The following is a 72,089-nucleotide window of genomic DNA, read 5'->3' on the forward strand; positions in this document are numbered from 1 at the left end:
ACATGGAACAACAGACTGGTTCTAAATAGGAACAAGAGTACATCAAGGCTGTATATTGTCACCTTGCTTATTTAACTTCTATGCAGAGTACATCATGAGGTACGCTGGGCTGGAAGAAGCACAAGCTGGAATCAAGATTGCCGGGAGAAATATCAATAACCTCAGATATGCAGATGACACCACCCTTATGGCAGAAAGTGAAGAGGAACTCAAAAGCCTCTTGATGATAGTGAAAGAGGAGAGTGAAAAGGTTGGCTTGAAGCTCAACATTCAGAAAACAAAGATCATGGCATCTGGTCCCATCACTTCATGGGAAATGGAAAAACAGTGGAAACAGTGTCAGACTTTATTTTTTTGGGCTCCAAAATCACTGCAGATGCTGATTGCAGCCATGAAATTAAAAGACACTTACTCCTTGGACGGAAAGTTATGACCAACCTTGATAGTATATTAAAAAGCAGAGACATTACTTTGCCAACAAAGGTCCACCTAGTCAAGGCTATGGTTTTTCCCGTGGTCATGTATGGATGTGAGAGTTGGACTGTGAAGAAAGCTGATTGCTGAAGAATTAATGCTTTTGAACTGTGGTGCTGGAGAAGACTCTTGAGAGTCCCTTGTACTGCAAGGAGATCCAACCAGTCCATTCTAAGGGAGATCAATCCTGGGTGTTCATTGGAAGGACTGATGCTAAAGCTGAAGCTGCAATACTTTGGCTACCTCATGCAATGAGTTGACTCACTGGAAAAGACTCTGATGCTGGGAAAGGTTGGGGGCGGGAGGAGAAGGGGATGACAGAGAATGAGATGGCTGGATGGCATCACCGACTCTGTGGACATGAGTTTGAGTGAACTCCGGGAGTTGGTGATGGACAGGGAGGCCTGGCATGCTGTGATTCATGGGGTCACGGAGAGTCAGACATGACTGAGCGACTGAACTGAACTGAACTGACTGAACCTATTCCTTTCAGCCCCTACCTTCCCCCACCTACACTGACTTCTAACCATTGCTGTGATGCAAATAAGGCACCCCCCACCGACCTCCAGATTTAAAACTGGTACCCATTCTGCTGAAGAGCTGCAATGTCTACAACAGTGTTATCCCTAAATCTCCACCCTAATGTTGTCATCCTGACATGAAGCAAAGAACAAAGTTGCAATTCTCTGTGGGTCTTTGTTCCAAATCCCACAACAAGCCACAGAAGCAGGGTCCAATCCCCCTCTTTGCCATTTCCAGTCCTGAGAGCTTGCATACCCTCAGCTTTGGGCTGGGGCAGCTTCTAGGACCTGAGAGGAGGGAGGGTTTGTGAATGAAGTTAGTGAACAAAGTCTGTTTTGGTTGGTGGGCTGTTGTTGCTTTTTAACCTGGGAAATTCTGAGTCAAGTTATCGTTAAAAAGTATGTTAGCATGTATGCTCTGCACGATTAATTCACTCAAACCCCTCATTCAAGAACAAGAGTCCATGGATTGCAGGACATGAAGAATCGTGTGGTCAGAGGTGATGCTGAGCCCTCAGCAGAGACTGATTGGCCAGGCTCTGTCCTAAGGATCCTCAGAACCCTGGTTTTCTGCTGCCCATGCTGAATCTGCACTTGTAAAGGATCAGCCAAGCTTCTGTATGCAGAGACTGTGTTTGGATTGCATACTCGTCTCCAAGGGCTGCCATTACAAAGGACAAACTGGTGGCTTAAAGCAACTGAAATGTACAGCATGGCAGCTCTAGTTCATAAGACCATATGCATATATGAAATTCATTAACAGACTAGATGGTAAAAGTTCTCATCACAATAAAAAAAATCTGTTACTATAAATGGTGACAGATATTAAGTCGACTTCCTGTGATGTGCCACAGATGGTAAAGAATCTGCCTGCCAAGGAGCAGACCTGGGTTTGATCCCTGGGTGGGGAAGATCCCCTGGAGAATGGAATGGCCAACCACTCCAGTATTCTTGCCTGGAGAATCCCACAGACAGAGGAGCCTGATGGGATACAGTCCATTGGGTCTCAAAGAGTCAGACATGACTGAGTGATTAACACTTTCACTACTTTTCAATATGGTGATCATTTTTAAATACATACAAATATTGATTGAATCATTGCACTATTCTCATGAAAGGAAGATAATGGTGTATGTCAATTATACCTTAGTAAAGAAAGTTGTTCTTGAATTCAAATTTGCTATCAAAAGTGAAATATTTGCAGGAAGCAATCATTTCCACATTGGCTTCTTAGTTCTTTAGGACCTTCTAGAAAACACAAAGCCTTTATTTACTCAGATAACTTCTTCCCTGAGGTGACTGCAGCTACTCAGCCAGGTCAGCACAATGCCGGTGACATTCCCTCAAGTCCAGCAGCGCCTTTCAAGTGATAGGAAGGTTGGATCTTACAGTCACTGCCTACCTGCCACACCCTCATGAAATAGTCAGATGGACACTGCAGCCAGAGACACGCTTTGAGAACATTTTTCTCCCCCACTGAATTATAGGAAGCATTATGTAAATCATTTGAATGGCATCCTCTTTGGACAAACAGCTTAAAATTGTCAAGGATGGGAAATATAATAAGCATACTTACAAGATCATTTCAGCAAATGTAACCATTATCCAGTCTTTCTGCCTCACCCAGATGAGATGGTGCAAGTTAATTCTAAGCTGTGCACCAGAGAACTAATACACGTGTACAAACAGGATGTGAAATTTCAAGCATCTCTGAGTGAAGAAATACACTATCTCAGGCCTCTTTTCCAGCTCTCCAGCCACTCCTAGGTGACTGTCGGCTCTGCCCTTATGTGTCATCCTAGGAAAATGAACCCAGAGCTTTCTGGTTGAAAGGGCCTTAAAGGCACCTTGCCTCACACCCTCGCTCACAGAAGGGGAAACTGAGGCCAGAGAGGAGACAAAACCTTAAGGTATTCGTTGTTCGTGACCTGGGTCACCTGGAAATATACCTGTTTTAGAAATGGGATGAATTTTTTCATGCTATCCCAAGACTGCAATTTTCTCCATGTTAAAACTACACACCTGGTTGTGTTAGTGTTCGGTCACATCCGACTCTTTGCGATCCAATGGATTGTAGCCCACCAGGCTCCTGCGTCCATAGTCAGAGGCAAGAGTAGTGGAATGGGTAGCCATTCCCTTCTCCAGGGGATCTTCCTGAAACAGGGAATGAGCCCAGGTCTTCCACACTGCAGAGAGATTATTTACCATCTGAGTCATCAGGGAAACCTCACACACATGGTTAGGCCCTTCATTTAAAATTAGCAACATTAATTGAGAAGCAGTTGTCTTTATAAATCAATATTTTATATTTTGGAACAGAGGGAGTTAAAAAAAAAACTTTGCCTTTAGGAAAAAAGACAAATAGAGTTTGTGGCAGGAAACAAATATTAACGGTTACATTTGACGTGAACAAAACCAGATGATGCAATAACATCCCCCACCCACCAGGAGGGTGGCCAACCACAAGAAGTGAAGATCTGAAGGATATTTCTTCATGCTCTATGACACTGTTATCTAATACACAGTCCTTTATGCCGTGACAAGCTCTTGGCTAAGGACAGATCTTCACAGGTGGGGGCAGGGGCACGACCACAACGAAGGATGTTTGGCAGGATCTAGGTGGGCTGCTGATGGCTCACTCTGTCCCCAGGAGATTTTAGGTATAAATCCGAGAGTGCTACTGTGCTGTGCTGTGCTAAGTCACTTCAGTTGTGTCTGACTCCTTTTGACCCTATGGGCTGTAGCCCGCCAGGCTCCTCTGTTCATGGGACTCTTCAGGCAAGAATACTGGAGTGGGTTGCCATGCCCTACTTCAGGGGATCTTCCTAATCCAGAGATCGAACCTGCATCTCTTATGTCTCCTGCATTGGCAGGCAGGTTGTTTACAATCTGGGAAGCCTCATAAATCCTATAGTAGCCATTATCAAGCCTTTTACTCTCAGGATGATTTCCACTTGTAAACTTGAGGCAGAACCCAAAGAATTGTTGTTTATGTGGTTATATTTACTGATGCTCCCCATATTAGAAATTAAGACTGAATTTTTTTTTTTTTTTTTTTGGTGACACTGTACAGCTTGTGGGATTCTAGTTCCCTGACCAGGGATCAAACCCAGGCCTCCTACAGTAGAAGCTGCTGCTGCTGCTGCTAGGTCACTTCAGTCATGTCTGACTCTGTGTGACCCCATAGATGGCAGCCCACCAGGCTCCGCCATCCCTGGGATTCTCCAGGCAAGAACACTGGAGTGGGTTGCCACTTCCCTCTCCAACGTGTGAAAGTGAAAAGTGAAAGTGAAGTCGCTCAGTCTTGTCCGACTAGTAGCGACCCCATGGACTGTAGCCCACCAGGCTCCTCTGTCCATGGGATTTTCCAGGCTGGAGTACTGGAGTGGCTTGCCATTGTCTTCTCCGACAGTAGAAGCACAGAGTCCTAATCACTGGACCACCAGGGAATTTCCAAGACTGGGAAATTTTAAATGTACTTCTCAATTCATTAAAGATAGTGATTAAAATAGATGACTAACAAGGACCTATTGCAGAGCACAGGGAAAATATTCAATATCTTATAATAATCTATAATGGAAGAGAATGTAAAAAGGAATGTGTATATATATATATGTATATGTATGACTAAATCATTTTACTGTACACCTGAAACTGATGCATTGTAAATCAATTATATTTCAAAAAATTTTTAAATAAAAATAAATTTTTAAAAAGGAGTTTGGAATTAGCAGATAGAAGCTACTATACATAAAATGTTAACAGATAAACAAAGACTTACTGTCTAGCACAGGGAACTATATTCAACATCCTAATAGATCATAATGGAAAAGAATATGAACAAGAATATATAGATACATATATAACTGAATCACTTTGCTATACAGCAAAAACACAAATTTGTAAAGAGATAATGATAAATCCATTACAAACTAATATAAACCAAACATCTATGAAAAATTAATGTATTTTCCACCTTTCCATTCAGTGTGAAGAATGGCACAATTTCATATTTTTTCAAATCTCTTGGCTGTCTGGATTAAAAGCAGACACCTGGAGTCTACTCTCTGATTCTGAACTCAGTCTGTTTTAAATGCTGTTTGCTTCAAGTATATGAAGCAATTCTTGCCTCACACAGGTACGTATATGGAAAGGGAGCAATATTTTTATAGCCTGGAACTGTGGGTACTCTTTTTGATGTCATGCCAGAATTTGACAAGTAGTCCATTTTTAACAGTCACTTGCCATGTGGAGCCTGAAAGCATATTAATAACTTTCGTTACTCTGTTCGATGAAAACCACTGGAGTCTCTTGAATTTTGAATAACTCTCACCTGTGTGTGATTTTGGACTGTGATATCTTAATCAGTATCTTTGCTCACTGAGCTATGCAGTTCTTCCACATGTTGACATATTTCATTCTAAAAAATCAAAACGTCACATTCATTAATCTGTCCACCAATATCAGCAGAAAAATCTTTATGTGTTGGGAAGCTGTCAAGCTCAAGTTTTCCAAAGTTCTAATTTTTTGCTTGAAAGCTTAAAATTTATTATCGGCAACATGACACCGTCCATTGTTTTTCTTGAAGTGATGGGCTTACTTCGTTCATTATCAAAGACCTGTCGATCAAGTTGGTCAGTCATTCTTTCGGGGAAAATGCTGCTTCATAAAAAAAATGTGGCCTGTTTAGCTGTAAACTCTGACAATCACACACGTGCTTTTCTCTGAGACAAAACTTCTACACTGATGGGCAGCACCGGGGTTCATACCTTCATCTAGACACACAGAGTGACTAAAAGATACACACGCAGGAGTGGCATGGGGTATAGTTAACAGTATTTCCGGCCTCAACAATGAGGTGAATTTATCAATTCTATCATTCTTAAATGGGACTGACCCTTTTTCCTCTTCCTTCATTTCTCCCTTCCTCCTCTCCTTCCCTCCCTCCCTCCCACCTTCCCTTCGTCCTCCCTCCTTCCCTCTTTCCTGCCTGTCCGTGTGAGGAGGCACGCAAGACTATCAGAGGAGTCTGTGTCATGGTCTCCAATGGTCCTAAGGCACTAGCATTTTTATCACCAATATTTGCTACCATCAGTGCAAATGTCACACAGAGAAATAGACAAGTAGTATCTTGGATTATTATAAACATGTTTGGCCTTCTGGAGTCTCTGATGAGTTCAAGGGACCCCGGTGAAACAAACTGAAAACTGTCCTCCAGAGAAATTTTCTATATGTACGGTCTATAACCACAGCATCGCCGTGTGTGTGTGATAACAAACAACTGGGAGTAACCTCCATGGCCATCACTAGGAGAACGACAAATTGCCCTCTATTCATGTAGTTAACAGCTATATGGTAGTGAAAATGAATGAGGTAGAAATATGAGTGTCAGTGCACTCACATACGTGCACACATATACACACACATACAGGCACACGTGTTTTGTGTTGACATGCATTGCATAGCTTGTCTCTTTCAAATTCAACACTCCTACTGTTCATGTGTGGAGACTTTTCCTGAGGGAGAATGTTGTTGAAAAAAATGATAAATAATTATCAAGTCTTCCCAGATGGGAAGGAACCTGCCTACCAACATAGGAAACATTAGAGACAGGGGTTTGATCTCTGGGTTGGGAAGATACCCTGGAGGAGGGCATGGGAACTCACTCCAGTATTCTTGCCTGGAGAATCTCATGGACAGAGGAGCCTGGGGGACTACATTCTATAGAGTCACAAAGAGTTGGACACAACTGAGGCAACTTAGCATAGCATATTATAATTATCGATGCAAATCATTATATAACTGTAAAGTACCAAATTCTTTAGTTTTATTATTTTATGATAAAGTCTAAAAATAAGGGATAAGTCTACAAATAAGGGAAAAATAAAAATCCTAAAAAAATGTCCACTTGAATCCCACCACCAATTAACATTTGGTGATATTTTACATGTGCACATATAAATACACTTGGCTCGCCCTGAACAGACAGTTCACATAACAGTAGCAGGTAGGGCTTTACATGTCCCTACCATTGGTAACACTAGATCAGAATTTTCTGGTTACTTCTCTTACAGTCACAGAAGGGAAATGGCAATTTTGAATTGAGATGTCAAGAGCAAGAAATTAGTTATTAAAACCGAATGCAGTTCCTTTTTTTTCTCTGCTTAATTCTAGAAGATTTGTGTGACTTCGGGCAGGGTCTACCTGGTTGCGCTAAGTACACTTCCTACTAATTAATGTCATTTTTATTTTTAAGGTCAGCACTGTCAACAGCACCCGACAAGAAAACGATGATCTCACTAATCAAACAAAGGTGGGGTTTGGAACTCGGTTTTTCAATAAACTAAGTGAGATTGTACTTCACTTAGATGCTGCCTTGCAATTTTGAGTTTTTTAGTGCCCTGTCAGTATTCAGCTGCCACAAAATAAATTAGTAACTAGATGTGGCCTTTTAGAATCTTGAAGGACTGTGGAGACTTGCGGAGGATGCCTTTTTGTCTAATTAAAAGAGGAGCAATCTGTGAAAGTCAGAAGTTGAGTATCCGGTCCTGGCCCAGAGGTGTGCCCACACTCTTTTCTACTTTAGGGAGCCAGAGGAAGCAGGCTTGCTGTCTTCCGGTGTGTGGGCGCAGGCCAGTGCAGGGGACACTGTCGCCACCGCCACTTGGAGGTTTCGCCACATCCTCATCCACCTTGTGACGATTTCCTTCCTGTCGTTCCTGTGAGCAACTCACTGTCTAATTCAGTAATTTTTTAGGAGCACATCTTCTGAATGAAAATGAATGCGGCTAGATATCAGCTATACTTACATTAGATTGGTCAAAAAGTTCGTTCAGGTTTTTCCATTAACATCTTACAGACCTGAGCAAACTTTTTGGCCAACCAAAATAATAAATATATGCTAACAGTAAAACTGGAAAAAGTCAGTTTTCATTCCAGTCCTAAAGAAGGGCAACGCCAAAGAATTTTCAAACTACCACACAATTGCACTCATTTCACATGTTGGCAAAGTAATGCTCAAAATCCTCCAAGCCAGACTTCAACAGTATGTGAACTGAGATCTTCCAGATGTTCAGGCTGGATTTAGAAAAGGCAGAGGAACCAGAGATCAAATTGCCAACATCTGTTGGATCATACAAAAAGCAAGAGAATTCCAGAAAGACATCTAATTCTGCTTCATTGACTACACTAAAGTTTTTGACTGTGTGGATCACAACAAACTGTGGAAAATTCTGAAAGAGATGGGAATACCAGACCACCTTACCTGCCTCCTGAGAAACCTGTATTCAGGTCAAGAAGCAACAGTTAGAACTGGGCATGGAACAATGGACTGGTTCCAAATTGGGAAAGGAGTACATCAAGGCTGTGTATTGTCACCCTGCTTATTTAACTTATATGCAGAGTGCATCATGTGAAATACCTGGCTGGATGAAGCACAAGCTGAAATAAAGATTGCTGGGAGAAATATCAATAAGGTCAAATAGGCAGATGACACTACCTTTATGGCAGAAAGTGAAGAGGAACTAAAGGGCCTCTTGATGAGAGTGAAAGAGGATAGGGAAAAAACTGGTTTAAAACTCAACATTCAAAAAATGAAGATCATGGCATCCGGTCCCATCGCTTCATGGCCAATAGATGGGGAGACAATATAAACAGTGACAGACTTTATTTTCTTGGGTTCCAAAATCACTGCAGACATGAAATAAGACGCTTGCTCCTTAGAAGAAAATCTATGACAAACCTAGACAGCTTATTAAAAAGCAGAGATATTACTTTTCTGACAAAGGTCTGTATAGTCAAAACTATGGATTTGCCAGTAGTCATGTTATGGATGTGAAAGCTGTACCATAAAGAAGGCTGAACATTGAGGAACTGATGCTTTTGAACTGTGTGCTGGAGAAGACTCTTGAGAGTCCCTTGGACATCAAGGAGATCCAACCAGTCCATCCTAAAGGAGATCAGTCCTGAATATTCATTAGAAGCACTGATGCTGAAGTTGAAGCTCCAATAGTTAGGCCACCTGATGCAAAGAGCTAACTCACTGGAAAAGACCCTGATGCTGGGAAAGATGGAAGGCAGGAGGAGAAGGGGGCAACAGAGGATGAGATGGTTGGATGGTATTGCTGACTCAATGGACGTGAGTTTGGGCAGGCTCTGGGAGATGGTGGGGGACAGGGAAGCCTGGCACGCTGCAGTCCCTGGGGTCACGAGGAGTCGGATACAACTGAGCAACTGAAGAACAACAGCAGAATATATGTAAAACAAATAAGACCCCATTGTTCAATTCTATCTATATTCCTTTGCCCAATAAATCTCTGACCCTCACGTTTGGGTCTCTGTCTCAGCCTCTGTCATGAGGGAGATGAGTAGACAGAGAGGCACTGAAGACCCCATAGCACTGAATGGAGGCTTTCTCAATCAAGGATTTCAGAAACATGGAGAGGAATGTGTGTTAGTCACTCAGTCCTGTCTGCCTCTTGAGACCCCATGACCTGTTGCCTGCCAGGCTCCTCTGTCCATGGGATTCTCCAGGCAAGAATGCTGGAGTGGGTTGCCATTTCCTTCTCCAGGGGACCTTCTCCACCCAATGATCAAAGCCAGGTCTCCTGCATTGCAGATTCTTTACTGTCTGAGCCACAAGGGAAACTCAGAGAGAAGAATAGAGAGGGGGCAATTTTCTTATTGATCCCACAACTCTGTGCCTGTCGACTTTAGGTGTCAGCACACACTAGACAGTGATCTTTAGCATTGTCTCCATAGCCCCTGAAACATCTCAGGAGCCACATATGAATGTGAAATCCCTGGGCATCACGTGGCCCACAGTTGAGTACCGACTCTGTAGTTGTAAAGAGAATGGGCACTTGGGATTTTTAGGCATTGGAGGCTGTTGTGAGGATGAGAAAGGGAAGGCATGTCAATCACTGTGCCCCCCTGCCCAGCTCCTCACGAACATTCTCCCCCTCATCGCAGTCTCTGTGATCCCCAGGGAGACAGCCGGCTTCTACAGCGATCCAAGAGAAGATGGGTTATTACCACCTTGGAGCTGGAGGAGGAAGACCCGGGACCCTTCCCCAAATTTGTGGGTGAGGTAAGGCAGCTGCTCTCGGGAAAGGCCCATCACCCTGTCCAATTCAGCACGTCCCTGTAGGCAGGAGGCTAGTGAAGAAAGCTGATCGCCGAAGAATTGATGCTTTTGAACTGTGGTGTTGGAGAAGACTCTTGAGAGTCCCTTGGACTGCAAGGAGATCCAAACAGTCCATTCTAAAGGAGATCAATCCTGGGTGTTCATTGGAAGGACTGATGCTAAAGCTGAAACTCCAATACCTTGGCCACCTCATGCGACGAGACGACTCACTGGAAAAGAGTCTGATGCTGGGAGGGATTGGGGGTGGGAGGAGAAGGGGACGACAGAGAGTAAGATGGCTGGATGGCATCACCGACTTGATGGACATGAGTTTGAGTGAACTCCGGGAGTTGGTGATGGACAGGGAGGCCTGGCGTGCTGTGATTCATGGGTCGCAGAGAGTCGGACACGACTGAGCGACTGAACTGAACTGAACTGAAGATGCCAGGCAGAGAAGTGGTAGGAGACATGGGTGTCATGTGAGGGGATGACCCCTATTAGATTCTTTCAGGGACATTTATGCTCTTTCCAATTCTTCACTATTACAAACCAAACTGCTGCTGTATTCCTTGTTCCTGCATCTTTCCCTACCTGTTTATTTCTTTAGGATAAATTCTGAAAACTATAATTTAAAACTGCCTTTAAATATTAGCCTGGATATTTGATAGGTATAGTAGTTTACTCTCACCCTGTTTTGTTTCCCCTCTCCTTTTTTTCCCTTCCAGCTGTTCAATAATATGTCCGCTAACATGGAAATAATATATTTAATCAGAGGACCTGGTGTGGATGAATATCCAGAGATTGGATTGTTTTCTATAGAAGATAACGTGAATGGGAAAATATATGTTCACCGCCCTGTTGATCGAGAGAAAACACCGTCTTTTAAGGTACCTAAAATGTGATGCATTCTAAACTTGGGCTTCTCTTGTGGCTTAGGAATTTGCCTGCAATGCAAGAGACCCCAGTTTGATCCCTGGGTTGGAAAGATCCTCTGGAGAAGAAAATGGCAACCCACTACAATATTTTTGCCTGGAGAATCCAGTGAACAGAGGAGCCTGGTGGACTAGAGTCCATAGGGTCACAAGGAGTCGAACGTGACTGAGTGACTATGCACGTAAGCTAGGATTCCCTGCAAAGATTTTGCAGGAATATTGTACTTGGCAAGCATTCTGTAAGCTGGCTGTGTGCCAGGCTCTGGGAGCTTGACAGCTTATAAACTGTGAGATGCTTTAGAAGTGTGCCTGGGACCTAGAGATTAATTTTGTAATCTCTTCGAGTTCTGGACTTTGGCTTTGTCATCCTTTCTGTAATCTGTGAATCAATGCAGGTTTCCCTTCTAACAACTGGTATGCTGATGTGATGAGGATATTTGAAAGTGTTTGGGTATAGGGCTATAGAATGTTTATAAAATGGGCTGATTTAGTTTTTGGTGAGTCACAGATGAACTCTATGGAGAGAGGCTGCAAATGGACTCCATGGATTGCGTAGTAACCCGATGAAGGAGGAATTACAGCCCTGGCGATGGTTTGTTCCTACGAGTCTAGCTGTTCCTTATGATTTATCACCCCAGTAATATGAAAGGAAAGTTATGACCAACCTAGATAGCATATTAAAAAGCAGAGACATTACTTTGCCAACAAAGGTCCGTCTAGTCAAGGCTATGGTTTTTCCCGTGGTCATGTATGGATGTGAGAGTTGGACTGTGAAGAAAGCTGAGCGCCGAAGAATTGATGCTTTTGAACTGTTGTGTTGGAGAAGACTCTTGAGAGTCCCTTGTACTGCAAGGAGATCCAACCAGTCCATTCTAAAGGAGATCAATCCTGGGTGTTCATTGGAAGGACTGATGCTAAAGCTGAAACTCCAATACTTTGGCCACCTCATGCAACGAGTTGACTCACTGGAAAAGACTCTGATGCTGGGAAAGGTTGGGGCGGGGGGAGGAGAAGGGGATGACAGAGAATGAGATGGCTGGATGGCATCACTGACTCTATGGCCATGAGTTTGAGTGAACTCCGGGAGTTGGTGATGGACAGGGAGGCCTGGCGTGCTGTGATTCATGGGGTTGCAGAGAGTCGGACATGACTGAGCGACTGAACTGAACTGAACTGAATATGGTCTGGGCTTCCCAGCTGGTAAAGGATCCACCTGCCAATGCAGAGGCCTCAGGAGATCTGGGTTTGATTCCTAAATTGGGAAGATTCCCTGGAGGAGGAAATGGCAATCCACTCCAGTATTCTTGCCTGGGAAATTCCATGGACAGAGTAACCTGGCAGGCTGTCTATGGGGTCACAAAGAGTCAGAAATGACTGAGCAACTGCACATATACCATGGTCTGCCATGAGGCTGAAATTCAAGTTCAAAACTGCAAAGGAAACTTGAAATAAAAATGCCCCCAACCACATGGTGGTATCTTGTGCTACCAGCCAAAGCTTACAGGGCTTCTTAGAAGTCTGCAGCCTGTGTTCTGGTTTGAATTCTGCTGGAACCTGGGCTCTGTTCTCGGGCCTGCTTGCCTAAGCATTTCTTCCTTCAAGGTGGGGAGATGTTTTTAATATTGGCAAGAAGTAATTTGTGAAGCTTTTCTCCACTGACTTAGAAAATTCATACACATGATAAGCTATATACCCTTAACACATTAGTGGTCTTGGACTCTGTAATTTTTAAACAGGCAGAAATTCTCCGAAACTTCAAAAGGTCATGCAAAGATGACGGTCTAGCTCTTCTCTCTCCATAGAATCCCTCAAACCCCTCCATAAAATGTGCAGTTTTTGAATAGAAGAAGGAATATAGAGACTTCCCTGATGGTCCGGTTGTTTAGAATTCACCTCCCAATGCAGGAAGCCCAGGTTCAATCCCTGGTCCAGGAAGATCCCACTTGCCACAGGGCAACTAAGCCCGAGCACCACAACCACAGAGCCCTGCTCTCGAGTATGGGAGCTGGAACCACTGAAGCCTCTGAGCCGAGAGCTGTGCTCTGCAACAAGAGAAGCCTCCACAATGAGGAACCCACAGACTACAACTAGAGAAAGCCGGTGTGCAGCAGTGCAGACCCAGCTCAGCCAAAACTGAAATAAATAGGTAGATAAATAATTAAAATAAGATGGGATATGAAGTTGTAAGGGGGACCCTGGGACAGCACTTCTCTATCTTTACTGAGCAAACAGGTCACCTAGGAATCTGCCTAAAATGCCGGTTCTATTTCACTAGGTGGAGCAGGCCTGAGCTCCTGCATCTCTCACAAGCTCCCAGGAGATGCTGCTGCTGGTCCCCAGGCCTCTGCAGGTTGACTGTGGAGGAGCTAGGACACAACAGTTAACAGGCACAAGCCATGCAAGGATGGAACAAAACATATAGTCTTTGGGGCAGTTTTATTTTGGTTATTGTTGCTTGATTGCTTTAAACATCTTTAATAATGTACTAAGGTTGGCATTCGGGAATCCCAGGTGGCTCAGTGGTAAAGAATACAGGATCAAGGAGGAGGGAATGGCAACCCACTCCAGTATTCTTGCTTGGGAAACCCCATTCACAGAGGAGCCTGGCAGGCTAGAGTCCATGGGGTCGCTAAGAATTGGATATGACTGAGCATCTGAGCACCATGCTGAATTGGGTTAGGTCTTAGTCTAGAAACCTCCTGGTAAGGGGAGGGCGATTTGGATACAGAGAGAAAGACAAGGAAGAGAAGGCCAAGGGAAGCTGAAGACAGAAACTAGAGTGATGGGTCTATAGGCCAGGAAACACCAAGGATCACTGACACCATGGGAAGTAAGAAGAGGGCCTGGAGTGGGCCATTCCACACAGCCCCAGGAAGGAACCCACCCTATAGACACCCCGATTTTGGTGCTGGCCTCCAGAATGGCAGGAGAATACATTTTTGTCGTAGGCACCCAGCTTGATGCAAAAGTCACAAGGGACTAACCCAGGGGGGTTAGCTACTAGTTAGCAAGACGTGAGACAGGCTGCTGAGGATGATCAGCCCTGAAGATGGGACAAGCAGAGTGACATAGGTGCACTGCCCAAACCGAGTGCTCTAGCTTAACCACCGGCTTCTCTTAGAATGCTTACTACTGCTTTTTGACTGTCCTTAAGGACAGGATGTTATTAAACATTCAGTAAGCCTAATGTATTGGCAAGAAGACAACTCTAGCAGCACTGCTTTACTCTTGCAGATGGCAAAAGAGACACTAAAGCTGGCTGAAACTTGTGTTCCGAGGGTGACGGGGTGGCGGGACGAGCTAATTTCTGGTTAATCCCATAAGAAACCTACAAGAAAGCAGTAGCAGGGGCTTCCCTGGTGGCTCAGTGGTAAAGAATCTGCCTGCCAATGCAGGAGACCTGGGTTTGATCCCTGGTCTGGGAAGACTCCGCATGCCCCAGAGCAACTAACCCTGTGCACCTCAAATACTGAGCTTGTGCTCTTAAAGCTCTGCAACATAGAAGCCACTGCAATGAGAGGCCAGCATGCACCGCAACTAGAGAGTAGCCCCCACTCACCGAACCTGTACTAAAGCCTGCACAACAGTAAAGACCAAGAACAACCAAAAATAAATAAATAAATAAATTTTAAAAAGAAAGCAGCAGCACCAGCTGAGAATTGCTGGAAGATTTAAGACTGAGAGAGGGAAAAAGTCTTTTTTCTGTGTAGAGATCCTATCTATTTCTATCAAAATATGCTCAATTTCATAGGGTACAAGTACACTCAAGAAAGCCACCTTTTTACATTCCTCATTATAATTATTTGTGGCTCTTTATCCCAACATAGTTATCTTCACCTACTTCTAAGCTATGCATAGATGTGAGTTTGTATTGTGTGTTTGGCATTTAAGATGTTTCTTTCTATATGGTTGTGTCTAGGATAAAGGATCTTGTATATGTAATTTCATGTAGCTATCACGTCAATGCCCTGTGGTGTGTTTACCCAAGGATATAAATCTGAAGGCTGTAACAAAAGTCTGAAAACCCTTTAAAAGTGGGGAGAATATCCATGACATTTCCTTTCCCCATTGTGATTCTGAGTCCCTGGAAATTCTTAGCATCTTGCCCAAAACAAATAGCACTTATGCCTCTCAGGCATCTTTCAGAACTAAAGGTCTCAGATGTAGCTTTAGGATAATAAATGGAACATAGAATAATAAACATAAAACAAACATGTGGCTCTTGTTTTTAAGTGGGAGGATTATAGTTGGCACAGACTTAGAGCCAGAAGTCAGGGTGATTAAGGAGCAGAGCTTTGCCAGCACCGTCATAAATTATGGAGGAGCATGTGGAAACAGTGCTGGAGAAAGCCAGTTAGCTTGCACAGAAATTTAAAAATGTATGTTGGAGTCCCCAAAGCAGACAAGTTCAGGACTAGCAGCCTCGCAACATCCTTTGTCTCATAGGGGGAGAGGAGAGAGCTGAACGAGAGTGGACATGGGGCCTGGGACAGCATCTTACGACGCTGAGCAGGACCACCATGGTGGCTGCTGATCAGCGAGCAGCAAGTCTGCTGGGAAAAAGGCCTGAGGAGGTACAGACAGTGCAGTAGAGCAGGCCATGTGGGCTGCAAGGAAAGGTGGAGGGTGGGGCAGATGGCTGCCTGAAGCTCTCAGGGTCCTAAGATGGCTGTCTGGTGAAGCAGCCTGCTCTGGACTCTGGGGCCGTAGAAGGAAGAGACGAAGTACCAGCTGGTGGCACCGTCAAGTCGACCCCATACCTAACTGCATTTAAATCTGGGCTGCTTTGCCTCCAGGTTCTGAGCTTGACAGTCATGGACCCTCTCAAATAATTCAGAGTAGGTGGACTTCCCTGGTTGTCCAGTGGCTAAGACTCAGTGCTCCCAGGGTAGAGGGCCTGGGTTCAATCCTGGGTCAGGGAACTAGGGCCCACATGCTGCAACTAAGAGTTCATATGCCATAACTAAAGATCTCCCCTGCCACAAGTTCAGTTCAGTTCAGTTCAGTAGCTCAGTCGTGTCCGACTCTCCGCGACCCCATGAATCACAGCACGCCAGGCCTCCCTATCCATCACCAACTCCCGGAGTTCACTCAAACTCATGTCCACAGAGTCGGTGATGCCATCCAGCCATCTCATTCTCAGTCGTCCCCTTCTCCTCCCGCCCCCAACCTTTCCCAGCATCAGAGTCCTTTCCAGTGAGTCAACTCGTCGCATGAGGTGGCCAAAGTATTGCAGTTTCAGCTTTAGCCTCAGTCCTTCCAATGAACACCCAGGATCGATCTCCCTTAGAATGGACTGGTTGGATCTCCTTGCGGTGCAAGGGACTCTCAAGAGTCTTCTCCAGCACCACAGTTCAAAAGCATCAATTCTTCGGTGATCAGCTTTCTTCACAGTCCAACTCTTACATCCATACATGACCACGGGAAAAACCATAGCCTTGACTAGACAGACCTTTGTTGGCAAAGTAATGTCTCTGCTTTTTAATATATTATCAAGGTTGGTCATAACTTTCCTTCCAAGGAGCAAGCGTCTTTTAATTTCATGGCTGCAATCAGAATCTGCAGTGATTTTGGAGCCCCCAAAAATAAAGTCTGACACTGTTTCCACTGTTTTTCCATCTATTTCCCATGAAGTGATGGGACCAGATGCCATGATCTTTGTTTTCTGAATGTTGAGCTTCAAGCCAACCTTTTCACTCTCCTCTTTCACTTTCATCAAGAGGCTTTTGAGTTCCTCTTCACTTTCTGCCATAAGGGTAGTGTCATCTGCATATCTGAGATTATTGATATTTCTCCCAGCAATATTGATTCCAGCTTGTGCTTCTTCCAGCCCAGTGTTCCTCATGATGTACTCTGCATATAAGTTAAATAAACAAGGTGACAATATACAGCCTTGACGCACACCTTTTCCTATTTGGAACCAGTCTGTTGTTCCATGTCCAGTTCTGACTGTTGCTTCCTGACCTGCATACAGGTTTCTCAAGAGGCAGGTCAGGTGGTCTGGTATTCCCATCTCTTTCAGAATGTTCCACAGTTTATTGTGATCCACACAGTCAAAGGCTTTGGCATAGTCAATGAAGCAGAAATAGATGTTTTTCTGGAACTCTCTTGCTTTCTCCATGATCCAGCGGATGTTGGCAATTTGATCTCTGGTGCCTCTGCCTTTTCTAAAACCTGCTTGAACATCTGGGAGTTCACGGTTCACATATTGCTGGAGCCTGGCTTGGAGAATTTTGAGCATGACTTTACTAGCGTGTGAGATGAGTGCAATTGTGTGGTAGTTTGAGCATTCTTTGGCATTGCCTTTCTTTGGGATTGGAATGAAGACTGACCTCTTCCAGTCCTGTGGCCACTGCTGAGTTTTCCAAATCTGCTGGCATATTGAATGCAGCACTTTCACAGCATCATCTTTCAAGATTTGAAATAGCTCAACTGGAATTCCATCACCACCACTAGCTTTGTTCGTAGTGATGCTTTCTAAGGCCCACTTGACCTCACATTCCAAGATGTCTGGCTCTAGGTCAGTGATCACGTTATCATGACTATTTTGCTCGTGAAGATCTTTTTTGTACAGTTCTTCTGTGTATTCTTGCCACCTCTTCTTAATATCTTCTGCTTCTGTTAGGTCCCTACCATTTCTGTCCTTTATCGAGCCCATCTTTGCATGAAATGTTCCCTTGGAATCTCTAATTTTCTTGAAGAGATCTCTTGTTTTTCCTATTCTGTTGTTTTCCTCTATTTCTTTGCATTGATCACTGAGGAAGGCTTTCTTATCTCTCTTTGCTATTCTTTGGAACTCTGCATTCAGATGCTTATATCTTTCCTTTTCTCCTTTGCTTTTCGCTTCTCTTGTTTTCCCAGCTATTTGTAAGGCCTCCTCAGACAGCCATTTTGCTTTTTTGCATTTCTTTTCCATGGGGATGGTCTTGGTCCCTGTCTCCTGTACAATGTCATGAACCTCCGTCCAGAGTTCATCAGGCACTCTATCTATCAGATCTAGTCCCTTAAATCTATTCCTCACTTCCACTACATAATCATAAGGGATTTGATTTAGGTCATACCTGAATGGTCTAGTGGTTTTTCCTACTTTCTTCAATTTAAGTGTGAATTTGGCAATAAGGAGTTCATGATCTGAGCCACAGTCAGCTCCTGGTCTTGTTTTTGCTAACTGTATACAGCTTCTCCATCTTTGGCTGCAAAGAATATAATCAATCTGATTTCGGTGTTGACCATCTGGTGATGTCCACGTGTAGAGTCTTCTCTTGTGTTGTTGGAAGAGGGTGTTTGCTATGACCAGTGCGTTCTCTTGACAAAACTCTATTAGCCTTTGCCCTGCCTCATTCCGTGCTCCAAGGCCACAAGAAGATCCAAGATTTTGTGTGTCGCAGATAAGACTCACTGCAGCCAAATAAATAAATACACTTTTTAAATGTTGCAGAGGAGGACTACAAGGGAGCCTCCCTCCAGGACTTATGAAAGAAGAAAGGAGTTGATTTATGTAAGGGCTCAGCCAGGCCCTGGGCAAGTCCACCTTCCCTGGGCCTCACTGGAGCTTCTTCTCTGGCAGTAAACCCCATATTTACTATTGTCCCTGAGCAGGGCTCTGCATCTGGTCACCAGAGGCCCCTTGAGAGGAGAAACCAGCATTCCCACCGTAAAGGGTCATCTGCTTGAGAGCTCCTTGGTGCTCCTTCTGGCTCTCTGCGAACTCCCCGAAAGCTTTTCAGTCTTCAACAAATAAAATCACTATTTTTCCTAAAGCAATGAGAGTCAGTAGCAAGTCAGAGTAGACCTACTTAATATATACATGATTGCCACTCCAGTACTCTTGCCTAGAAAATCCCATGGACGACAGAGCCTGGTAGGCTGCAGTCCATGGGGTCGCTACAAGTCAGACATGACTGAGCGACTTCACTTTCACTTTTCACTTTCACACATTGGAGAAGGAAATGGCAATCCACTCCAGTGTTCTTGCCTGGAGAATCCCAGGGAAGGGGGAGCCTGGTGGGCTTCCATCTATGGGGTCACACAGAGTCGGACACGACTGAAGTGACTTAGCATCAGCAGCAGCAGCAGCAGCAGCAGTAGCAGCAGCAGCCTATACCTTATTTTGCAAACAGGGGCCCTTTTTAAAAAATTAATAGACTTTATTTCTTTGAACCACTTGGGGTTACAGAAAAATAGAAAGTACAGAATCCCTATGGGCTTCCCAAGTGACTCAGTGGTAAAGAATCCACCTCCTGGAGATGCGAGTTTGACCCCTGGGTCAGGAAGATCCCCTGGAGGAGGGTATGGCAACCCAATCCAGTATTCTTGCCTGGAGAATGCCATGGACAAAGGACCCTGACGGGCTACAGTCCATGGGGTCGCAAAGAGTCAGACATGACTGAAGGGACATAGCACGCATGCACGCACAGAGTTCCCATATACCTCCTCACTTTCCCACTCATCCCATAGTTTCCTCTATTATTAATATTTTGCGTTACTATAGGACGTTTGGTACAATCGATGAACCAATGTCATACAGAATCATTAACTGAAGCCCATAGTTTACACGTGGATTCACTCTTTGTGCTGTACATTCTCTGGGTTTTGGCAACGTATAGTGACACGTCCCCACCCTTCTGGCATCAAGGTTTCACTGCCCTAAGGTTCCTCTGTGCTCCATCTATTCATTCCTTCCTCTCCTCGGAGCCCTTGGCAACTGCTGATCCTGTTACTATCTGCGTAGTTTTGCCTTTTCCAGAATATCATAGGGTTGGAATGGTACAGTCTGTCACCTGTTCAAGATTGTCTTCTTTCTCTTGGAAATATGCACTGAAGCTCCCTCCATGTCTTTTCATTGCTGAAAAATATTTCATTGTGGAATACTATGGATGTACCGCTCTTTGTTTCTCTGTTCACCTGCTGAAGGCCATCTTGATTGCTTCCAAATTTTGATGATTATGAATAAAACTGAACATCCATGTTTAGGGGGTAACATGATTATTGGATTGTGTGGTAAGAGTATGTTTAGTTTTGTAAGAAATCGCCAAACTGTCTTCCAAAGTAGCTACACCATTTGCATTCCCACAAGTAGTGAATGAGACTTTCCTGTTGCTTATCTTACTTTTTAGGTGTAAAGCTAATAAAGGCTTCTTATGGAATTTAAAACTCTATAAGAATTTATTTACTTATTTATGTTAAAGATATAGTCATTAAAAACCTCTCCTCACTCCCAAATTTCTTCTCTGATCTGACTCCACAGAGGTGACCACCTTGCATCTATGTCCTTGCCAGCATTTGTACTGTCTATTGTCAACATACATAGGCTAAAAATTTATTAAATTTTATGAAAATGAAGGATTCTGTTTAAACATTTTGACCTCGTGCAAGAACAGTAATTTCTCTGCATGAACAGTCTCTAAATCACCCTGACATGCCAGGTGCATTTGTGATACTAGAGAACTGCTCACTCTTCAGGGAGCAGGGTCATTGCTGGATCCCTCTGATGTGGTCTCTGAGTCACTTTCTGTTTCTTCTGCCCTAAAGATAGATGACTAAGACAGTGGTGCCTTGTCCCTTAAAACCTTGCCTTCAAGTTCAGTTCAGTTCAGTCGCTCCGACACTTTGTGACCCCATGAACTGCAGCACGCAGGCCTCCCTGTCTAACACCAACTCCCAGAGTCCATCCAAACCCATATTCATTGAGTTGGTGATGCCATCCAACCGTCTCATCCTCTGTTGTCCCCTTCTCCTCCTGCCCTCAGTCTTTCCCAGCATCAGTGTCTTTCCAAATGAGTCAGCTCTTCGCATCAGGTGGCCAAAGTATTGGAGTTTCAGCTTCAACATCAGTCCTTCCAATGAACACCCAGGACTGATCTCCTTTAGGATGAACTGGTTGGATCTCTTTGCAGTCCAAGGGACTCTCAAGAGTCTTCTCCAACACTACAGTTCAAAAGCATCAATTCTTCGGCACTCAGTTTTCTTTATAGTCCAACTCTCACATCCATACATGACCACTGGAAAAACCGTAGTCTTGACTAGACAGACCTTTGTTGACAAAGTAATGTCTCTGTTTTTTAATATTCTGTCTAGGTTGGTCATAACTTTCCTTTCAAGGAGTAAGCGTCTTTTAATTCCATGGCTGTAATCACCGTCTGCAGTGATTTTGGAGCCCAGAAAAATAAAGTCTGATACTGTTTACACTGTTTCCCCATCTATTTGCCATGAAGTGATGGGACCAGATGCCATGATCTTAGTTTTCTGAATGTTGAGCTTTAAGCCAACCTTTTCACTCTCCTCTTTCACTTTCATCAAGAGGCCCTTTAGTTCTTCTTCACTGTCTTCCATAAGGGTAGTTTCATCTGCATATCTGAGGTTATTGATATTTCTCCTGGCAATCTTGATTCCAGCTTGTGCTTCCTCCAGCCCAGCACTTCTCATGATGTACTCTGCATATAAGGTAAATAAGCAGGGTGGCAATATACAGCCTTGACATACCCCTTTTTCTATTTGGAACCAGTCTGTTGTTGTTGCCTTGAAGAGTTGGCACCAATTGCTTCACTGGTGCTGAGGCAATCTCACGGACCACCTTCCTGAATGAACCATTTGAGGAAGATGCTCTCTAAATATCCTCAGGAGTGGACTTAAGGATGTTGCTTTTGTTTATATGCTTTTATATTTAATATTTTGTGTGTCCTTACAACTTCACATGGGGCTTCCCAGGTGGTGCTAGTGGTAAAGAACCTACTTGCCAATGCAGGAGATGCAAGAGATGTGAGTTTGATTTCTGGTTCAGGAAGACCCCCTGGAGTAGGAAATGGCAACCTACTCCAGTGTTCTTGCCTGGAGAATCCCATGGACAGAGGAGCCTGGTGGGCTACAGCCCATAGTGTCGCAAAGAGTCAGACTTGACTGAAAGACTTAGCAAGCTTGCATGCACAACTTCACATAATCATTTGCAAAAAATATGGTAACAACAGGGTGTAATTGGCTTCCAAGGAGACAGAAGGACCCAAGGATTCCCGCTGGCTCCTCAGCTTTCATTGCACACACGCATGTATGCACGCATGCACGCACACCGATTTTAGCATCTGTTCAGAGCAGAATGATGGGTGGAGCTCTGCAGCGGGGGTCGTGTAAGAACACTTATCTTCTCAAGATGCTTTCATTCACTTACATCCTCAGCAGTTGCAGAGAATGCCCTTTCCAGCAAGCAATCATTAGTCAGTGCTGGAATAGGTACTGTTATTTTCAAAAAACAGAATCAAGGCTCTTGTGGTTCAGGCAGCCATTTTGTTGGTTTCCACATGTAATGGCTGTTTTGTGTAAGTGGGTGATGATGCAGTTCCTGAATCTCTTACAGATGTGATTTGGCTGAGGCAGAATAATGGACGTGGCCCATGAGCTTTCTGCTTTTGACAGTGATTCTATTATGGGGCACAAATCAGGGACATACACAAGACCTTGTGAGATCACAATCCCTCAGATCTATGGCCCCTTCGCCATGTTTGTTCCTTTGTCAGTGGCAAATGTGTGGCTTATTTCCTTTCTATCTTTTCATTCCATAAGTACTTCTCCAATCTGATTCACTGTGAGTTGAGTTTTGCAAGACTCCGAAGTCTCCAGGAACGCTACCAAAGCAGAAACTTTTACACCAATACATTGTCAGAAAGACTTCCGGTTACTTCTTCACAACCAAGCCTTTGATATGAAGAATAATAGAACTGTACATTTATTTCACTAAACATTTTGTGTAAGCAGAATATAATTCAGGCAAAAGTGTTTTGGTAACATAACAGGGAATTTGAGACCTAGAAGTTACAGCATAGGCAAATCTCAAAAATCCCTATTGCCAAACACAAAAATGGTTGTGTGTCTGTAAACAATCATTTTGCAAGCTTTTAGTGAGCTGCTAGCTTCAACAGAATCAAAGCATGAAGAGAAAGTCTAAGTTTGATATTTGAATGATGAGAGGAAAATGCTTGTTGATTTGTTGTGTTTTAATTACCGTTCAGTTCAAAATATTTTCTGATTTCCATTGTGATTTCTTCTTTGATCCATACATTATTTAGAAATGCTTTGCTTAACTTCTGAATACTTGGGGTTGTAAATTATCTTAATGATTTCTAGCTTATTATACTCTATGTGTGTGTGTGTGCTTAGTTGCTCAGTTGTGTTGGACTCTTTGAGACCCTTTGGATAGTAGCCCACCAGGCTCCTCTGTCCATGGGATCTTTCAGGCAAGAATATTGGAGTGGGCTGCCACATTCTCCTCCAGGGGAACTTCCCAACCCAGGGATTGAAGCCTCATCTCCTGTGTCTCCTGCATTGCAGGCAGATTCTTTACCCACAGAGCCATCAAGGAAGCCCACAGCTGTCCTAGTTTATTTATTTATTGGTTGTGGGGCTTGTGGGGATCTTAGTTCCCTGACCAAAGATTGAACTTGGGCCCACTGCAGTGAAAGCACTAAGTCCTAAGCACTAGAGCTGCAGGGAATCCCTAGTCCTTGTTGCTTTTTAAATGTTCCCTCTCCCCAAAGCTTAAGTGCTTTCTCTCTGCAATGTTTCACCAATATTCAATAGTGTGCTTACTTCTCATTACAAGACATATAGTATATAGGAACTGAGGCTCATAACAACTTGCCTATGTTGATACAAGTGGAGAAACTGAGATTTGAACCTACTATTAATAATAATAATGAATTATTTTTTCAAGTCAGCTCATTGATCTGTCCTACAAACCTTGTTGAGTGCCCAGTCTGTGCTCAGTCCCTGGGGTCGCAGGGTGAATGAGAGTCTGTGACCCCTGCCTTCAGGAACTTTCAGTCTGTGGAGGACACCAATGCAGGACATACAGTATTACTGACTGGGATGGGATTCGTGCCATCAAATCAATGGTTCTGCAACAGTAATATGGTTTCTCTGCTTCTTAGGTTTATTTTGATGTTGCCAACCGCTTAACAGGACATATCGTGGATAGATCCTTGATCATCAACATCAGGATCAAGGATGTGAATGATCATGCTCCCGAGTTCCCTGAGAAGGAATTTAACATCAGTGTGAAGGAGGACCACGCCGCAGGTGTGCATGGTGGGGCTGAAGGGGTCCCTATCTTCTCTGTGCTGTGAAGTTTTTCCAGCTTCTGTAGTGACAGGGCACCTCAGTTCTAGTTGTCTTCAGGGAGGCCTTTCACCGTTCACATCCCAAAGACCCTGGATGAGAGCAAAATGCCATGAGGTCTCCACACATCATTCTGTATCAGCAGCAAAATGATGTGGAAATTGTCAGCTGGAAGAGCTAATCTGTAAATATCAACCTAAAATAAATGAACGGAGGAAGCAGCAGCAGCAGAGGTGGGTGGTGGGATCCTGCATATCGCTGCAAAGTTCTAATCTGTAAACATCTGTAAAATGGCAGCAAAATGGCATCTAAAATTTCCTGAGCTAGGATTCTGTGAGTCTTGAAACCCGAAACATCCTCATTAAAATGTGCATCTATTTGAATAACAAAAAGCATTATTTATTTTGCAAAACAGTCTCTAGGAAATTTGGAAAATTCCAAGAAACAAAAAGACTAAAATAGGAAACATCTTTAATGCTACCAATTAGAGATAAGTACCGTTAATGTTCTAGTTTATATTCTTTCAATATTTTCCTTTGCACTTTACATATGTGTGTGTATACACACGTGGTATGTTACATTTATATGTGTGTATATATTCACAGATTTATACACATAATTACAAATGTATATTTGTATATCTACATATTTTTTTCATCTTTATCATAGTACAAAATGTATATGTGTTTATATTACATATTTATAAATATATGACCTGAAGAAGGACATGGCCACCCATTCCAGGATTCTTGCCTGGGGAACCCCATGGACAGAAGCCTGGTGGACTATGGTTCATGCGGTCACAAAGAGTCGAACACAACTGAGTGACTAACACACACACACAGATATATGAGCATGCCTTTTTGTGTGTGCATATTTAAGAATTTTCTCTTTAAAAATGCAATTTTACTGTTTATAACCTAACAGTATTCTCCTAGAGCATCCTGTGTGTCATACTTTGTTTTATGGATGTGCTTTAAGATTTTTAACCAATCTTCTTTTGTTGCACATTTATATCTCATTGTCACATTCTGTTATTTTTACAAAACATGCTTCAGTGAACATATCTGAGCTAAAAGCATGTGCCATTCAAGCATTGCCTACTTAGCACAAATTCAGACAGGTAGAATTGCTACTCCAAACCACACACACAACTTTAGTGTTGCAATTTATCCATAGCCCAGCAGCATATTTCAGGGCTTAGTGTATTGTTCATCTCTGATTACCACGTGCTTGAACATGTGATAACTTTCCTGGCCATTTCTAGTTCCCTTGTTAGTTGCTTGTGTCTTTTCTTTGTTCACTTCTGTTAGTGTCATTGTCATTTTTCCTTCTTGACCTCAACCTCCTCCTTTGACATGAAGAATGTCTACATCTCTGCCAACATGTATTCCAAATATATTTTCCTGGTTTATCATTTCCTTCCTTTTATTTATAGTTTTTTGCCACATACTTCAAAATCGATCTATTGATTTTGTCCTTTAAGCCTCTGTATTTGCAATCATGGTCAGAAAGTCCTTCTTGACTTTATGACGATTTAAATATCCCTCTTCACTTTGTCTAGTATGTCTATAGCTTGATCTTTATATTTACATACTCAATCCGTTCTGGTGTAAGCCCCAGTGCCATTCAGCAAAGAATCATTCTCCTACTGGTTGGATAGGCTGCTGCTGGCTAATAGTAACAATTTAAAAAATTCTTTCCAGGTCAACCTGTTTTTCAGATGTTAGCAGTGGATCTGGATCAAGAAAATACTCCAAACTCTCAAGTGCTTTACTTCCTTATTTCTCAAACACCGGTACTGACAGAGAGTGGTTTCCGGATTGACCGTGTTAGTGGAGAATTACGACTGTCAGGATGCTTAGATTATGAGGTTATGTGCACTTTATTGTTTTGGAAAAATAAAATGGGTTCTCCCTCTCTGAGCCCCACACTTAGGGTTTGCATTTGCAGTGAGAAACCCTCTGTGGCTAGACTGGCTACTGAAATTGCTAAAAGGGAATATTTCTGTATCAGATTTCCTTTTCCTGTGTTTGAAGGGTTTCACCTACCTTTTCCTCCTCACGTAGACGGTGCCTCAGTTTACATTACTCATTGGAGCGAGGGATTGTGGCAACCCGCCACTGTCGTCCACAGCCACAGTTCACGTACATGTGCAAGACAGCAACAATCACATGCCCAGGTTCACCCAGGACCACGTAAGTCCCCACACGAACATTCTCCATGCCCCAGGCTCTGTTTGCTAAGGGAATTCCTCCATCACCCAAGATACAGGCAATCTCCAAGATAACTTCAGCTAGAATCAAGACGTCAACTGCACTGATAGGGAACCAGTTAACAGCAATCATGTGAGCCTACATTTGTTACTATTTTGTGCCAGAATTGTGTTCAGAGTGTTGACAGGAATCCCTAGGTTTTCACTGGTTGGAGCTGCCACGTTTTCCATCCTGCAAGTGAGAAGGCCGAGGCTCAGGGAGGACAGAGGATCCTGGCTCTGTCCACTTTAGGGCCTCTCACTTTCCACACTGCTGATGTTTTGGAGATGGAGGAAGGGCACAGGGAGGGTGGGGAGGGGCTGCCCAGTGACCTGTAGCATGTTGAACAATAGCATCCTTGACCTCTGCCCACTGGAGGCCAGTAGCATCCCAAGTCGTGACAACCAGAAATGTCTGCCAACATGCCCAATTGTCCCAAGCCTGACCCACAATGTTCAGAGCTCTGAAATAAGAAGATGGGCAGGCAGACTCGGGCCAGGCCTTCCCCAGCTCACCTGGTTTATGTATTGGGCTCCACACAAGATTTCACAGGCTGCTAGGTCCTCAGGCTTGGAGAAGGTGCTGGCCCTTACTGTCCCAATCAGTTTGGGAATACAAAACCACTTAAAATGCAGAAGATTGCCAAGAGAGGAAATAAAAACCAGTCATGATCTGCTTTTAGTTTCTTAATTTTTCACTCTTCCATATGAATTTTTAAGAGGAAAACGTTCATGTATTTCTGTCTTTCTTCTGACCCCTCTCAGGTCTTTTCTGATGACCTGGTTTAATTCCTAACCTGACCCCCCAACATACACACACTCAGTTCTCAGCTCCCTGGGGATGGGATTTTTGCTGTTTTCTTCACAGCATCTAAACCAGAATCTGGTACACAACAGTCTTTGTTGAATAAACAAATGCTACAAACACTTATTTTTTGTGTCATTTAAAAAAATTAATTGTATAAACCGAAGTTTAAATCTTTCCAATGAAAGCACTTAACAGTATGTAATAACTGAAACATATTCATTATATCTGACTCTTGTTTCAAAATCCTTCTCTGACTTAGTAAAAAGCTGCACTATTGAAAGTAGGGCGGGAAAAAATACACATTGTTATTTTGATGTGCTGAAGAAATTATCTTGTCACCAAAAGTATTGAATAAGGAGCTATTTTAAAGATCTATTATGTATTAGAAAGATTATCACCTTAATTAAAATACATAAGAGCTCTATTTTAGTAGAGTTAGATTTTTGTAGGCAGCATAAACTAAGGTGTGTACTATTATTCTAAAAAGTGGTGCCTTGCATTGGATAGAAGGGCACTTTTAAAGTTACGCAGCTCTTCAGATATTTGGGCATCCAGTCACAGGGACAAGATAATTGTTGACACGTTTTCTGCTGTAACAGACAGACTTCCAGATCCTTAGTGATCAAGTTCAATCATAGGAGAAGCATACAAATTGTCATCTAAGTTTTCTTTTTTCTTCTCTGCTTTCTTTTCTGACTGTGTTTCTTTTTCTCCACGACAATGTCGATCATCTCTCTCAGTATAACATTCAGATTTCGGAAGGCTGGGCCAGCCAGGGTGTGTTACATCTTGGGGTTCAAGACGGTGATTCACCATTTACAGCAGCATGGAGAGTGAAGTTCAACATAACAAATGGCAACGAAAAGGGACATTTTGACATTTTGACGGATCCTGAGACCAATGAAGGGATTTTAAATGTTATCAAGGTAAATGCATCCAAGCAGGTGGCTGTAGATACCGAGGCCCGTTCTCTAGGACTCCTGACAATGAAGTAGGTGCCAACAGATGATCCATGTGTTCTGAGCACATGGCCTGCTGGGAAGTCACCATGGCCAGTGAGGAATGCAGGACTGTGTGGATCCTCAGCTCTTTGCCTTCATGGCTCCTCCCGTCAAAATTGTATCAGTATTCAAGATTATTTTTGATATGACCAGTTACTTCAACATTAAATTCTTTGGGTTTGTTTTAGACAAAATTTAGTAGATTTATGTAGTCCCTAATGTGTTTCTTTCTCCTGATGTGATAAAATCATTTACGACATTTTCTCGAACCCCATGAGTTCATTTTTCCTCTAGGTTTGAAAGAAATCAGAACATTTGCACAGACCTGTAAAAATACTGTGGGCTCCTGACACTATGCCTGCTGTGCCTAGTAGAGAGTTGGCCCTGCAATAAAGTATTATTATCTCATTTAATGATGAGGAAACTGAAGCCCAGAGAGGCTGGGTTGTTTTCACGAAAGCACATGACTGGAGTAGGGGTTCTGACTGGAGCAGTTTGACTCCAGTGCTTTTAGTCTTAATTGCTCTCGGTAGACCCTAGAATGACCAGTGCCTCTGGTGTATTGCAGGTGAGTCACCCTGGGGGTCAGCTTCAAAGGTAGACCTGAATGAGTATATCTGGAGTGGGGCCGATTCTGCTTGTCAGTGTAACAAGCTCCCTCCCGGATGATGCCGAGGGGCCATACCACGCTGTGAATAGCAGGGCTCTGTGGGTTTTCCATGCCAAATGCCTGGGGCTGGATTTCCCAAATATTCCTAGTCCTTCAACCCTTTTAAGTCACTGACCATTTTGTCCCCTGAATAGCTATGATCATTAATATCCATATTTCCCTAAGCGCCACTGGGTTTTTGCAGGAGAGTTGTCATATTAATGTTTCATTACGTTATGGTTTTTGTTGCATTTTTCATTACCCTCTGACTGGTGGTGGCTCTTTTCAACCAGGAGGAGGGAGGGGGGGGGGGAAAGAACTCTATAAATGATTTGAAAATGGGCTGACAACTGTCTTTTGATTATTATCAAAGACAACGTAAATAATAAATGAAGCACAGAAGCCACAGGCGCTGGGTTAGCAGTGACAACTCATGCTGAGAGGTTCCCTCTGGCCAGCAGATCTGCGGGGACTAATGAAACCTTCTCTCTGGGGTGGCAGCCTTTGGACCATGAGACTCAGCCAGCGTGGAGCCTGGTCGTGGCCGTGGAGAACGAAGAGCCGCTCTTCTCCTGTGAGGGGGGGCAGCTGCAGAGGCCCCGGCAGGCCTCAGCAAGTGCCACTGTGAGTGTGCTGGTGACCAATGCCAACGACCCGCCTACCTTCCACCCGGGGACCTTCATCGTCAGTGAGGTCGATGGTGCAGGACCAGGGACTCAGCTGGGAATGTTCAATGCTACAGATCCAGATAGAACCGTCGGCCAGATAAGGTGGGGAGACTGGAGCGGGAAGGGTGGGAGTTCATGCAGAGTTAGCCACGTGCCGGAGAGGGTTCCTGTTTGAAACTGGCTCCTTCTATGTGCTCCTGAGGGTGACTCCATCCCAGTTGTGAAAATGCCATAAGTCACCCACCCCAGAACTCCCCTAGCCCAGGTTCAATGCCGTTTTCCTTCTGTAGTGTCCTCTGATCCTCATGGGAGGAATTCACTTGTTCATTTCCTTTGCATGGAGCACAAAATTATTTGACAGTCTTTTTTCCTGTATTAAAATAATTTGTTATGTATTTCTAGTCCCTCTTTACCAAATGTTGTAAACTGGCAGCCTTGTGGCTTTTGGCCAGCAGAAGTATTTTCAATTGTGGCAAAATGCACATAGAGTTTGCCACTATCACTGTTTTCAAGTGTGTGGTTCAGGGACATTGAGTACATTTATACTGTATGTCACATTGCACGTTCCCACCACCCATCTGCAAAATCTCTCCTCCATCTCTTCATTTCCCCAAATTAAAACTCTGCACCCAGTAAACAGTAAACTCCCATTTTACTTTCTGTCTCTATGTATGTGACTGCTCTAAGTGCTTCATATAAATGGGATCACACTGACTTTCCTTTGGTGACTGGCATTTTTCACTTAGCATAATGTCTTCAAGTTTCATTAATGTTCTAGCATGTGCCAGAATTTCCTTTGTTTTAAAGCTGAATAATATTCCACTGTGTGTATATACCACGTTTTGTTTATCCATTCATCTGTTGATGGATACTTGGATTACGTAGTGTTTTATTTTTTAAAAATGAAGTTGCCACAATCCCCAGGAAGGTGGCAGAGTGGAAAGCGCCAGGAATCAGTCTCCCCATCTGGACAAGGATGGTGATGGCAGAATTTGTCCGATGGACTGAATTTGGAACTCAGGAATCTATGGAAGGATTGCAACTTCCAGGGAAGACAGTGCAAACCGTGGTTCATCACTGCGGTTCATCTCGGCTCTTAGCGCAGTACCTCCCTCACATCCAGTCCCATGCAAGGCAGATGTGCCTCTGTCCCTGGAACTGGATAAACAGCCTGTGGGAGCCGGGGTGAGCAAAAAATTAACAGACATGAATTCCCTTCTCATCAGTAATTAATTTAGACATATAAAGATTAAACTCTCCAATTAAAAGACAGAGCTTGGAAGAACGGATAAAAACACATGAACTGACTCTGTGTTATCTTCAAGAGGCTTTCTTGATATCCAAAGACACAAACAGAAAGCCTAACACCATATACAGAAATTAACTCAAGGGTTTCTCTGCTGGCTCAATGGTAAAGAATCTGTCTGCCAGTGTAGGAAACACGGGTTTGATTCCTGATCCGGGACGATTCCACATGCAGTGGAGCAACTAACCCCATGTGTCATAATTATTGAACCTATGTTCTAGAGGTGGATGCCACTGTTGAAGCCCTCGTGCACTAGAGCTTGTGCTCAGCAACAAAATAGGCCATTTCAATGAGAAGTCTGTGCACCACAACTAGAAAGTAGCCCCTGCTCGCTGCAGTTAACAGAAAAGCCTGAGGAGCAACGAAGACCCAGCACAGCCAAAAATAAATAAAATTAGTTAAAAAATTAACTCAAAATGGATCAAGTAAGTAAATGTAAGACCTAAAATAATACAACTATTAGAAGAAAAGCTAGGACAAAACTTCACAACACTGGATGTGGCAATCATTTCTTGGAAATGACACCAACAGCACAGATAACAAAAGAAAAGAGTCAAGTCGGACTTCATGAAAACTGAAAAAAAATTTTTTTTCATCAGAAGACACTATCCAGAGTACAAAGGCAGAATGGGAGAAAATACTGGCCAGTCATACATCTGATAAGGGATTAATATCCAGAAAATACGGAGAACTTCGAAAACTCAACAAGAGCAACAACACCCTGATCCACAAACAGACAAAAAACTTGACATTTCTCTAAAGAAGATATAAGTGGCAAACAAGCACATGAAAGATGCTCAACATCACTAATCATGAGGGGAATGCAAATAAAAACTGCAGTGAGATACCACTTCACACCCATCAAAAAAACCAGAAAACAGGCTCTAGGTTCATCAGATTTGAATCACCTCAGTTCAATTGCTGATTCACACTGTTGTACAGCAGAAAATAACACAACATTGTAAAGCAATTATCCTCCAATTAAAATAAAAAAAAACAAGTGTTAGGGAGAATGTGGAGAAATTGGTATTCTTGGGCACTGCTGCTGGGAATATAAGATGATACAGTCTATGAGAAAGACAGTAGGGGAGTTCCTCAAAAAATTAAAATTAGAATTACCATATGATCCAGCAGTTCCACTTCTGGGTACATGCCCAAGAGAACTGAAAACAGGGCCTCAAAGAGATGCTTGTACACCCATGTTGATAACAGCATTAATCACAATAACTAAAATGTGGAAGCAACCCAGGGAGCCATTGATGATGAATGGGCAAACAAAATGTGGTCCATACATGCAATGGAATATTATTCAGCCTTAAAAATGAAGGAAATTCTGCAATATGCTCCAACATGGATGAACCCTAAGGACACTGTGCTAAGTGAAATGCACTAGTCACAAAAAGACAAGTTCTGTACAATTCCACTTATAGAAGGTACTTAAAGTAGTCAAAACTCATAAAGAAATAAAATATAATGGTGATTTCTAGGGGCTGACAGGAGGGGAAATGGAGAGTTATTGTTTAGTAGGCATAGAGTTCAATTTTACAAGAATGAAAAGAGCTGTGGAGATGGATGGTGCTGATGGTTGCATAGCAGTGTGATATATTAATATTTAATCCCATTGAAATGCAATTTAAAATGGTGAAGGTGGTAAATTGTATGTTATGTGCATTTTACTGCAATAAAAAGAGATAATAAAGTGGCCAGCATTTAAGAATCAAGAGTATGCTAACAACCTGAATTATCTGAATGTTCTTGAAAAAGAGGAAGATTTGGCATTACTGGGTCTGTGTCCAACGGGGTCATGAACATTGGGGGCATGGGGAGAGGTCCCTTTGACCTCTCGCTCATCAGTTGACACCAATCCTTATCTGACCAGCTTTGCTCATATCTTGCACCTGCTTGGGACACCCCTGTGGGCACTAGAGTTTGAGATTCTTCCTTAGAGCAATGCTTCTCCACTTAACCATTGAGAAGGACCAGATTTGCTTTTTAAACCTTCCAGTTCACTGTGGAATAATAATTTTATAAAATATTAAAAAATAAATTATAAAAAATGATCATTTGCTTGGGGTCACAGTAATGCCACTGACTATAAAAATTTCCTGATGCTTGCTTCTCAGTTTTCACTCTTATCTCCTTGGGGGCAGCTAATCTGGAGTTCCAGACCACCACAGGTCTATGCAGGCAAGTGCTGAGTTAAAGAGACCCAACTTCAGTATGAATCAGAATCATTTGGAAGGCCTGTTAAATGCCCTTTGCTGGGTCTCACCCTTGAGGTCTCTGATTTTGAGGTCTGGGGTTGGGACTGAGATTTGCATTTCTAACAAGTTCCAAGACGATGCTGATGCTCCTAGTCCCTTCCTGGACCTCTTCTGGGGGATACCCATGGAGACCCCAAATCTGATTCAGGGCTGTATTCCTGTCCCTAGAGTATGGTTGGTCGCTTTGTAAACCCTGACTTGACAAATACCAGATAGGGAGAGTTACTGACCTTTTCCAGGGCCTTTAAGTGATGAGGAAGAGAAGGCACATGAAACTCCCTATCTTCAGCTGTTTTGGCGAGCGATATCTTTTCTGTTTTCCTGTGGGTCCAGGCCTTTCCTTCTGTGGGTCTCTCAGCAGGTAGGTCGGGTTCCAATGGTTCTACTTGGTTCTGATGGCTGCCTTCTGACTCTGACAGATCTTGGGGAATTCTGGAAGGCCAGGTGTGCTCGTCCATTAAAATGGCTACCAGGTGCACACAGATGAAGCAGGATGTAAACAACCACGTTGCCTGGCTGTATTACCCATGTGTGAAATCTCTAGGCTCCAGGGGTAAAATAGTCTCGTGCTTCTGTTGCATGGGTGGGCTTGACTTAACATGAAGCCACCAGCTCCTGCAGGCAACTGAAGATTGGCTCTTTTCCAGGATGAAATGTTTTGCCCGAGGTGGACAGAATTCTGTGCAGCCTGACAAGGACAGGATGCCTGGTGTTCAGTGAATATTGATCTGACACTCTGGTCGGGTCTCGGGTCTCTGGGCCTTCATCAGAGCCAGGAACACTCCTAATAGAGGTTCTTACAATTTCCCAGATTCACAATGGGAATTGTGTCTGCTGTTGTATATTTGGACTTGTCTCTTGATGTAACTTTTTAATTTTAAAAATTACATGTGTTTTCTTCTGCAAGATACAAACTGGCTTATGATCCCGCAAACTGGGTCAGCATAGATGAGCGCTCTGGGGTGGTCATCACCGTGAAGCCGGTTGACCGCGAATCTCCTCATGTCAATGACAGCATCTACGTAATCATCGCTCATGCTGTTGATGATGGTAAGAACTGACCCTGAATTGTCAGAGGGGGCTATGTTTTCTTGCTCCTAAGGGAAAATGACACAGGTGAGTGTCTTTCAGCACAACTTGGAAAGATAAAAAACCTTTTTATAATTGTGCATCTATACTAATGATTATTTTTGATGATAATTCTTGAAATGGCAAACTAGAGCGCTATGCCATAGAAAGAGGGGTGGTGTTCATTCAGAAGAGAAGATGAGCCTGATAAGGACACAGGCACCACCACAGCAACTTTTTCATCTGTTCATAAGACAACTCTCTAGATCTTTGTCAAAACCAATTGCATATGATAAACATGAGCAGTTTCCCTGCACTTGGACCACCTTATAAGCTCAGGAAAATGTGACTGTGCAGGACAAATTTGTCATCAACCAGGATCAGTGATTTTTATCAGCATGTTTTAACACTTTTCTCTATAATCTCTCTCAAAGCTGTATTTCTAAACCTACCAAAGCAGAAAGCTAGAAAAATAAAATATTTCAAGTAATTTTAATGATTGTATTTAAGAAAATCTGTACATTAGAGTTGTAATAAGAATTGTCTTATGAACCCAGATTCCCAAGCATACATGGTTGTATATCCTATTTGCATAATTAACAGTTGTATAATTAATGTTGCTTGCTGCTGCTGCTGCTAAGTCGCTTCAGTCGTGTCCGACTCCGTGCTACCCCATAGACGGCAGCCCACCAGGCTCCCCTGTCCCTGGGATTCTCCAGGCAAGAACACTGGAGTGGGTTGCCATTTCCTTCTCCAATGCATGAAAGTGAAAAGTGAAAGTCGCTCAGTTATGTCCGAATCTTAGCGACCCCATGGACTGCAGCCTACCTGGCTCCTCCATCCATAAATCTGTGTTCCTAATTGGTTTTAGGTGAGGGTTCCATAGCTCTGTTATGGATGTTTTAATGAATGGCACTGTTTTTTCAGTGGAATAGTTTTTAAAAAATAAATTTTTATTTTGAGGTCATTGTAGACTCACATGCAGTTTTTAGAAATAAGGTAGCGGGATCCCAAGTACCTGTTGCCTAGTGTCCTCCAGGGGTGACACCTTGCAAAACGCTAGTGCAGGATCCAGACCAGGATCACAGTGCGGAACCAGTATAGAAGCTGAGGTCTCCAGAACTACATCGCACCCATCCCCCACTGATTCCCCCCTCCACTCCCCCACTCCTGCCTTAACAACTTCCATGGCTGATATTATCGGCTACTCAATAATTGTACCTCATTCAACAAGTGCTTTATTAACTTATCCTACCCAGATTTTCAAAAGAGCAGGAAAACAGATCCAGCCCTTGCAATAAAGCTTATTTAAAGGGAATTGGCTTCAGTGTCTCCGCGGAGTGGTTCTTTTCTGCAGAGGCTGAGAGCGCTCAATCGCAGGCGTGTGTGTGCTGGGGCAACCTCTGGAATTAATCAGCAGCCCTGCTGGGATCCCCTCCTCCCCGCGCAGGTGTCCCTCCGCAGACGGGAACAGGGACCATGCTGCTCTTCCTGTCAGACGTCAACGACAATGCTCCCACGCTCCGCCCGAGCTCTCAGCACCTGGAGGTCTGCCAGTCTGCGGGAGACAAGCCCCTCCTCATCGAGGCGGAGGACAGCGACCTGGAGCCCTACTCCGACCCGTTCACCTTCAAACTGGACAGCACTTGGGGAGACACGGAAGACATGTGGAGACTGGGGGAAAACAGGGGTGCGTATCACACTGGCCAGAGAGAAAGGCTGGAAAAGGCAGAAACCTGACTCACACAGACTCAGGCCAAGAGGAATGTGCTAGCTTATGTCACCAAGACAGGTGTAGGTAAGCCTGTGTCCCAGCAGACCTGGGTGCCCAGAGGACTTCCTGGAGGCGGTGGCTCCCGACCTTGGCTCTGTGGTCGCTTCATCTGCAGGCAGGCTCTTCTTTGGAGACAGCAGCATGGTGGCTGGGAGTCTCTGCGACTCTTTCTGGTGCCTGGCAAGAAGGAGTACATCATCGCAAGGCTTGAGCCACCTGCCCTGCTCAACACTGGCTGGGGGTTGGGAGGGTAGATGTCCCGGATGGCTGGTTCTGAGCCCACACCTGGACCTGGCTGGGATCTGGGCTTAGCCCCTCCTGATCCACATGGGTGAAGAATTCAGAAAGTGTGGGTGCCCCTAAAGGAAAACTGGGGTGCTGTTTCCATAGCCGTGAGTAGACAGTTCACAGTGAGTCCTGAGTCCTTCTAGAGAATCATCAACCTGAGGGTGGTCTTGGGAACCACTTCACATGCCGCTGGTATGCATGGGAGAGTGGTCATGGCCACCTCAAACTTCCTACAGAGCCTGACACGAGGGAGGCATTAGGAAATAACCCCCGAGCAGCTGAATGAATGAACACATCAACGCAGCTAAGGTCCCCCTCCCTCTGCAGGTTATTCAGTGGAACTTCTAATGCAGAGAAGCCTTCCACTTGGTGACTACTCTGTGCCGCTTCTCATCGGAGACAAACAGGGACTTTCCCAGAAGCAGACTGTCCACGTGAGGGTCTGCTCCTGTCCCGATGGATTCACCTGTGCGGAGCCCGTCATCGCGAGAGCTGGGGTCTTGCAGGGGGCCCTGGCCCCTCTCTGTGTAGCGTTTGTGGCTCTGGCAGGTCAGCATAGACAGGAGCTGTCCTGGGAATGCAGCTCCTCTCCCCAAGCTGTAAGCCAAGGGCATAGAGTCCTCTGGGGTGGGGAGTGCAGATGGCCAGGTCAGCAGAGTACCTTTGAGAATGACCCCCAGGCTCATGGGAGGCCCAGGCTCAGATGGAAGATTTCCACCCTGGTCAGACAGGCTGCCTGCCTGGCAAAAGGAGCTTCTGCTCAGTAGCAGACTTTACAGCAATGGAACCTAGAGGTGGACACTGTCTAAGGACAGTAGTCCACTGTCTATGGATTCCTGCTAAGCAGGAGATGCGGGTTCAATCCCTGGATCTGGAAGATCCCCTGGAGAAGGAAATGGCAACCCACTCCAGTATTCTTGCCTGAGAAATTCCATGGACAGAGGAGCCTGGCTGGCTATAGTCCATGGGGTCGCAAAATGTCAGACATGACTGAGCAACAGAGCAGAGATGATTTTAATAGCTGAGGACAGCAATGTACACAAGCTCCCAGGCTTGGCAGAGGCTGACAGGGAGGCTCAATTTTCAAGGAGACAGTAGAATATTACTGGTCACATAGTATTACTCAATCAGTCCAACAAATAGTTACCTCTCACCTACTGTGCCCCAGGCTGTGCTAAGCACTGAGGCTGCAAAGATTGAGGAAGGTTCAGCTTGCCCCCATGAGCTCCCGGCCGAGTTATATGCCAGCAGCGCGGGCTCCGGTGGGAGGGAACCTCTGATCGGCTAGAGCTCCGGCATCTCCTCTCCCCCGTGTCTCGTCACAGCCGCTCTGCTCCTCCTGCTGCGATGTCGCCTTGTGTCTGAAGCCAGGAGGCCGGGTCGCTCTGTGCCATGGGATGAGGGGATCCAGACCCTGATCATGTGGAATGAGGAGAGCAGAGCCGATCCTCTCCAGGTAGTGGAGCTGGGCTGTGTCTCATGAGGACAATGCGGTAGGCTCTCCATACTGCTCTCAATCACCGCCCCCTCTTGTCATCATCTCGTCACATTTGTCTAGGGTGCTGGCTCTCAACTGGGGGCAATTCGGACCCCCATCCCCACCCCAGGGGACATCTGGCAGTGTCTAGAGGCATGTTGGTGGTTACAACTCACCTGGGAGTGCAGAGTCGGTGGGGCAGCGGGGTGGTGATGCTATAATGTCTAGGGGGTACAACTGACTAGGGGACACTGCAGGCCGTCCTGCTGTGCTCAGGACAGCCCCCATGACAGAGAGGTCTCCTGCCCGAGTGTTAGTAGTGCTGAGGCTGAGAAACCTTATTTAGGGCAAATGACATTTTTCAGGTGAGTTTCTCTGCATTACTAACAGCAGCTACCAATTATGTCCTTGTAGCCATTGGTAAATAAAGCTGCCCCACTGTCTCCACACTTCTCTGTTATTCCATCTTATGTGAATACACCAGCCTGCATCCACACACTGGGGACCCTGCGCAATCTTGAGAAGATTCCCTTCATCTAGACACCATCACTGATTCCACCCACCTTGTCCTTTTCTGCCACCAGACATGCCCCCTGATCAAAAGGGTCTGCAGGACAGCACGGGGGCCTCCCCTCTCTGTGGGGAAGCCAGTGAGCCCTTAGGAAAGAAATTTAAGCCTTCCCTGAGGCCCAGTGGTCAAGAATCTGCCTGCCAGTGCAGGAGAGAGACACTGGTTCGATCCCTGGTCTGGGAAGATCCTACATGCTGCAGAGCAACTGAGCCCATGGGCCACAGCTACTGAGCATGTGCCCTAGAGCCTGTGCTCCGCAACAAGAGAAGCCACCACAATGAGAATCCCAAGCACTGAGACGAAGAGTAGTCCCCACCTGAAGCAACTAGAGAAAGCCCTTGCAGCACCGAAGACCCAGCACAGCTGAAATAATAAATAAATAAATCTTTTTAAAAGAGAGAAGAAATCCAGCACTTCTCAACATCTGAGTCCCTCAGTGAATATTTGTTGAGTGAGAAATGGATAAGGCTCCACACAGCACTGCCCATTGTAGCGACCCCAAGAGCATCATTGAGGCTTAGAAGAGGGCAAGAACCAGTTTTGAGATGCTGAGGCTGATTGAAACAAGGTTTTATCTTTAGTTGCTTAGTTTTTGTTTTTGCCATCACTTCACATGAACCGCTAAACAGCAAGAAACTTCACTTCCTGACCAGCGATTACAAAGCGTCCACTTGCCAGGGTTGCCCTCCTGCTTCACAGCCCAGACTGTGTTTTCCAGGGTCAGGATGCTGTCTGTGTTGCCAGAAGGGAGACATTACTCCCTGTTCTCTGTGTTTAATGCCGCCATCTGTAATTTCAGCCCCAGTCATATTCCTTTCCCCCTGTCCTACAGGGAAGGTCATACCTCAGGGATCACATGCCAGTCCTGTCAATCAGCCCAGCCGAGGCGGGTGCCAAGCTGGGAGCTAAGGTGAGTGTGACTCGTTTGCTGCTTGTGTTGAAACAAGAGGGGTGGCTTCGATGACTGTTCGATGCGAGGGGGGCACCATGGCTGCTGGGATGTCCCCCTACAGGCCCACATCCTGGGATGTCCCCCTACAGGCCCACATCCTGGGATGTCCCCCTACAGGCCCACCCCATGCCTGCTTTCACCCCAGCCCCAACTGCAAAGCCCCTGCAATTCTGCTCAACCTCACATGCCTTTGCTGCCAGCTCAAGTATCGGATGGCTCAGGGCCACACTCCAGTCTGTCCAGCGCTAACTTCATGACTTTAAACAATATTTTCCTTTAAATGGACTTGTATCCAAAAGAAGTGCATTTCTTTAAACAGGACATTTTATATTTCAATTGTAAGCAGAAAACCAGTTTTACCTGTATAAAGAGCAGGTGAGTGAAACATAGACATGATAGAAATAGAACGCTGCAATTCTAGGTAGAAAATGTGGAGAGCGAGCCAGGACAGGCTGGCACCTGACGGACACTTCCTCCTTGATGTCATTAGGAGCATGGATGAGGAATTAGACAGGGACTGATTTTTCTCACCACGCAGTTCAACGTTGTTTGAAACCCCGTTCTCAGTCTGGCTAAACCTTCCCTTCTCTAAGTGGATGAAGACTCCACTTTGGAAAAGAGTGAGTTGACCCAGGGCTGCTGTCATTTATTGTACAGGCGCCTGACTGGGCAGAGCAGGGCCAGGTCCAGAGGGCATCTGCCCACCACTCCATGTTCCCAGGGGGAGGGGGCACAGAGACTCCTGGGGAGGGCTGGCAGGGGCCTCTCTTCCTTGACTGGTCTAAAAGCTTCTGGAGGCCAGAGCTCCTGGTAGGTACAGTAATAACTCTGGTCCACTGATCGTGCCCTGGGGTTTGCACTTTGCAAGTATAATCCCATTGCATCTTTACCAAACCCCTGCCAGAGGGTACCTTGCTCCCTCATCTGCAGGGGAGGACACCAAGGCTGCTCTTCTATTTTCTGGTGAGTCTCTGGGTTCCCTTTATGATTTCCTGCAAATAGTCAGTGTACATGTGGTGGCTGGTTTGATAGACAGCCATTCACACACCTTCCCTCAGTGAGGTTGTCACTTATGATTATCAGGTGACCTGCTATTTTAAAATCTGTGACAAGGCATGGACTTCCTTAGAACTGTTACTGAGGACCTGTGCCTACTTTATTTTCTTTGAAATTTTATTTCATGATTGAAGGGCTTATATTAAAAATAGAAACCCAAAGCAAAAATTGTCCACAATCCCATCCCTAAATCTAAACAGTTTCATCTGTCTGTGTCAGCTTCCAGATCTTGTGTGCATATTCAGTTGTCAGGTGTCTCTAATATCATCCATAGAATGTTAGAGTCTACATCTTCAAGTCACGTTGGGTCACACATACCCACTTTATTTTATCTTTTTTCCTTGCTTCTCTTCACCTTTCCTTTTCTATTCTCATTTTCCCTCCCCTTCATCATAAAGCTAATTTTTATTTGCATGTGAGTATCTGAGCAGGGAAAGGTGTAGCTTCTTTGTTTTCACCTAGAGGGAAATGCATTACCTTTGGAGTAAACCAGTGTTTTCCCCTAGGATATAAACAAAATGCTACTTTCTCCATTGAGTGCATCTGACCAAGTCCATCTTGTCCTTGGGACGCCAGTGAGTTGCACAGCTTTACTCCTGCTGCTGAGACTTCACTGGTGACGGACAGTGGGTTCCCTTCTAGAAGATTCTGTGATTCTGGTAGAAAAAACACATAGTTGTGAAAACCTTCTCATATATCTAACTAACTATTGTGATTGTTGGTTGTTACTGAGTTGTTATTTGATAGCTCTGATCAAATATGACACCCACAAATAAGTACATTTCTCTGTGTTCATGTCTGGACACCAGAGGTCATCTATAAGATCAAGAACAGTGGCCTTGGCCCTAACCAACTTCCAGTCCAGTGACTCCACACCTCCTGCCAAACTGAGTCATGTCCTTATATACTCCATGTACACATTCTAAAACTATAGCTGTGCTTTTTAACATGACTTTTCAGGCTCACACAAAGTTGTAAAATAGTTCAGAGTTCCTGTGTACCTTCCACACAGCTTTCCCCCAAGATAATAGTCTACATGATATGTTATCAAAACCAGAAAACTGACTTCGTTATGACACTATTGACACAGGCCTCAAATACAGACCTTATTTGGACTTCACTAGTGTAACTAGCTATTAGTTTAACAAAAAAAATTAGCTTTCTAACAAGAGCCAAAATGGGTTCTCAAGGGCCAAAGAGTCACTGTTTTCACGACGGAAAGCTTTTAAGAAAGAATTCAAGACCCCTATAATTCATTATTTTTCTCAGGCTGCATTTGAGCCAAGATAAAAATGAGTTCTTCTCTTTTGCACAAACATGATTCCATGGATCCTTGAAAGGGCTTGTGCATTGATAGGTGTGTCCCTCTGCCGTGGAACGGTCAGCTTCATAGGCGTGGAACCCAGTCCGTCCCACAGGCCCCTGTGCTCAGAAGGGGGCACGTCTTTCCTGTCACCATCTTGAAACACTTCATATCTGGCAGGGGGCTCACATCTTTTATGCTGGGTCCTTCCACTTATGTAACCAGTCTTGGGTCTTAGGGATGAATGGGCCACATTCACAGACTTTGAGGCCACACTCGGCACACCGTGAGTCTGATGTGAATTTTGTAGACCCAAGATGGACTTGAAAATCTCATATTTTCGTGTTCCATTCCCACAAAGCAACTATAAAACTCACCCATGGGTTTCTGCTAGGAATACCTACACTGCTATCATTATATACCTTTAGTGCAGAAACACGAGGCCTTATGGTTACAAGAATTTCTAGTTATGTGTTTACATCTTTGGGTAATTTATATGAAACCAATAAACATTTCATTTTTTTTACTTTAATTAATTTTTCATATTCTAAAATAATTTCAGTGTCATGGCGTGTTTTTTGAGCCAAGTGTGAGAAACAAATACTCTACTCCTGTAAGTACTGATGAAGAAATTACCATGAAAAGAGTTACCTTATGGTCCTGGCAGCTGTGGGAAGCCCTAAAAATAGGGAAGGGGGAAGGTGGTAAAAATATACCCAACCAACATCCAAATAAGCTAAAAGTAGTGAATGTGGGAAGCAGTGAAAAAAGTGAAAGTATTAGTCACTCAGTCCTGTCTGACTCTTTGCAGCCCTATGGACTGTAGCCCACCAGGCTTCTCTGTCCATGGAATTCTCCAGGCAAGAATACTGGAGTGGGTAGCCATTCCCTTCTCTAGGGGGTCTTCCCAACCCAGGGACTGAACCTGGGTCTCCTGAATTGGCAGGCAGATTCTTTACTGTCTGAACCATGACTTCTAGGGAGCAGATGAGAACTAAACAAAGTACTTACCTCTAGACCTGAAAGCACCAGAGTTTTTCAGTCCCTGTCAAGTTTCTTTTGCTGCTGAGAAGCTAGGAACTTGGTGAAGGCCTGAGTATTCTTTTGCTTTGATTCTTTGATTCTTTATGGATTTATAGAAGTTTTGAACTAAGGGGACCATACAGGCCACTAGTCCATTTTCTCCTAAACCTTTCTAACAGCAGAATCCTTCTTTACAAATGAGATCTTACAAAGAATGCCATTATAAATAAAACAGAAAAGAGCTGTTTTTTTATAGTACTGATTTTGAAGTGCAATGACATTTACAGCATACACCTGTTACCAAAGCAACAAATAAAAATAGTGATTCAATTGGAAACAATAACAACAAAAAGGGCGTTGGATATTGTGGAGGAAGTTTGAAGAGTTCTTCCTTAGCACCTAATTCATTGCCTCACATCGCTGAAATTGATTCTTAAAAGTGTCAAGAAAATTTCAATTTATGACAATAAGCAGTTTCAGATATTTTTAAGGGAACTCAGCTTATCATATCAGGTTCTCTTTGATTTAGCAAACAAGAGACAAAAAGCTTCATTCAAGTTTCATAAAAGCAAATTATAACATTTTTGCTTTTATTAAGATGTTGGAGGGCTCAGTTAAAAAGATGTAAGTCCTTCTCCATTATATTAGAAAAATAACATTAAATATTATTAGTAAAATAACTTTCACATAATTAGAATGAAATTCAAACACTCTTGCTGAAGTACCTCCGAGGAGTCGTGGATCCTGGGAACCTGCCTGAAGCCAGGGTCTCCGTGCTGAGCGGCCGGGGGAGGGAAACTGTGCTCTTGGCCTTAACAAGAGTCACGTGCAGTAAATGTAGCAAAAGCAGCAAAAAGGGCATGTGGTGAACCTAAAATCTACTCAAGACAAAATCGACCCTGAGTTTTCCTGGAGACTGGTGTTGTACCTTCCACTGGCCCGGGAAGGACCACAGGGTCTGACCAGCAAGCATATTGGAGGAAGGGCCTGTGTCTGTTGTATCCTCCGAGAGGCCAACAGGAGCTGGAGGGCAGTGACTGAGGACACAGCATCACCAGGCAGCAGGTCTCCGGGGTTGTTGGTAGGGGTTATCCCTGCTATCTCTTTGGCTAAGAGTGTTTAGTTCAGTTCGCAATGGTGGGATGGGATGGGTTTATGTGTATAGACAGATACAGGTACAGACAGGTGTGTGTTTATATCTTCATGGACATGTAAAATTATCCCAAACTTCACAGTGTTTTATGGTACCCCTAAATCCAGGGGTGATCAGAAGTCACTGCAGCTGTGAAAGTCACCAGTGAGTTTCTGAAAGTGAAGTCACTCAGTCATGTCCCACTCTCTGGAACCCCATGGACTGTAGCCTACCAGGCTCCTCCATCCATGGGATTCTCCAGGCAAGAATATTAGAGTAGGTTGCCATTTCTTTCTCCAGGCGATCTTCCCAACCCAGGGATCGAATCTGGGTCTCCCGCATTGCAGGCAGACTCTTTACCCTCTGAGCCCCCAGGGAATGCTCTCATGTCACCCCAATTTAAACCCACTTGACAGGGCAGTTGTCCTGGGATGGTCTGCAGCCCTGAGACCTGCGGTCATCTGGTCTCTCCTGCGCTGTCCTCCGCCTGCAGGTCTGGGCTGCCTCCAGCCTCCTGGCCTCTGCTGGCTTTCCCTCCTCTGCTCCCATCCCCAGGTCCTTCTCTTCCTGAGAGGCCCCAGGTGCAGGCGGCCTCTCTTGCACCTTGCACGCTCAGCACTACGTACCTCTCACCTTGGGTGCAGGCCGCGCACCTGTGTGGGCCTGAGTGAGGGGCTGCTTGGCTTCACCTGTGCGGGCCTGGCTACACGATGCAGGTGGGGCTCTCTGGGGTCCCAGGTGGCCCCCACGTGGGGCATGCTAAGCCCACCTCCTCACGGCTCTACCACACTCCTCAGCCAGAACCTGAGACCCAGGTCTATGGGAGAGAGAAGGCAGCATGGCACCCTGTGAGCACGAGGTGCGGCTGACCTGCCAAGGCAGGAGGAGCCGTGGGATGAGCCGTGCGTTGTGGCAACAGGCGGTGGGATGAGCTTCCCCATGTGGGGCAGTCAGCCTCTTGCTGATTCACGTTTATGGACCAGACCCAAACCCTGCTGGCCAGGCTCACTCGGCTTCCTTCTTCCCTGGAAGCCAAGGCACGGAGGGTCCATCAATCCATCAGTCAAAACCGGCAGGGCTGCCTTCTCTCTGCACACACGAAGGTGACATCTGGTTAAACTGCCCTTGGCCTGTTGTCCCCTCCAGGAGAGCTGAGACAGTCCTGCACCTGGTGGTGGCCCCCGTGTGCCAGCCAGCAGAGGCCATCAACTGAGGGGAGCTGTAAGCTGACCCCGACAGGGTTAGGACTCTTCTTTGCTTTCCAGGTTTGCCTCGATACCGTGGTGCCCAGAGGACCCCTGGAAATGAGAGCAGGAGTGATGGTGGAGGTGCTGAGTCAGGTAGGAGCCCCCAACTCTGCAGATCCTGCATTAGAGGGTCTGGGTGCTCATTGGAGCCTCCTGGGGACCTGTTTTGTGAGACGTACCTGGGGGCCCCTTCCTCTGGCTGTTAGAGTGGACGAAGATGGGTCACGGGTCACCCTTCTAGTCTAGTCCCTGGTTATCATCTGGCTTGCCCACATTCACATCTGTGGATCTGCCCTCTCCGCCCCACACAGCTATTCCCTGTGGATGGAGCGGGTGGGGACCAGTTCACCGTCTGACTGGGCTGAGGGAGGCTGCTTCCTGCTGAGGCCCATCCTTATGTCCCCCAGGCAGGCAGGGAGCCTTCATTAGTGCAAACTTGGAGCTGAGCTGGGTGGTGTGAGAGGAGGGAAAACTGGCAGATTAGAAGGCCCGGTGCTTTCCCTTGTGAGCCTTCTAACTTAGTTGGGGTTTATGATGAATTATTGATCTCACAGGGCTTCTAAACTGCTGAATTAGGGCTGGAAGCTTCTGCTGTCACAGGCCTTGGGAGCTTTGAGCACAGACCCCCTGCAGATCCCGGTTTGCTGTGTGCTCACCAGGCCCATCCTTAGTTATCTACTTGGCTGCACTGATGACACCCTGGTCACAGCCCCTGGATTCACCTGTCAGCTGGCTCCCCCCCACCCATGCCCCAAGGCATAGGGCCACATGGTGACCACAGTCCCTGCTGGTGTGTGATGTAAGGATGAAGGTTCCCAGCTATACCTGTGGTCAGCAGGTCTGGGCATCAGTAGACGCAGGGCCAGGAGATGGTATTCCCACTAAATGGAGAGCCTGGAGGGGCCCCCGTGAGCTGAGCAAGGTGGACACCACTGGCTGAGAGCCTGGGGACATGGTGGGGGGCCTGACTCTGAACATGTTCAGTCTCTAGATGAGTTCTTTCTCACACAAAACGCTGTGAGCCAGTAATGGCTTAGAAGAGTCTTGTAAACCCATCCCCACCTCGATCTATGAAACAGGCTCAGACTTCCATTAGCGACCTTCTAGGGTATTTGAAGGTCAACAGGGGAAAGCCCTTTAACCTCACCTATCCGTCCATCCCACAAACATGTATTGGGGATGGCCATTCAAGGTGACAGCAGGCATAGGGCCAGGAGTGGAGGTCTCAGGCCTGGGTAAGGGATGAGTCTGCCCTGTAAGAGGGTAGAAGGGGTGGGCGGTTTTCTTCCACGTTCCCGTCATCCTACCCAGGTCAGGGCCACTGTCATTATCAGAGTTCCCTCCCTGAGGTCAGGAGGAGTGTGATGGGGTCCCTCCCTTCAGCTTGCTGCCTTATTTGAGTCTGTACAAAGGCCTGTAATCGGACAAGGCTCACACACCATGGCACTCACTTCCTCTCCCTGGTTCCCCTCCAGCAGCTCTGTGGCACCCACGACCCCGAGGGTGATCCTGGCTACCCACCTCACGTCTACGCAGAGGAGGGCGAGTGTGAGCAAGCAGACAGCCTCAGTTCTCTCACCTTCTCTGAACATGACCTACCGCCTGACTTGCTGGACTCTTTGGGGCCAAAGGCTGCTCCACTAGAAGAAATATATTCTGAGTCAGCTTTTCTTTCCTAAAAAATGCAGATTTTGGTGAATTGGAATAATTCACAAGGGGAAGTCATTATTGTAGAATGCTTTTTTCTAGTTCTAAGAGAATGAAGGTAAACTGAGTGTGGATTAAATGATCGGACATTCTGGGACATCTTGAACAAAACAAAACAGCAGGTCATACTTTTAAAAAAATTTGTCAGGCATATTTTCTAGAGAAATTTGAATTTAATTGTGTAACTCCTTGCTTCCATGAGCAGCCCAACTCTGAGAATAAATGAAATATAATCCACAGATTACCCCAATTATTTGGAAACAACAGGTAATACTGGGTAAAACAGATTTTTAAGTGCTTACTTAAATTTCTTAATTATGGTTCTGCTTCAGTTTAAGTGAAAAACAATAGGGTACTATTTTGTAGAATATTTGCAATTAGTATTTTTAGTGATTTTTAAAAATACATTAATCCCATTGCACTTTTTGAGTAAATAGATAAAATTTATTACCATAAGAGAAATAATTAAAACTTAAAACTTTATGAGTGGCAAATATTTTTTAAAAAACTGACATAATTTTACTTGCATATACTATGTAATTAAAATAATTTAGGAGCCTTTGAGTGACTAAATTCTGATTAAATTCTATTTTTATACAACACCACAATTGATTTTTCCATGTCCACTTACCACTAGTATAAATTGTGGGGGAGGTGATAGTGTTCTTTATCTAAAAAAAAAAAAAAAATGTAAATAGTAGGACATGTGCCCTGTATATACTCAGTTTTCTTGGCTGCGTAATATATAAGAAACTGGTTAAGCAAAATTTTAAAAGGTACCAGGACACTTTAATGTATATATTAGATATCTAAAAACCTATGGCAAATTCTTAAATATTTTTATAATTAATGAGCATAGTCTTTTGTGCACATCCTCCTGAATTCAAGTCCAACTCTTCATGATCCTATGAACTGTTACCCACCAGGCTCCTCTGTCCATGGGATTTCCCAGGCAAAAATACTGGCGTGGGTTTCCATGACTTCTTCCAGGGGATCTTCCTGACCCAGAGATCAAACCCGTGTCTCTTACATCTCCAGCACTGGCTGGCAAGTTCTTTATCACTAGTGCCACCTGGGAAGCCCCAAGTTTTAGCTGATGCAGAGTTAAAACTTTTCTTTCTAAAGAAGCTGTGGAAATACTGAAAGAGATCACAAGAATTAATACATAGTTATTTCATGTGTCACCTAGTGCTTTGGGTAACTGAAAAAGAAGAAAACCATCTCCAAAGGACTGGAAAGTCTAAAACTGACTCACAGTTGTGTAGAACAGCTATGCTAATTCTGGAATGATTCTGAGGAGAGTCTACAATGTTTTCTGGGGAATTTAGGATAATAGTCCTACCTTAGAACAGTATACTTCTTGAGTCTGAATGGTTGGTGAGGGTCAGTAGGAAGTCGTTGGACACTCCTGGATCTGAGGCAAGGGACAGAAAACTATGGCCATGGGGAACATCTGGCCCACCATCTGTTTTTGTAAATAAAGCTTTATTGGTACACAGCTGTGCTCGTATGTTATTTAAGGGCCATCCATGACCACTCTGTGCTGCCATAGCAGTGCTGAGTAATCATGATGGAGATATCACAAAGCCCAACACATTTACTTCCTGGCCTTTTAAAGAAAACAAGAATGCTGACCCCCTTGTCTAAGACACTCTTTTTAGGAACTCCACATCTCATCTAACATTTAAATATATCCATGAAAACTGAAAAGTGAAAGTGTTAGTTGCTCAGTCGCATCCGACTCTTTGCAACCCCGTGGACTGTAATCTGCCAGGCTCCTCTGTCCATGGAATTCTCCAGGCAAGAATATTGGAGTGGGTGGCCATTTCCTTCTCCAGGGCATCTTCCCAACCCAGGGATTGAACCCGGGTCTCCTGCATTGCAGGAAGATTCTTCACCTCCTGAGCTATCAGTGAAGCCCAAATATATCTATACTCTGTGTTAAATCAAATACGTTGCCATACAACTCTGACAGGTTTTAGATAAGTTTGCTTTTGGCTGTAGGTAACTTGACTCCTTTGCTAATGGTTATGAAATCTTGGCAGTTGTGCCTATTAGTGCAGTCTTACATTATGAGGCTCTCTCCCACTAATTGTTCTCAAAAGTAATAAAATACTCATGAAAAATTCAAGAACGTGGAATTGAACAATTAGCAAGAACAAAATGTTATATTTTGTAGATATTTAATTAGACATTTATTAATTTTGATTTTGCTGTTTTCTTTGTGTATTCTGAAGCCTGTATATATGTTTTTGTAGGTCTTGAGCCTTTGGGGTGTATTGCCCAGTGGAGACACTGGCCCTGTTGGCATGTTTATGAAGCACACCTGGTATAATGCTTTGACTTTCCCCTTTCGATTCCAGTCTATATTATATATTATCACCTGCCCCAAATGACGTCTGCAGGGAACATTCTTGAATATTGGCTGGTTCTCCCCACAGATTGATTCCCAGGTCTGTCTCCAGGCTTTAAAAGGTTTCCATTAGAAACAGCCTCACCACGAAGTTTTGGGGAAAAAATTGTTAGCCTCCAGTGGAATTTATGTACACTCATGAATGAAACCAAGTCTTACTAATGGCAATGAAGAAGGCAATAAAACAGAAATAGTAAATATTTTCCTAGAAAATGTGATTTTTTTAAAGAACATTAGCCTCCAAATTACTTAGCAATCCAAAGATAGCTGCCGTCTCATAAGTTAAATATTTATTTTGCATTTCATCAATTTTGGGTTTCCATTTCCATTTACAGTCTCATTGGCTTTTATGGAGTTTTTCATCAAGGGAGTTTGTTTTTCTTACTTTTCTAATTTACTGAGCACAGAAGCTATCTTGGTTGTTAAAAGTTTCCCAGCTGAAACACTAACCCAGGAAACCTTATCTTATGTCCTTGTTAAGTAGGCATAGCAACAGTCCCCTGAAAGATGGCATGTGGGCAGAAGATGGCAGACCTCACGTGGTTGTTGTCTCCTCTGAAATGTGTGTGTTAGAGGCCGAATAAATCTGCCTCTGCCATCAGGAGAAGAAGGAGGAGGAGAAAGACTGCTGGAGCTATAAAGATGGAAAAGACTGGTTCTCTCCCTTTCCCAGCATGAGGTCACTGGTACTGGAATGTGACAAGAATATGCGGCTGCAACGTAATTGCTTCAGTATCTGTTACCTCTCCTTCCTCAATAAAAGACCCAGAATGTGTGGCCATCCAGAATGGGAATGACATTTCCCATCCCCCCTTGCAGCCAGTGTGGCCATGTGACTACATTCCAGTCAATGGAAGGCAACTTCCAGGAAGTGTCCTGGAAGGATGGAGATGTAGACTCATCTCTTCCCTCTCTTCTCTTTCTACTGGTTGCAATGAGGAGATGATGACTGGCAAAGGGGCAGCCACTCTGGACACTGTCATTAGCTGATGCATGGTGCACTGACAGGATAGAAGGGGTGGAGGTCTCTAACACCAGGGAGCCCTATCGGACCCATCCCTGGACCACATTACTCTGGACTCAAATGAAGGAGAATTAAATACATTTGGTTCAAGCCACTGCTGTTTTGGATTTTCTGTCACTCAAGGCCACATGTACTTTTAAGTGTTATAAAATATAGGAGCAGGATAAGCAAGCTGTAAATAGAAGAACTCAGACTTGGGCCATGGGCTTATAGATGCATCTGGGGGCAGGGATTCAGGCAGTGGGTCTGGAGGACGGGTGACCCATATCAAGCAGAAACAAAGCATTTACTAACAACTGTCATCTGTTGTTTTTTGGAAAGCAGCCCTTGGCCTTCCCTGGTGGCTTAGACGGTAAAGAATCTGCCTGCAATGCAGGAGAGGGGCTTAATCCCTGGGTCAGGAAGATCCTTTGGAGAAGGGAATGGCAATCCACTCCAGTATTCTTGCCTGGAGAATTCCATGGACAGAGGAGCCTGGTGGGCTATAGTCCATGGGGTCACAAAAAGTCAGATATGACCAAGTGACTAACACTTTCACTTTCCTTGTTCTGAAAAGGATTGAGGAAGAGAGTTGTGGGAGAAATTCATACTGTAGAAATGCATTAGAGCAAAGTCCCACAGGAGAGATGGACATGGCGACTCTTGGCCAGGGCTGGAGTGGCATGAAATGTAGGCAGCTGTGCTAATGGAGAAAGTCTCGCCTGCAGCCTGCAATCTAAGTTGACTGAGAGCTGGGTAATTTGGAGCCTTGCAGGGCTGAAAAAGCAACTGCTGTGTCTCTCAAATGACATCAGTCATTGGAATGGTTTTGTGCAAAGCAGTACACTTAGTGGAAAATAAAACAAGTGCCCGTCCCACCAATCTGTAAGCCTGGGGGCAAGAGTCTCTCTAAGGATGTTGCCTTCCTACCCAGGGTCGTCGTTTCGGGTGACTTGAGGTGGGTGGTGACATGTACCAAGGGACGGAAGGTGTCAGCTGAGAGAGAGAGCGAGCTTGGAGGCCAACGAAGGTCAGAAGCTCTAGGGTTATAAACTATGTCTCAACAAAGATAGCCCACTGGAAACAAATAGATCAGAAATCTTTATGTTTTTGAAAAAGTGCTTTGCCTAAGGAATCACAGCTTGGTCTGAAAAAGCCTGTGATTGTTCAACTCTAGAGCAATCCCTGAAAACAAGGAGCAAACTGTGAAAACCATGCAGGTCCCAGGAGGGGCATCCCCTGGGGTACCTATCCCAGTTCAGTGCAAGGGAGGCAGCAGCCGGGATGCAGGTGGGGCCAGGCATGGTGATGCTGCCGAGGGGTTGCCGCTGTTCCTGCTTCCCTGGGTTTGCTCCTGTGTGTGGGTCACTGGTGACACCGTTCAGTATTTTGCTTTTTTCCACATCCTCCTGTTCGTACTCATTGACCTTATGTTTGGTGTGCTGAGACCAGGAACTTATGATCTAGTTTGTAGGTTGTGAAATCATGAAGAACCTCGTCCATATCTGTTGGAGAGGATGCTGCTTTCCCTGGGATCCTGGATTGGGAGCCAGGTGCAGAAATTGGCTGGGGCCTTGTAGCCGGTTCCCTTGGGGGATGCAGGGGAGGGCATTCTCTGTGTGGAGGAAGGGTGAACACAGATAGGTGGGTGCCCAAGGGTGGGTGGCAGCAGAAACTACTGTCCCCATCCCCACTGTCCCTTCTGTCCCTCTTTCCCAAGTCTGAGTGAGGGCAATGGCTTCCCTAAATGACAATGACACTTCCCAGCCCTCCTTGAACTCGATATGACCAGGTGACCATGTTCTGGCCAATGGACCTCACACCGCAGCAGCATATCTCAGTGGATGCTGAGATGGAAGAGATCAGGGAGTGTCTTTCCAGCCCTCTCCCCTCCTTGCTTTCGGGAATGTGGCCGTGAAGGAAAGCTATTGGGGACCTTGGGAATGGAGACTTCCCAGTGGGGAATGATGTGGTAGAAGAAGCCTCACCCCTCACCTTGGAGACCACGAGGGCCTGAATCACCTCACTTTCATGAGAGAAAAATACATTTGCCTCTGTCTACTGGGGGTTTATGTTCTGTCATTCACAGCCAAACTTAGACTGATTAATGCAGGTTATATGACCTACAAAGCAAACCAATAAATAGAAGAAACATTGACATAGCAAAATATGTGTGTCATACTTCAGAGCAATTACCTTGTTCAGTTTTCTTCATTGAACAGGTTTTTTTCCATTTTGTTCAAATATTTGTACAGTGAAGGTTTCATTCGTCGTGTTGCATGACTTAATATCGTTCTAAAACTCTCCAAAACGGCTGTTGCTCCCCTGTGACAAAATTATTTTAAATATTCTTTATTTTTCTGGCCACATAGGACTTTTTGAGCTTGTGATTTGACTTTTGGAAAGTGCCAGAAGTCATTCAGGGCCTTGCTGGGTAAGCAGGTGAGGAATTAGCCTGAGTGACAGTTCTGTGGGCTGAGAGTGGGGTGAAGGGGGCTGGGGTTCAGAACCCGGGAAAAGTGTGGGCATCATCATGCAGGGGCCCCGGTGAGCGGAGAGTGTTCATGTGACATCTGTATTCCCCATATGTCTATTTAAAAACAGTCAATTCTATAGTAATTGCCTTGTGAGATCCCCTGGAGAAGGGAATGACCACCCGCTTCAGTATTCTTGCCTGGAGGATCCCATGAACAGAGGAGCCTGGCGAGCTGCGGTCCATGGGGTCGCAAAGAGTTGGACATGACTGGGTGACTAACACTGACACTTTTCCACTTTCACTTTGTGATGTTCACAACCAGGCTCCTAGGATTCTGTGGCTAAGTGGATTCGCATACCTGGGGAGGCGGTGTTACCAGGACACTTGTTTTAAGAAAAAGGTAATTTCCTGAGGATGCAGTATCTGCCAATCAGGAAAATCCACAGAAATCTGAACCCGTGAAGGAGCCTTCACCAGGGAAAAATCACTGGGCAGTTCCCAGGTTTTAGGAACGATATTGTCCACTGCTCATGGTTTCCAGATGCTGCAGTTTCCATTAATGGATCATTTATAAAACTAACTGAGGGGAAAAAAAAGATTGATTTTGTTGTTATTCTTATTCCCATCATCCTAATGAACCACCTCCGAGAGTTGAAATTTACTCTGTATTTTGCTGTCTCCATGGGGAGAAGCCCAGTTAGAGACAGCGGCCACTGAGAGCTCTAGGGGGCTGTACTTTAAAGGCATGTTCCACAGGCCAGGGGTCCCAATCATGGTGATTTTGTTTCAGGGGCCCAGGGCAATGTCTGGAGACTGTTTAGTTGTTACAGCTCAGGGAAGGGTGGTCCTGGAATGGGTGGGGGACGGGGGGTGGAGGCTAGGGATATTGCTAAACTTCCCACAGGGCACAGGATGGTGCCCACAACAGAGAATGAGCCAGTCAAGAAGGCCAATAGTGCCAAGGGTGGAAAACCCTGCCATAGACTCATGCGGATCTACTCTGAGATGCCATTCAGATGGCAGGGAGCTAATGACCTCTCTTTTAAAAGAACATCCCCCCTCAGATGAGCTGAGACACATAAGCTGAGCAGTCAATCATGTATCTCAGGGGGTCCCTCTGGGCCAGGGCTGCCTCCCTCCCACCACTTACCCTGGTTGATACTGCCTTGTCATCAAAATGCTCTTAAGTCACTTCCTGCAGGGACTGAAAACAGAATAAAGATAATTAGACAGGAGCTGCTTACCCCTGACCAAACAAACCTGGAGTAGACAGAATTCATATGTGAAATGCGTTCAACCCAGCAAAACGAGCTCATCATGCCAGGTACCATGTTTAACAGAAAGTTGATGTGGAATCTGTAGTGTTTATGGTGACCAGAGCCAGGCACAGTCCACAGCAGGACATGCGGTCTGAAAAGGGGTCGAGCTCTGCCTCTCCCTTGATGGGATCTTCCCCAATCTGTGCATCAGTGTCTATTTGTACGACTGAGGTTCCATTTTGATGGATGGTTTTCCCACCTCAGCTCCCCAGAGTCTCAGTATTTTCATGGACATCAATGTGACCCAGAATCAACTATGGCAGAGGAACTTTGGTATGTTGGTATTGTAGTAATCTGTCTGTAGGACTGTCTTTCCAACACATCTCTTCACTCTTCTTCTGGGAAAGCACATATGGGAATTTCTTTGGGCAGTCCTCTTTCTTCATCCCCTGATCACATGAGCTCTAGAGGTAGATTGTGAATGATCTAAGCTAGTTAGGATCACAAACATAATTGGCTCAGAGATGAGCATATCAACCAACTTGAGGCAATGAGGGTCAGGCCGAGGAGTTCTTTCTCCTCAAGTCTTTGGATAGGGAACTTGAGTGGGTGTAAGTACAGGGGCAGTGGCAGCCATTTTGCAACCATGAGGGGAAGCTGTGGTGCTTTGAGGGCCAAGGGCACCATATTGGGCAGCATGGAGGGGAGCTGAAAAGAGAGAAGGACAGAGAGGCTGGCCCCTGATAACGGCTAACTCTAGTCCTGCACCAACTTGTGATGCCACGATTATCTGTACCAATTAGCTTACTTCTGTGATGGACAGGGAGGCCTGGCATGCTGTGGTTCATGGGGTCGCAAAGAGTTGGACACAACTGAGCGACTGAACTGAACTGAACTGAACTGTGCTTGATTTTGGTTTTTAGAAACAAGCCTAAGTAAGAAAATTCCCTTTAATGAAATGACTTGCTTCAGAAACTTTAACTGGGAGTCAAACTTTCCCAGAGACCCATGGGACCCCCATGAGCTGCTCCCCCTGCTTTGAGTGGCTTAAAGGGGCCACATTTATGAGATGGGCCTCAGCTGGACAGGGGCTGCAGCAGAACAGTTATGAGGAAATGTTGAAACCAAGACTAGCAGAACCTGGAAGATGGAAACACTGGGCTTTGACCCAAATGCCCAATTTCAAGAAAGTTCTTCCTTGCCATCAAGGTCTGAGTATGTGTGTTTGTGCATGTAATGGATTTCTCCTCCTTCAAAAGGTTCAGTTATGGATTCAGGCATCTGAGATTTAATACTTGGGGGTTAATTGAATTTAATTAATTATTTGTAAAAACTTCCTTAGTTTCTTTAGATGAAAGGAGGGTGATATTCATGAAATTCTGTTTGTAATTTCCACAGAAGTTGATATTCTTCGGTGGCATTTTTTGTGCAGCTTTGTGGGATATGCAAGTTTCTTTGGAAGGCAGGTTGAGGGAGAGCAGGAACGGGACAAGGTGAGCAGCTACAGGACTCCTGCCCCTACTCTGGGCTTCTCTAGGTGTTTATTAGAGGCCACGTGGCCAGCACTGTCTGTGTTTTCACTTTCTGGATCTGCTTTTTTGAAGCGTTTATCTCCTACTTTGGAAGCTTATTAAATTAATCCGTCACATGACTTGTAAATCAAGACCCAACAGGCAGCTGTCTGCTTCTCTTGGCTTTTAATAACTTCGGTGACGTTGACTGTAAGACTTGACACATTCTATAAGTCAGTTTTTAAACATGGAGCAAACACTGAGTTGTTCCTCAAAAGCCAAACAGGCTAAGAATAATTTTAAAATAATGCAGCAACTCTAATTATTAAAATGCCACCATAAAGGCCTGAGCTTTGCAATGAATGGGAGAAGTTGGAATGAGAAATTAACCCTGAAATTAATCTCTGTGTGAAGACAGGGAAGCAAGCAGCTTGAACAGATAAATCCACAAGTTCCCTTAACCTAACAATGCTTTATTTCTCATTTTGACAAAGGCCAGTAATGGTACAATTTGGACTTCTAAGTTTGCTTCAGTGGGGAAAAGATGAAGAAACACAGTGGCTCTTTAATCCTTTTGGCTAGAAGGGGTCCCTTGGCCACAAGTGATTTTCACTGAGAGATGGAGAGGAACACACAGATATTGAAAGTTACCTCTCTACCACCATGAGATGGATTTCTATTCCTGTGTCTGTCAGTCAGGAACTAAAATTGAGACTCTGATTGAGATGGTAGAATTATGGAGAACTTGAATGTAACCCTAACAAAAGGATCATGTTTCCAAGCCTGGTGTCCCACAGGGGATGAAGACACTGTATATATATTAATAGAAGACATATTGTAGGTGCTTAGAACATCTGCTGTGGTTTGGGCGAAAGCCAGGGCTTGGCATCAAGTCCATCATTCACCTCCTGCCTGATTAAGTTTATTCAACACTTTGAGCCCCTGTTGCTTGGTCTCTCGAGTGAGGAAAACAATAGTCCTCATACAGGTTTTCAAGAAAGCATTGATGTCACCATCACTGGCATCACGGTCTTTATCATCACCATCTCCACCACCACCATCATATAAATAACATTAACAAACTTGTATTTTTAGGGTCCTAAACAGATTAGTTATTATTTGGGCACCACATTCCCATGGAATGGTCTCCAAATACTAGTATCTACCGCCAGTGGCCATAGCTCCATAGAGAGCTATGGCGTTTAAGCAGTGGTGCATCAGGTATGAGGGTGATGGGAAAATGTGAGTGGACCTGGGGTCTTTGCATCTGTGGAACCATCTCCAGGTTGTTGGTGGTCACTGAGCTGCTGAACACTGTCCCTATGAAGAAACAGCCTAGTTCTGAAACAAGACAACACACCGGGAGATCGCACAAATACAGGTTCTAGATCTGACTTAGGAAGTCTGGCTACAGGTCTGGGAACCTGTCAAACGGTGATAATGGTGACGCCAATGATTTCTCAGAAACCTGTAGGAGCTCTTAAATAGGCTATGGAATATTGTTTAAGCTCAGTCTGTATACAGAGTGCATGCATTTGACAAATATTTACTGAGCTCTGATTTAAGTGCCAGGCCTGTGTTAAACATTTGCCTACATTATTTCTCACATTGTGTTATCAACCTCACTTTGTAGATGACAGTGGTAGACTTGGGGAAAACAAGTAACTCACCCAAGGCCACACAACTCGGAAGTGAATAAGGAGGGGAGCTGAGTCCAGAGCTTGCACTCCTCATCACCTCTTAACAGAAAGGGGTCTTTTCCAGGAGCGACCAGAGCACAAAGCACAAAAGGTAATAAAACTGTCAGGCCACCTCAGGGCTGGGGAGAAGGTAGCAGAGGGGTGAATGTCTATTCTCTGAGCTTAGTACCTTGGAAATGGATTCCTGGAGGAGGTGTCAGTTATTCATGAGGGCAAGAGGGGTGTGTGTGTGTGTGTGTGTGTGTGTGTGTGTAAGAGAGAGAGGGGTGGGGAAAAAAAGTGAGAACACAGCAGAGGAAATAACTTGTATAAAGGCCTGGCAAGAAATAATTTTCCCTGGGTGAACCAAGGGGGCTACAGTGCAGGGATGTTTTCAGTGTGATTTCCCCTCCACTGGTTTATTACTGCTTATCAGAGGCACACAGAAGACTTTCTTTTTCTACAAATTTTAATAAAAGTTCCTTTTAAGCCTGGGAGAAAAGAAATCATAACATGTCAAACCCATGATATTATATGTGGTAGTGCTTGGAATATAGCTAAAGTTAAGACACAGGTTAGAAAGGGCTTCCCTGGTGGTTCAGATGGTAAAGAGTTTGATCCTTGGGTTGGGAAGATACCTGGAAGTAGTCTTGCCTGAGAAATTCCATGAACAGAGGAGCCTGGTGGGCTACATACAGTCCATGGGGTTGTAAAAGAGTTGGACATGACTTAGCAACTAATACTTTCACTTAAGAAAGTGCATCGGGTTAAATGCCATTATGGAGGGTGAAAGGGATGGTACGAACGGCGAAGGTGGGGAGCCCAGGGGAGCTGGAGATGCAGGAACCTGGCTCCGAGGATGTCTCTGTCCTGTCCAGGTTGGACACCTTGCTCTTGGAGTTTGTCTGAGTGTGAGTGGCTCTTTTGTCAATAATGCCACATTCTTCCAAGTGGGGGGAACGGTGTCCGAGTGGTGTTAACCATGGATGATGTGTTACAGGCATTAGGGCCAAAGTCTGTCCTGACACTGGTCAGGAAGAGCTGTGTGCTCTGGGGAAAGGGTTAGGAAGGAAGCCATGGGAACCAGTCAGTCCAGAGCAGGGACTCAGAGTTCAGGAATGTTCTCTGGTTCCATTCTGACCATAGCCTCAGAGCCGTGGCCATCACACGATTGGCTAAAAATACCTTGGTCCTGGGCTGAGGGCTTACATTTAGAGAACTGGTCTCCAGAGGCAGCCCGGGGAGAGCTGATATAACCCAGGGTCAGCAGGCAGGCTTTCCGGCTGCAAAGGTCAGCCAGCCCTGGATGCTCACACTTGGCTTCTGCCAGGATGGCCTTAGCACTCAGGCTCGAGCGAAATGCCACTTTTGGCACCTTTGCTTAAGAGATTTGCAGAACTCTGTAACCCAGTCCTCTCTCTGCTTGACTGTCTTAACAGCAAAATTTTACTGGGAAAGTTTGCAAAGGAACACCTTGAAAGGAAGCATGCATGCTATGCTAAGTTACTTTAGTCATGTCTGACTCTTTGTGACCCCAAGGACTGTAGCCCACCAGGCTCCTCTGTCCATGGGATTCTTGGGTCAAGAATACTGGAGTGGGTTGCCACGCCCTCCTCCAGGAGATCTTCCCCACCCAGGCATCGAACCTGAGTCTCTTACATCTCCTGCGTTGGCAGGCGGCTTCTTTACCCCTAGCACCACCTGGGAAGCCCAAGGGCAGGGCTTTAACCCCATAGCTCTTCAGAAATGCGCCCCCATGTCTCTGGGCAGCTGCATCTCATTCCTGCAAATAAAAGTAGAACTCACAGGGACGTGGGTGCTAGCATTATGCTTTCAGGTCTCGGCCTCTGAGGAGGGACAGACGTGGACAGGAAATGAATCAGTTCACTTGGGGAGGGGCTGTGGGCAGGAAATCTGTCCAGCTCTTGCTGCTGACCAGCCTGGGGCAGGGGATGGAGGAGCTGATTAATGCCCCAACTATGAACAAGGAAGACGCTCCACTGAGAAGCCACACAAACAGGCAGGACTGTTGTGTAACTGAGCATAGGCCATCTCTTCAAGCAGACACTAAGTTTCCAGGGGCAGAATCGGGTGGAGGGGCTCTTAATAGTATAATTCACCACAGCTGCTTTAATTGAGCCTCTAGTACGTGCCAGGCCCAAAGTGCTTCTCCCTGTTGTTTAGTCACTAAGTGGCATCTTACTCTTTGCCACCCCATGGATTGTAGCCCACCAGGCTCCTCTGTCCATGGGATTTCCCAGGAAAGAACATTGGAGTGGGTTGCCATTTCCTCCTTCAGGGGATCTTCCCAGTCCAGGGACTGGACCCACATCTCCTGGATTGCAGGAGGATTCTTTACCACTGAGCCACTGGGGAAGCCCACTTCTCCTTGTACCATCATGATGAATCCTCATGGCAAGTGCGCCTGGCTGGACCCTCTGCTCACTGGGGTCCTGCGGGCTGCCTACATGACATTGCTGGTCATGGGAGAATAGGGATTGGCCTAGAGTCTTCCAACACTCTGCTGATCTGCCTGGGCTGATGTTCCCAGGGATACGCAGGCAGGGAGCCCTTGTTCAGTGCACTGAGGGATCTCAGTGATTAATGAGGCCAGGTCATGATCCTAGCATTGGTTATTTTTGAAGGCAGGATTTGGCCAGGAACCTGAGGCTGAAATAGAAGGTGCACTTTTGATCCCCGGTGGGGTGTTCTGCTGGGTTCCTGGTAACCTTTGTCCTAGACGAGAAGCCTCTGACACAGACTATAGCAGCGGTTTTCAAAGTGGGGTGCCTCTAGGCCAGCAGCAACATCATGACCCAAGAACTCCTTAAAGTGCATGTTCTCAGGCCCAGCATCAGACCTACAGGCTCAGGTGATGCCAGTGTTGCGTGTATTAGCAATCCCTCCCCAGGGATCTGATGCTGAGCCGTCTGAGGAGGATGGCATGGGGAGATGACCGGTCCCCCTCACATCCTTCCTTGTGGTCCCTGAGAACCTCTGTAATGACAGGCAGTGTAGAGGTAGGTCCTGACAAGGAGACCCTGATGGTAAGTTCTCCCTCTTGGGAAGGGCTGGGGGCTGGTGTCAGGTCCTTGGTGTGTTGGCAGTGAAAAATGCCAGCCTGGCTGGGCGGCTGTTTCAGGACAGGGCCCTAGTGAAGGGCAACATAGTTAGTCACAGAAAGCGTGCTTCTGTCTCATGGCTGCTCCAAAGTGGCAGGCCTGCTGGTAGGGGGCTTTCTGGGACATAGGTGAACAGGGAATTCAGGGACCCCATTGTGCTCCCCAGCATCTCAGATGCACAGAGAGATCTGAGCTCAAGGCTGAATGTCAGCCTCTGATTTGGACTTTGTTTCCACTAGGAAGACAGATTGTTCAACTAATGCACATTTCAGCTTTGGACAAAATACCCAGGCATTCAGGATCTGCTGTTCATTTGCAAAGTTTCCTTGCCCAATACATCACTGGTTTGCAGAGATGCCACTAACTAATAATTCAAAGTGGGTAAGCTTCACTCAACCACGATTAAAGAACTATAGCATGCTTTTCTGAATGCCAGCAGCGATATCTGCTTCCACTATCCATCTTTACTTTGATTAAACTGCCCTTAACTAATAATTCCAGATGGAAGGATTTTAAATCAAGCATGGGGCTGGAGGGATCAGGGCAAACTCTCAATAACTGTGAAGACATTTATTGCAAACAGTCTTCAGACGGGAGATATTCATTTAGGTCCTAAGAGTGGTGATACTTCCTGGGAAGATGGTACAGGATGTGGGCCATTCACACCCATTGCATAAGAGTTGGGCAGCGAGGTGCAGCCTTCATACGCTGTGTTCTCGGGTGGATGGCCAGGTTCTGGGAGTGCCCCTCCGGCCTGTCTCGCCCACGCCTGGCCTGGAATCCTATACCCCAGTCACACTGAGATTCTCCTGGCTCCCTCCCTCTCGCCTGTAGGCGCCAGCTGAGGTGGCCTGGCCAGCACCCAGGCCCCGGCTGTGTGCTCCTATGGGCCGCGGGCTCCTCACACGCCACCTCCTGGCTTGTCTGCGTGTGGCCACAGGCAAGCCTTCCGGGGGCAAGTGCCGTCTTAAACCTCTTCCGTTAACACTGCCCAGCGCCTGGCGCGAGCTGGACGCTTCAGCAGTGAGAGCCGAAGTAACATCTGAGTGACAAAGCCCCTTGCTGGTTCATGTGGAGGACAGATGGCCGCAGGATACACGGTAACGATGGATGGAATGTGACAGAACGACCCGGGGAGCTTATTAGAAATGCAGAACCCTGGGCCGCACCCCTGGCCGGCAGCACCTGTGTCTGCATTGCAGTAAGTGTCTGAGATCCCCCGGTGATACATGTGCGCCTTAGAGTGGGGTAACCACCAACAAACACCCACTATCATCGGGCAAAACGTGTTATGTTTAAGTACATGTCTGTGACGGAGTCCGTGGCTTTCACTTGATTCTCATGTCGACCTGTGACCCCCAGAGTTTAATCGTGGCCTCAGGACCATCGAGCACAGGGCCATGTTGATAAGCAGTTGTGCTTCCTTGATCAAATCCTGTGAACTATTTGGAATAAGATTTATTACGGGGCCTGTGTGTTCTCAGATGGATGGTGAGGTTGTGAAGTGATGATGAAGTTATGTGGTGATGAAGGTGGTGATGGAGCCTCTGGAAGGCAGATGCTTTCACGCTGGGTGTTTGGCCCAAAGTTCCCAGGGGTCAGCAGGGCAGGGCACACAGCAAGGGGTAGGGTGGCGTGAGACTGGAGCCCACAGGATGGACTAGAACCTGCTTCAGTCTCATAGAATCCCCAAATCGACAACATGAGTGATTTGCTGGCCACCTTCACACATTACTGGCCATGCACCTGGCCCAGGAGTCTCTGGAGCCGGAGGAGCCACTGGTCCTCTTGCTGCCCTGGGACAATTGGCAGCAACAGGCAGGAGCTTCCACAAGGCTTGGCCCATCAGAGCCCATTTCACGCCATGTCATGTCTGCCTTCCAGGCTGCCCAGACATTTCTCTCCTGGCCACCCCTGACCTGGAATACACAATCAAGGGAATGTGGGAGATGCAGGTTATACCATATCAGGATAAGGACCCATACCTGGCCAGCCACATCCCTTGGGTCCAGAGCTTAACACACACTCGAGTTTTATTTCTACTTTGGGGACAGACTTTAAAGTCATGTTTGAATAACAGAAGAGAGAGGAAACAAATTACCCCTACTGGTTTCTGAAGTCCCACCAAACCCATGAGGTATTCAGACACCAAAGGGAAAGTGGTTTTAGAATTTAGCACATTTTGATTATTTGCCAAGAAGGTCAACGTAGAAGATGACAGATTTGTGACCAAGATCAAGGGGATTAGCAGCTTCTTGAGCAGCCTTCCAAAAAAAAAAAAACGGCTGGCCCGAGGTCATCCAAACTGCCCCCAGCATGGAAGCAGAGAGCCACAGAGATCTACTGTGAGAGGAAATAGGACCAGGGGAAGGTCCTGCTTGAAAATTGCACATAAACCATGCTGGCTGAATTGCCAAGTGGAAGGAAAATTCACTGTCAGAGAAACAGTGGGGCTTGTTTGTCACAAGAGACAAAGTGCAGGGCATTGCCTAGAATGGGGATATTGCCACATTATTCTGAATAGTAAGATAAACATGAGTCCATTTTCCAATTAGAAATGTTTTTCACTCTTAGGGATGGAAATGTTCCCCACTGTAGTTTACACTTCTTGGTCCTCTGAGCAGTGGCCCCTAACGCAATTCTTTTGGGAGGCCCAAAAGAATTGGGAGGCCCAGAGAAGGAAGGTTTGAGGCAGGGCATGAGGCACCAGGGAAGCCGGTGAGAGGACCTGGGAGAGCAGGACCCTGTTTGGAGTCTTGTTTCCAGTTGGTGTGTGTATTCAGCTATCACTTGCCTTTAGCATACTGCTCCTCCTCTGAGGCATGCGTGGGTGTGTGCTCAGTCATGTTCGATGCTTTGTGACACCATGGACTGTAGCCCGCCAGGCACCTCTGTCCATGGGATTCTCCAGGCAAGAACACTAGAGTGGGTTGTCATTTTCTTCTCCAAGGGGTCTTCCTGACCCACGGATGGAACCGGCATCTCTGGCATCTCCTGCATAGGCAGGTGGATTCTTTTACCACTGAGCCACCAGGGAAGCCCTACTCAGAAGCCTTGTGCAATCTTATGCCCACTAACCCTGCATGAGCCTTGGTGGGGTCATGTACTGGGGAAAGGAAAAGAGGGCATGTTCAGGTTTGAGACAGAATACAGCAGTGCGTGGATCCCAACTATGAAAAGATGAGACATAAGGGGTCCTGGACAGAAGTAAGAGGAAGGGTTCGGTGACTGTCAGAAAGGATATGCCCTCCTCCCTGATTTCCTAGAATCGTCAGAAGTCTTCTGGGGAAGGCTGAATTCACCAGAGAAATGTGTGATGTCGACGCTTGGGTTATTGAAACCAGATTGTGAAGGGCAGGGAGGTTCTGGAGGCTGGAAGATTGCCGCCCAGGTGTCCAGGAGACATGTCCCCTCTCTGGGTCTGCCACCCCAGGACTCTGCTGAATGATCACAGGCAAAGGATGCCATCTGCCTCCTTGGGTCTCCTGAGCAGTTGGTGATCTTGTCTGCCAGTGTGGAGCTGGTGGCTATTGACAGGGCTGAAATATTGTTCCTAATGGAGCGGGAATGAATTAGCCTGTTAATTTGCCCATGGTCTAAAACCCAAGGAACATCTGTTTGAGCCATAAGGGGCATGTTTTTGTGGCTGGAGGGAAGCCCAAGTTGAGGGGTTTGATTGCAACCATCAGCAGGGGTTGTTTGGAAGCTTCATGGAGAGAAGGCAATGAATTACCACCCGGCACAGTGACTCCAGTCCCCTGTGTAGTTACCCTTCTACCCTCAGAGCCCATCTATTTTCCCAAAGGGTGGTGACTCGAAGTGGGTTAGCACAAACTGGCGCCTTTGCTCACACTGGGCCAGATAACCAGGGCTAATAATCCTAACGACAACAGCTCCAATTTACAGCACACTTACTGAGCTCCTGCTGTGTTAAATCCACTATCTCCAGCTCCCCAACTTTGGTCGTTCAAATACCACCTTCAAGATCTTTGTTGTTTATGTAACACTGGTCCTGTTATCTCCTTCATTAAAAACAAAGAACAAACACACTCTCATTTTCTCTCTTAAAATAAATGGACTTAAAAAATAAACCTCCCAAAAGGAAAATGTCTTCTAAATGGAAAACTAATAACATTTGTCACGAATGGGAGAAAACCATAAAAAGATGATATGAAATATGTAATTAGAGATTTCTGGTTTCTGGCCCGGCAAGCAAGAAGCTGAAAGATGCCATTTCATCTTGAGAACAGGTAAAAAGCTGAAAAAGCTGAAACCACCAGCTCTTCTTCGATCTTTCAAGAATAGTGAGGTCACAGGGCAGACTGTTGCCCCCAGACTGGAGAGACTGACAGGAGGTATAGAGAAACACAACGTGCTTGGGCAGAAAGCTCGCAGCGGTCAGTCCTGGGGTCAGGAAACCTAAACTCTGGTGATTTGCTGAAGCTCAGTGTGGACAAGTCTGAGAAGGACAAACTCCAGGAAGATCCAGACATCAGGGCCCTGACACTGTGTGAATTTTACCCAGAGGAGCTCGGCCAGGTTTTCACAGTGAGCATGGCAGGTGGAGGAGAGAGGGGTTGGGGGAATTCACTCTTGCTTCCGAGAGGGTAGGGGAAAAGGAATCATTTTGAAATACATCAAGGCATTCTGTTTTCAATAAGGTCTGCCCTTAGGAGAAATGAGTCAGACAGAATCTAACCTCTTGGGGATTCATCAGCGCCGCGCCCCACCCCCCCCCCACCCCCCCCCCCCCCCCCCCCCGCCAACTGACCTGGAGGATGGGAAATACCCAACTCCTGCTCACAGCAGCCATTCTGTTCCACCTACGGGGAAATAAAAAAAAGTCAGCAACACTTGTGAAGTTCACAGCCCAGAGGCACAGGCTCATTAAAAGACGGAGACCTGAATATAGGCAAAAGGACTTGTCCCCTCCCCCAACTCCTCACCAACATATTAATAAAGGCCTATTTCCTTTTTCCCTCCTGGTACATCACATTCACTTATCAATAAAAAATTACAAGGCATACCAGAAGACAAAAAACACAATTTGAAAAGACAGAGAAAAATAGCAGAATCAGATTGAGATATGGCAGTATTTGGAATTATCAAACCATGAATTTAAAACAACTATGATTAAGATGCTAAGAGCTTTAACGGGTGACATAGACAGCATGTAAGACCAAATGGGCAATGTAACTAGGGAGAAATTCTAAGGAAGAACTGAAATGAAGCGCTAGAGATCAAAAACACATGAGAGAAATGAAGAATGCCTTTGATGGGCTTGTTAGTAGATTGGATATGGCTGAGAAAAGAATCTCTGCGCTTGAAGATCTCAACAGAAAGCAGCCAAACTTAAAAGAAAGAGAACAAAAGATTAAAAAAAAAAAAACAGAACAGAATATCCAAGAATCGTGGGGCTGCTACCAAAGGTATGCCACACATGTAATGGGAATTACCAAAGGAGAAGAAATAGGGAAGAAACATTTAAAACAACGGTGACTAAAAACTTCCCCCAAATGAACGTCAGATACCAACTTACAGATCCAGGAAGCTCAGAGAACACTGAACATGGTAAAATGCCCCTACACCTACCTACATCTAGGCTTATCATTTTCAAACAAACTACAGAAAATCAAAGATAAAGGAAAAAATCCTAATTAGGTCCCATTTGTTTATTTTTGCTTTTATTTCCAATATTCTGGGAGGTGGGTCTTGGAGGATCCTCCTGTGATTTATGTCGGAGAGTGTTTTGCCTATGTTCTCCTCTAGGAGTTTTATAGAATCTGGTCTTACAGTTAGCTCTCTAATCCATTTTGAGTTTATTTTTGTGTATGGTGTTAGGAAGTGTTCTAGTTTCATTCTTTTACAAGTGGCTGACCAGTTTTCCCAGCACCACTTGTTAAAGAGACTGTCTTTTCTCCATTTTATATTCTTGCCTCCTTTGTCAAAGATAAGGTGTCCATAGGTGCGTGGATTTATCTCTGGGCTTTCTATTTTGTTCCATTGATCTATACTTCTGTCTTTATGCCAGTACCATACTGTCTTGATGACTGTGGCTTTGTAGTAGAGCCTGAAGTCTGGCAGGTTAATTCCCCCAGTTCCATTCTTCTTCCTCAAGATTGCTTTGGCTATTCGAGGTTTTTGTATTTCCATACAAATTGTGAGATTATTTGTTCGAGTTCTGTGAAAAATATCGTTGGTAGCTTGATAGGGATTGCATTGAATGTATAAATTACATTGGGTATTAAAATTAAAAGCTTCTGCACAGCAAAGGAAACTATAAGCAAGGTGAAAAGACAGCCTTCAGAATGGGAGAGAATAATAGCGAATGAAGCAACTGATAAAGGATTACTCTCCAAAATATACAAGCAGCTCCTGCAGCTCAATTCCAGAAAAACAAATGACCCAATCAAAAAATGGGACAAAGAACTAAACAGACATTTCTCCAAAGAAGACATAAATATGGCTAACAAACACATGAAAAAGTGCTCAACATCCCTCATAATCAGAGAAATGCAAATCAAAACCACAATGAGATACCATTTCACACCAGTCAGAATGGCTGCTATCCAAAAGTCTACACGCAATAAATGCTGGGGAGGGTGTGGAGAAAAGGGAACCCTCTTACACTGTTGGTGGGAATGCAAACTAGTACAGCCACTATGGAGAACAGTGTGGAGATTCCTCAGAAAACTGGAAATAGAACTGCCATATGATCCAGCGATCGCACTCCTGGGCATACACACCGAGGAAACCAGAACTGAAAGAGACACATGTACTCCAATGTTCATTGCAGCACTGTTTATAATAGCCAGGACATGGAAGCAACTTAGATGTCCATCTGCAGACGAATGGATAAGAAAGCTGTGGTACATATACACAATGGAGTATTACTCAGCCATTAAAAAGAATGCATTTGAATCAGTTCTAATGAGGTGGATGAAACTGGAGCCTATTATACAGAGTGAAGTAAGCCAGAAAGAAAAACACCAATACAGTATACTAATGCATATATATGGAATTTCAGTTCAGTTCAGTTCGGTTCAGTTGCTCAGTCGTGTCCGACTCTCTGCGACCCCATAAATCACAGCACGCCAGGCCTCCCTGTCCATCACCAAATCCCGGAGTTCACTCAAACTCATGTCCATAGAGTCGGTGATGCCATCCAGCCATCTCACTCTCGGTCGTCCCCTTCTCCTCCCGCCCCCAACCTTTCTTAGCATCAGAGTCTTTTCCAGTGAGTCAACTCATCGCATGAGGTGGCCAAAGTATTGCAGCTTCAGCTTTAGCATCAGTCCTTCCAATGAACACCCAGGATTGATCTCCCTTAGAATGGACTGGTTGGATCTCCTGGCGGTACAAGGGACTCTCAAGAGTCTTCTCCAACACCACAGTTCAAAAGCATCAATTCTTCGGCGCTCAGCTTTCTTCACAGTCCAACTCTCACATCCATACATGACCACGGGAAAAACCATAGCCTTGAAAGATGCAAATGATAACCCTATATATGAGACAGCAAAAGAGACACAGATGTATAGAACAGTCTTTGGGACTCTGTGGGAGAGGGTGGGATGATTTGGGAGAATGGCATTGAAACATGTATGTTGTCATATGTGAAACGAATCACCAGTTCAGGGTCGATGCATGTTACAGGATGCTCGGGGCTGGTGTGCGGGGATGACCCAGAGGGAGGATAACGGGAGGAGGGAGGTGGGAGGGGGGTTCAGGAAGGGGAACTCATGTACACCCGGGGCGGATTCATGTCAATGTATGGCAAAACCAACCAATATAATATTGTAAAATAATTAGCCTCCAATAAAAAAAAAAAATCCTGAAAGAAGTCAGAGGAAAAAACACACAATATCTCTTGAGGAGCAAAGATAAGAATGACATCCAACTTTTCAAAAACTATGCAAGTGAGAGAGGGACATGAAAGATATGAAGTGTTGAGAGGAAAACCCCACCAGTCTACAGTACTGTATCCTGTGAAATTATCCTTCAGAAGTGAAGAGGAAATAAAGAGTTTCTCAGTCAAACAAAAATTGAGGGAATTTGTTGCCGGTAGACCTGCCTTACAAGAAATGTTAGAAGTTCTTTAGATAGAAGGACAATGATATAGGTCAGCCACTCACATCTACATGAAGAAAGAAGAGCATCAGAGAAGGAAGAGGCCAAGGTAAAATAAAACCTTTCTTTTTAACAGTTTATTTAAAAATAATTATAGCCTTGATGTATTCAGTATGTGTCTCTATATAATCTTTTGTCTGCTTATATATAAGTGAAATGAATGACAGTATCTTATCCAATATTAGCTCTCATTAAATTAAACTCAAGAAACTTACAGCCCCTGGATATAGCAGGCTGAGTAAATACAGCAGACATGTGCTGGAATTTGTTTAGAAATCATCATGTTGGTTTCTGAAGCTTCTGGTGATCAAAAGGCATAGGCTGCCAGAGTTTAAATCTGAGCAAATCTTGCCCATGAACAAGTCACATCAACCTCTCTGGTCTCAGCGTTCCCTTCTCTGTAATATGGCAACAGCGGTTCCTACCTCCCTGGCTTGTTATGAGGATTAGGTAAATTCATGTAACTCTCCGCAAGGTTAGCTGTAAACATGTTCACACAAGCTCACAGCCCGATTCTCATAGGAAAAGAGACGTGGCCAGGAAGCTCACTGCCACCTGAAGGGATGTCAGACTGTGTCATGTGTCCACAGGAGGAGACTGAAAAGAGGGGAACAGAGCGTAGGGAGAGCTCTGCTGCTGCTGCTGAGTCGGGTCAGTCGTGTCCGACTCTGTGCGGCCTCACAGACGGCAGCCCACCAGGCTCCCCCGCCCCTGGGATTCTCCAGGCAAGAACACTGGAGTGGGTTGCCATTTCCTTCTCCGATGCATGAAAGTGAAAAGTGAAAGTGAAGTCGTTCAGTTGTGTCCAACTCTTCATGACCCCATGGACTGCAGCCTACTAGACTCCTCCACCCTGGGATTTTCCAGGCAAGAGTGCTGGAGTGGGGTGCCATTGCCTTCTCCGGCAGGGAGCGCAGTTGCTGCTTTAAGTTGAGAGTGGGAGGAGGCAGCCCGAGACCCTCTCCTCACTTTGTTTTGTCTACCAGGCAGAGGCCTCTTTCTCATTCCATTTATTAATTGAGTAAACTCCTAATGAAAACACACGCTGAGCAGCACAGACAAGCGCTGCTCTCTGCACACGCTGCTTCTCGAAAAGCAAGACGAATGACTGGTCAGCAGGCTGAGAGACGGAGATGGAGCCAGAGCAGCTGCGTGTGTGGCTGAAAGGCCCCGCGGGGTTGGCCCATTCCTCCTTCGTCTGCTCGTTCGATCATTTGTTCACGCCAACGCTTGTTTTCCTGCCTCACGGGTTCCTTTCTCTCCCAGATTTTGGCCCCACATATTCTCATTAGTCTGTTAGCTCTTTGATGTCTTCGAACAGATGATCTTAAATTTTTGTCCAGATTTTGTTATTTTTTAAGTGAGAGGACTGGTTCAGAGACCTAGGCTAGTGTTGTCTAGGAAGAAGAACTTTCCCCAAACTATGTGCATGAAAACTTAGAAGCACCTTAAGTCTAAAAATAGGGGGGCCGTTATGGTACCTCCAGGTAAATGGAATAATACACTGCCATTAAAAGTGTTAAACATTTTATTATGATGATAAAATATTAACAATAAAATTTTGAGGAAAAATCAGAATGTAATTCTTTTATATTATTCCCATTTTTGAAAAAAACATGTCTGCGTGAGCACATTTAGATGAATAGGAAGAGTCATCTAAACCGTTCATGGTGGCTCCTGCTTACCAGCTGGGTTCTTCTCTATCAGCTTCTACAAACCCTAAATTTATGCCTAGAGAATATAGTACTTCTAGAGTCAGAAAAATTAGGAAGAAGTATTTACATTTGCTTCAGGTGCACAGAACGCTGTGTTACATCTGTGTTAGAATGCTCTGTGTACAAGAGCAGGCCTTTGTACCTGCACTGATGTCCGCTGGAGGCCAGTGCTGCCTTGTGAGGGTCCTTGGGCATTTCAGCCCTAGAAGCTTTTTTCCCTGATTTCCTCTCTGAGTTTGGGGGTAGACGGAGAGGGCACCGGGTGTGTCTCCTGGATGTTTTCTTTGCTGTTAAATTTCTTATCCATCTTTGTCTCATTAGTACCTCTTGGTGAACATTGATTGAGTCACCGCCTGCTAATCGCCACACTAAATGGACCCAGTTATGAAGTGTTGGGAGAAGGAAATGGTACCCCACTCCAGTACTCTTGCCTGGAAAATCCCGTGGATGAAGGAGCCCGGAAAGCTGCGGTCCATGGGGTCGCTGAGGGTCGGACACAACGGAACAATTTCACTTTCACTTTTCACTTTCATGCATTGGAGAAGGAAATGGCAACCCACTCCAGTGTTCTTGCCTGGAGAATCCCAGGGACAGGGGAGCCTGGTGGGCTGCTGTCTATGGGGTTGCACAGAGTTGGACACGATTGAAGCGACTTAGCAGCAGCAGCAGCAGCATGAAGTCTTGGTGCTGGACGAGAGCTTAGAGATCCTATAACAGACGAAGCCTTAGGTGTGAGACACACAGGCCCCGCCGCAGCTGGGTGTCCTAGGTGGGGTCGGTGTGAGTCTGTGTGTTTAAAGGCGTTAATGTATGAATGTGTGTGTGTTTATACACATGTATATGCATGTACGTGCATGTGTGTATACGTGTGTGAGAATATATGTGCATATGTGTGTATATATGTATGCGTGTGTGTGTGCATGTTTGTGTACGAGTGTGCGTGTCTATGTGTATAAGCGTGTGTATGGATGTGTGTGTGTGTGTGTTTAGGGGGACATACACCACTCCTGAGGCCCTCCTATCCTTTCCCGACAGGCAGCTTAGGGCAGGCTTATGGAACATCCTGTGAACACAGAAGCCTGGGGCCTCTCCCTGTGGGTGTGGGCTCTCAGCCTCCAACTAGGTGGGGCCACATGTCGTCTTCACAGCACACAGCTCAGAGCCCTGCATGACTGCCTGCTTGTGGTGCTACCCGTCTCCTCAGCCTGGCCCACGCTGCCCTGCCCACGGCCCTGGCCCCTCCACGTGGCTCTTGATGCCCAACTCCTCGTCATTCTGTCCTTCGGTTGTGGCCTGGCCCCTCCTGGCACGAGGCCACCGTTGTCACAGCTTCTCCCCTTGCTGGGACACCCCCTCCCACCTTACATGTTCCCTTCACCTGCCCACGCTTATGCTCCTCTCTGAGTTACCTGACTCAGCAAAGTCACCACGTTCCCTCCTCAGAGCAGCGTGGGAGAGGAGCCTCATGACTCATCCGTGCAGTTTTGGTGTCTCCAGGGCAGGAGAGTGCCAGACAGCATCCCCAGGGCCTTTTTCCAAGCTCCTGGCCTCCCTGCGTCCCATCTTACTAACAGGGGTGGCCCACGGGGTCTCAGGAGCAGTCACTCTAGGAAAACTCTCAGAAGGCTGGCTGGTGGACGTACTGTGCAGACAGGTAGCCATGACCTGGTGCTGGTTATGGTCACAGCTTCAGGGCAGGGATCTCCTGCTGTCGACCCCCAGGCCTTGTCACTGCTCCTAAAAGCTCTGCTTTCTGATTCAAGGGCTTCCTCGTCATGAGAAGGAAATGCAGCTCTGCAGCCTCAGCAGCCCCTGAGCCTACCTTCCTAGCTGCTCTCTCTGCAGACATGGCCTGATGCCCACATACTTCCCTCTTCTCAACTCAGACCAGTCAGAGAGGCTGGTCACTAGCTTTCTCCATCTGGCTCTGGGGTGTTGCCCCAGCAGGAAGGAGTGGTTTTCCTGCTCACATCCTGCGCTTTGGGCCTTGTGAAATCTGGATGGACAGTGACGCCCCACAAGGCTGAGTGTGACCAACGACTGCCGCGTCTCAAGAGGTTACCTGTCCTGAGCATGAAACA

At 45.5% G+C, this 72,089-nt stretch overlaps 1 protein-coding gene across 1 annotated transcript; it reads left to right on the forward strand.

Moving 5' to 3' along the window:
• The first annotated feature begins 6,142 nt into the window (after positions 1-6,142).
• Positions 6,143-46,709, forward strand: CDH26 (cadherin 26). Its single transcript, XM_088843654.1, has 17 exons — positions 6,143-6,185; positions 7,214-7,308; positions 9,982-10,083; positions 10,845-11,006; positions 23,969-24,116; positions 25,862-26,028; positions 26,225-26,353; positions 27,958-28,143; positions 29,369-29,637; positions 34,013-34,155; positions 35,624-35,863; positions 36,563-36,784; positions 37,561-37,691; positions 39,116-39,193; positions 42,157-42,207; positions 45,015-45,089; positions 46,472-46,709. The coding sequence occupies exons 1-17, from the start codon at positions 6,143-6,145 to the stop codon at positions 46,673-46,675; spliced, it is 2,445 nt and encodes an 814-aa protein (XP_088699780.1). The 3' UTR covers positions 46,676-46,709.
• The last annotated feature ends 25,380 nt before the right edge of the window (positions 46,710-72,089 follow it).

This window comes from Moschus berezovskii, chromosome 15 (assembly GCF_049115385.1).
Source record: "Moschus berezovskii isolate FMDL1 chromosome 15, NW_MosBer_1.0, whole genome shotgun sequence".
NCBI lineage: Eukaryota > Metazoa > Chordata > Mammalia > Artiodactyla > Moschidae > Moschus > Moschus berezovskii.

What these genes read in the sequence shown, in the direction of transcription:
- CDH26 (XM_088843654.1), top strand. Translation starts at nt 6,143, where the DNA reads ATGTTTGGCCTTCTGGAGTCTCTGATGAGTTCAAGGGACCCCG. An exon ending in GAGACTGGGGGAAAACAGGG is followed by an intron (nt 35,864 to 36,562) that starts GTGCGTATCACA and finishes CTCCCTCTGCAG; the next exon opens with GTTATTCAGTGGAACTTCTA. An exon ending in TGGTGGAGGTGCTGAGTCAG is followed by an intron (nt 45,090 to 46,471) that starts GTAGGAGCCCCC and finishes GTTCCCCTCCAG; the next exon opens with CAGCTCTGTGGCACCCACGA.